At 43.1% G+C, this 72,089-nt stretch overlaps 2 protein-coding genes across 3 annotated transcripts in view; both read right to left on the bottom strand.

The window, feature by feature from the left end:
• The window catches only part of FOXE3 (forkhead box E3), a gene marked incomplete at both ends in the record, with an annotated part of 792 nt that extends 618 nt beyond the window's left edge, over positions 1 to 174 (bottom strand). Inside the window, one exon of the mRNA XM_080692998.1 lies at positions 1 to 174. This exon is cut by the window's left edge and continues 618 nt beyond it. Within this exon, the coding sequence (XP_080549124.1) occupies positions 1 to 174 (174 nt within the window).
• A 32,669-nt stretch (positions 175 to 32,843) lies between these two features.
• CMPK1 (cytidine/uridine monophosphate kinase 1) lies at positions 32,844 to 71,711 on the bottom strand (the record flags this gene model as incomplete). Of its 2 annotated transcripts, XM_080692139.1 has the most annotated exons (6): positions 32,844 to 32,885; positions 36,091 to 36,187; positions 36,403 to 36,479; positions 38,793 to 38,945; positions 44,409 to 44,555; positions 71,550 to 71,711. In XM_080692139.1, 6 exons carry the CDS (start codon positions 71,709 to 71,711, stop codon positions 32,844 to 32,846), a joined length of 678 nt encoding a protein of 225 aa, XP_080548265.1. The 2 variants fall into 2 exon arrangements, with proteins under 2 accessions (XP_080548265.1, XP_080548266.1); XM_080692140.1 differs by lacking the exon at positions 44,409 to 44,555.
• Positions 71,712 to 72,089: the final 378 nt, after the last annotated feature.

The raw sequence follows: 72,089 nt of genomic DNA, 5'->3' as shown, positions 1-72,089 counted from the left end.
CCGCCGCCGCCGCCCCGGGCCCGGCGCGGGCGCGGGCTCCGCCGCCGCCTCGGGCTCCCGCCCCGGCTCCGCGCCCGCCCGCGGCGAGGGCGGCGGCCCCGACGGCGCGACCGAGGGCGGCGCGGGGAAGCCGGAGAACGCGGCGGGCGGGTCCATGTCGCTGCGCCCGCGCATCGGGAGAGCAAGGCCCGCCGGCCCGCCTTATATGGGTGGACAGAGCCCCCTCCCCGCCAGGGCGCAGGGCTCGACCTTCCCGCTGGCCAGCACCTCCCCTGTAATTAGCTTCCCCAGCCCCGTCCCTCGGCTCACAGCCCCTTCTCTTTGGCCCCTCCCTCGGTCATCCCTTTGAGTCCCTTTTCCCCAGACCCTGCCTCACCCCTTCTCTGTCTCTATTGGGTCTGTCCCTGCCCTGGCCCCAGCCCAGGATGGTCTTTGATCAGCCCCTTCCCTGGCTGCACCTCCCTCCTCCTCCCCTTTGAGTCCATCCCAATCGCAAATCCACTCGTTCAGCGCACTCTCCTAGCCTTCTCCCCATTTTGCTCCTCCCTCCCTGGAGCCTAGTCCCCTCCATCCTCCCATCCTCCCATCTGGAACTGGGGTGAGAGAAGTCTTGCTGCCCTCAGTGCCCTATGTGGCGGGTCAGTGAGGCCTCGGGCCACAGCTGGACAGTAGGGAATCAGGGCAGAGGTCATTTGGAGACCCCAGATCAGGGTCACCGTTTACTCTCCGTGCTTCCTTCCTCTACATCCCACATCCCTGCCTTGCTCTCACTGCAAGCCTGTGAGCCTTCTTGGAAGGGAGTGTAAAATAGTCCAACTATTTTATTTTATTGCGGGTCTGGGGATGGAACCCAGGGGCATTTGACCTCCGAGCTACACCCCCTGCCCTATTTTTTTTGATTCTTTATTTTGAAACCAGGTCTCACTGAGTTGCAGAGGGCCTCACTAAGTAGCTGAGGCTATCCACGAACCGAACCGCGATCCTCCAGGTCTCAGCCTCCCGGATTACAAGCGTGCGCCACCACGCCCGGCTGTAGTCCAACTATTTTAAATGAAGAGCCCTCCAAAATCCACAACTTGCACTTGCCCTTCTGGCTGCCTGGTCTCCACACTGCTCCTGTTCAAGAAAACTGTTCCCTCTCTCAAGGCACCCACACAGGGCAGATACACAAACACAACTCTGCCCAGCCTCCAGAGTCCCAAGGAACTGTTACTAGATGGGGCAATGCCATCAAGTGATTCTGCCGACTGCAGGTCTGAGAGAGCAGCTTTCTAGCCCAGATAACAGGCTCAGGCTCATTGGGAATAGGGAATCTAGGCAGTTTTTTTTATCAAAACTTCAATCTGGAAAATACCACCTTCCACTACTATCCAGAGGAAACCAAAAGATAAAGAAAGGAGCCTGGTATTCAAATTCTGTGGCCAGGAGAGTTCAAGGAATTTTGAGGCAGAGCAGGGCTGGGTGTACAGTGAAGTGAGGAGCCCACAGTGCTAAATTTAAGGGGCAGGCACTCTCAAGGTCTTGCAAGTGCAGGGTCAGCCCTTGCAGCCAGGGCCTAATGACATTTAGGGCCTCATCTGCCCCACCCTGGGGCGGCCCTGATACATTGTGCCTTATCCCCCAACCCTGACAGATGACACAAGCTATTTTCAGTTGGCCTGTGGCACAGAAAGTCAAAATCCAAACTCAAGGCTTGGAGCTCAAGGGTTCATCTCTCAGCTTCAGTCCCCTGAGAACCAGCCACCATGATTAAGCATTTTAAAGCAAACATCTTAAGTACACTATTTGAGCATTCCTGTGGGGCATTATTATCTTCATTTGTGAATGAGGAAACTAATACTCTGAAAGGCTGAGCCATTACCTAACCTCACATACTACCTAGTAGCAGCAAGACTGGAATTAAACCCAGAGATCAGAGCACTGACTCCACGCTCCTCCTAGCTCCATCCTGTAAAGCAGAAACTTTAGAAATAAATTTCACTAGAGTTCCCCCAAGCCCCTCTGCTTCCATTGCCATAGTTGATTCCTGGCCTCTCTTGACCTCATGGTCAGCACCTCCAGGTGCCCACTGAACATAATCACATGGGTGTCTCAAGCATTATCCTAAATAAAATGTGTCTCTCCCTTAACATTCTGTTCTCCAGCCCAACCTGCTCCAGCAGCAACATTCCAGATCTCAGCACAGGGGCTCTCCCTGCTCAGTGCCTGTCCAGGCCACTGCCAAGTCCTGTCACTGCCATCCCCCCTGCAGTTCTCCAGGCCTCCGTTCAGCCTGTACCATTCGCCAAGCACTTCTGGGCCAGGCCCTTTGGGAAAGCTTGGAGTTCAGGATTCACAACCTGGTGGAGAGATAGACCATTTCAAGCTATGAGGGAGGGGCTGTGGAAGCAAAGAGCAAGGAGAAGATGACACTTGCAGAACTAGAGACAGTGCACCCACAACAATGAAGAATCCTCTGGGTTTGTGCTGGAACAGATCCTGCCTCAATACCTTGCGCTCCCCTGCCTGAGCACAGGACTCTGCAGTCACATCACACAGCTCACCAGAGAGGAAGGCAAGATGAGCAACTGCAGCAGCAGGGAGTCCAGATCCAAGAGAGGTGACCTGAAGCCAGTTGGTCCTCAGCCTCCTTACCCACAACAGTCTGTCTTCTCAGCATTAAGAGATTGTATACAAAAGTGCCTGGCCCACATTGGCACTTGGTAAGAGGTGCCACACACGCACACACAACTAGCATTTCCAGCGTGACTAGGAAGACAAGGAGAGAGTTAAGTCCTCTTTCAATCAGGTGCAGCATAACCCTGCAGCAAGACATAGGCACAGAAGCACAGTCTCGGCCACCTCCTTCCCCATCTCTCCTTAGGAATGAAGCCCCTCCCAAGAAGCCCCCTACCACAAACTCTGTCCCAACCTCAAGGGAGTAAGGGGGTTGAGGGGAAAAGTGTATCTTATTACTCCCCATGGCTAAGTTTTCTTGTACTTTCAATTTTCTAGTCCATGGGGACAGCCAGAGACATAGTATATGGTCAATAAATGATACTGAAGGTGCAATTGGCTATCCTAATCCTGCAGAGAGTGGGGGTGGGGGCTAGCCAGCAGGGTGAGAACTCAGACTCTTCCACTTCTTTGTGCTTGTCTGGCCCCCTCTATTGGGCCTGCTTCCCAGAGCCAAGCAGGCTGGTGTCAGGGGGCGGCCCAAGGGCTAATCCGCGTTTTCAGCGTGGCTGGGCCCTCTTTTCACAGGCCCTGGGCCGGACGTGATGCGTCTGAGCATCCGGGCATAAGGTGGCTAGTGAAGGCGGCCCCTTTCTCATGGGCCTAGATTCCAGGCGGCCCAGCGTCTGAGTGGAGCCCCTGGGGCGGGAGGAACACGGTGGCTGGGCTGGGCAGTCCTTTGTCTGACCACACTGGGTGGATATTCGGGCTGGCAGGAGGGATTAATGGCCAGGGATTGGCCCTGGGGCCGGCCTTCCCACTGCCCTTTGGAGGCCAAAGGCCCAGGTCAGGGCATACAGAGTTGATGGCTCTGTAGATAGGAATGGAAATTCCCACCCTTGTCCAAAGCTGTTTTCACTCTCCCCCAAGACCCCCTTTCCCCCTGAGCCCTAGCCCCAAGGAGGCACCACTAGCCCAGACAGACTTTAAGGCACGGAGTAGAGAGTGGGGCCAGAACTTAGCAAGTACTCTGCCTAGGAGGAAGGGCTGAGGCTGAAAGTTGTTTTAGGTCACTGCCAGAGATTTGGAGGGCCCCATGACTGTCTCTGTGGAACTCTGGAAAGAAAGCTAGAGTTGTCATCAGACCCTAAGTCTCCCTGAAATATTTCTCAAAGACCTCTAGATTTTAAAGCCCTCCTTCATAGCATCAAGGGATCCCATAGCCAGAGGCAGTACTAGGGGCTTGGGAACTGCAGAAAATCCTAGACACCTCTACCACCACCACCTCTGGCCACCCAGGGGCCCTGAAGGGTCCTGCAGGGCCTTGTCCCTCTTCCTCCCTAAACTAGAGTTGCCCCGGACACTGCTCATTCCTCAGGAGCCTGAGCAGGAAGTTCCAACCTGGCTGGGGGCCATCTGGGATCCCACTGGCAAGCCCCCTTCTCGCCAGGCTGCTCCTGAATTGAGGGTGAAAGTGCAGCTTCACCTACAGGGCCCAGCTCCAGGGGCACCTGAGCCAAGCCGAGAAAGCCAGTGAGGACCTAGGCTGGAGAGAGCATCAGCGAGTAGCTAGGCATAGGATGTCCTCTCTGGGCATCTTTCTCCTCAAGTGGTCTTTCCTAGTGAGGAGGCAGATGGTTTCCTATCTTCACTGCACTCAAGAGGAGGCAGGGGAGCACATGCTCCTCTCCAGTACACAATGGTGGTCAGCAAGGAATGCAGGAGGTATAGGGATACCAGGAACATGGACAAGGGACCTCACCCAGCCTGGCCAAGTCACGAGGGTGTCCTGGAGTGGCCAGATGGCCAGGTGCAAAAGGGCCCAGGCTGGATCAGGCACTCCTTCTTTGGTCCCCATAACATCTCTCACTGCACTTGCCTTGTTGTATTCTCATTGTCCCTTCACGTCTCTGTGTCTCCACTTAAACTTCATAGACACAGAGGGAACATCCTGTACCTCACTCTTCTTTGGATCCCTGGACTTAGTGTAGTGCCTGGTATGATGAGCAATACATATATATCAGATGGTTGAATAGCAGGCTGAGAAAACTGGGTATGAATGTATGAAGGCAAGAACATATGGTCCATTCTGGGAAATGGGAGATCAGCAGTGTTTTTCTGAGAATTACATGAGCTAATCTGTGTGATGTTCTGAGAGCACTTCACTATTGGTTGTCCTCCTCATTGTCACTGCTGTTATTCACTGTGGCTGGTGTAGAGGGTCACAGAACTGAGGCAAGGGAGGCAGATGGGGTCTGCTTATAGCTGACTTTATTTGTTGGCAGTAGGGTCCTATGAAGAGTTTTTAGCAGTGAGCTGATCACATCTCTCTGGCAGATTCCTCGGTTGGCTAGGAGACAGGCTAGAGAGGGAAGAGGCTAAGAGGCCAGATGGGAGGCTGGGGACTGGTATGTAGCTCAGTGGCAAAGTGCCTGCCTTGCAGGTACAGCACTCTGGGTTTGATCCCCAGTTCCAAAAATACCCTATAAAACAAAAAACAAAAAAAAAGCAGATGAGAGGCTGATCCATGAAATGTGCACCAAGGTGATAGTTCTAGGGAAGCAACAACAGACATGTCATTCCCTTTCATCCCAGGAGGACAGGATGACAAGAGGACTACACAGTGGCCTAAACATTGACCTGGTCACACAGCCCAGAAGCTGTCATCCTCTACTCCTTTCTCTTCCTCTCCAGCCACTGCCAGTCACTGAGACCTGTCATTTCTCAGAAGTTTCTCTAAGGTTTATTCCCTTTGGCCTTTTGATGTCCATCCTTGTTCAGTGTGGTACCAGTTGTACTGTCAAATGCATGGCTTCTGGCTTCTCTCCCCGTGCCCCTCCAGTTCCTTCTCCCCACAGCAGTAGAGCCACACTTCACCTATGGCCTCTGTCTAAACTCCAGCTCCTTCTCACCCCTCACAGGGTCAGAGCAACTCAGTGGCCTACTGTCAGACACTGAAGGACTCACTGTGACCCCACTGCCTGCCATGCTTCTCCTCATTCTCCTGCCCTGTGTCCCCACAACACCCACATCTGTACAGTGGAACTACTTTCAGTCCTGGTGCCAGGTCCCCTCATACTCAGAGACATTGCTAATAAAAATCAGAATTACCAAGCCTTAGATAGTCTCATCAATCTTCCCAAACAACCCTACAACCTCCTAAGACCTTTACTGCAACAAGTCTCATATTTTCCTGAAGTCTCCACCTCCATGTTATCAGACAAATAACAGACAAACAAACACACAAAGCCCTGAGGGTTTTCCCAGCTAAAGGCAGAGGGGGAATGGATGCTTCTCCTATTGGCCTCCTCCCTGGAGGGGCCTTTCCTCCCTGACCTGCCTGGCACATTCTGACTTGCTCCTCAGAAAACATTTCTCAATTTTCCCTTTCTTTCTCCTTCCCCAGAAAAAAGCCCATGCCACCTCTGGACTGACCATATCCAGAGACATCAGCATGCACTCTTGCCTGGCTCCCTCAGCAGAAGGGGTGGAGCTCTGGGGGCAGGATGAGCCTGGGTCATTCTTGAACCCTGCGACAGGCTGCAAGCACAAACACTGAGTGCCCTACTGGCCACTGTGCTGAATGAATGAATGAACAAACGAATGAACAAGTGACCACACACATCTAATAAAGCAAAAGGTCCCTGTGCCTGATTCCAGCCAGGAATTGGCTCCCGCTCTGGTTGCCTGACTGTTCTGGGTCGGGACTGAGACCCCCCACGTGGTCCTAGCCTTAGCAGGCTTGAGGCTTAGCTCTGACAATGTTGGCTCAGCCCCCAGGGTGTAATTCCAGCCGCTCCATAACCACACATGCGGTATCTGAAGTATGCTCCTTGTCGTTTTGGGGCCGACAGCATTCTGACATCTGCCTGGGCTCAAGGCTCCCAGGCCTCCCGGGTTCTTCTTTTGGGGAAGCCAAAGGGGAGTGGTGCCACCCGCGCCTGATGAGCCTCAGGAGCCTTGGCTACAGAAGACTTCCACCCTACCATGCATTTACCGTATGCTGGATACAAGTTGCATACCCACCCTGTGGCCCATGTTAGACACAAAATCTCCTGGAGCCTGGAGGACTCTAAGATGATCCACACCAGTGATTCCTAACCACTGGGCCCCTCAGCTAAAGGCATCTGGCAGCCACGTGGCACCCAGTGCTGTCTGTACTAGACGCATAGTCTGATTCACACACAAGAACGAATGTTTCTCAAATGGATGTAGATGCTGCCGTGATGGATAAATACAACCACATTTAAAAGCTTTGCAGTTGTTTTTATTTTTGTCATGATTTTTAATCCATCAATGGATATTAAAAGCACAACCACTATCATCTGGGGTAGCTGGGGGGGGTGTATTTAAAATCCTCATTCTTAAACTACTTCTCAAGTGCAGTGTGCCTTATTTATAATTGTGGACATTGAGGTCCAGAAAAAGATGAGGCTTGCCTTAAGTCCCAAGGCAGTCAGTGCCAAACCCCAAATGAAGCCCAGGACTCTGACCCCTGAGCCTTCTTCTCTGCATGTATTCAATGTTCTTTGTGCAGCATCTCCTCAGGCAGGACACTGTCTGGGCACAGGGAGCCAGAGATGAAGGCCAGGGGTCACGTTACCCTCAGGGACTGACCGTGGGGGAGGATGGGTGATTATAAAGGGAGGGATAGATTGAACAAAGACTTTCCCCTAACTGCTAAAAGAGACCATTGAAGGACTTGAATGGGAAAGTGCTGAGACTCCTGTTGTGCAACGACCCCTGCACTTGCAGTTTGAGAATACACTGGAAGTATTTATCACTTCCCATGTTTTTGATATCAAGTAATAGAAAACTCAACCTCAGACATGGTAGCTCATGCCTGTGGTCCCAGTATTGAGGAGGCTGAAACAGGAGGGTCACATGTTCAAAGCCAGCCTCAATAACTTAGCAAGGCCCTCAGCAACCTAGTGAAATCCTGCTTCAAGGTAAAATAAAATAAAATAGGGCTGGGGATTTACCTCTGAGGTAGAATGCTTCTAAGTTTAGTCCCCAGCACCAAAAAAAAAAAAAAAAAAAAAAAAAAGTAATAGAAAACAAACTGATTTAAATTTGGGGGAAATACATTTTCCCTTAAGAGGAAGATCAGAGGAAGGCTGCCCGAGACTTCTGGCTCACTTTCCCTTGATGTCCTAGGCTCACTGACCCTCCTGAGTTGGCTTCATCTCCATGCTGGCACCCGATCAACAGCACTTGAGTTCCAATCATGCAGAAGGGAGGCTGTCTTAGTAGAGGAGCTCTCCCATCCCCCCACCCCAAATTTTTCTTCAGCTCTCATGATCAGAAGTGGATCACTTCCTCTGTCCTAGACTAGTCACTGATGAAGAAGAGTGATTAGTTTGCCCAGGATTCCTGAAACTGGGGATAGGCCAATTTCCCATGCAGCAAGTTGCTGTGTGGAAGAAAGTAGATAATGGGAGTAGGAGGACTATGGTACCATTAGGAAAGAGGAAGAGAAGCCCTGGATCTCCAGTATCTACTGCAAAGGGAGAAGACAGGCTGGAGGGGGCTGGAGTTGGCTCACCCGGGCAACTTCTATTGAGCACTCATCGTCCCACCTTGCATAAGCCGCCCACTGTGGCTCCTGAAGGCAAGATCTGGGATAACTCCTCTTGTGGATCTAGGACTGGTCACCAAAAATAAGTGGATTCAAAAGACCATGTATTTCCACAGTTAGGAATACTGCTTTCTCTTTAACAAGTGTCCCAAGCAGGAAGCTGGTTATACTATCTAGTGAAAGATCATCTAGCTGGGCAATTGGAGCAATCAACTTGATCACCACAAGCCTCAAGTTTCTCCTTTAGAGAATTTGGGGACAGTGTTCTTATTCTTTGACATTTACCTCCCATAAATTATTAAGTCTCTATTACCATGGAAGAACCCCATGGTGGAGGATGAAGGTGGTAGGGGAGGAGGGTTGTTAAAAGAGGAAAAAGGGAGCTGGCCAGGAATGGTGGGCACGCCTGTAATCCTAGTACTTGAAAGGTCAAGACAGGAGGTTGGCAGGGTTGGAAGCCAGCCTCAGTAACTTAGCAAAGCCATAGCAACTTAGTGAAACCCTGTTTCAAAACTAAAAAATTATGGCCGGGTGTGGTGGCGCACGCTTGTTTGTAATCCCCGCACTTGGGAGGCAGAGACAGGGGGATCGCGCAGGTTCGAAGCCAGCCACGCCCGCTGGCTTAGGAGACCCTGTTTCCAAATAAAAATGTAAAAATAGGTCTAATGTAGCCCGGAGGTAGAAGGGCTTCCAGGAACCCCAGTACCACACACACACAAAAAAAAAACCTAACAAAATAAGATAGGGCTGGAGTCATAGCTCAGAGGTAGAATGCCCCTGGGTTCAATCCTCAGTACTACAAAAGAAAAGGAAAAGGAGGAGAAGGAGGAGGAGGAAAGGATAGGAAGAAGAGGAGGAGGGGAAAAGGGAAACTCAAACCTATAGAACAGAATGACAGAAGTAACAGCTCCAACTAGCTGGTAAGAGGGTGCACATCTCATCCCAGCTCTGTTTTGGTGACTTTGTGTTGACAGTTTGAAATAAGTAATATGGGAGTATTTACACCACAGAAATTGGCAAGCGCTACAAACCAGGATGCCCCCACACACCAACCAAAGATCCAGCTGTTGAACAGGCACCAACCCACCACTTGGCAACATCCCCATAATCAAAATCATCAAGATTGAAGGAGACTGAGACTTTCCCATCTGGCTCAGTAGGAGGCTCCAGGAAGGGACAGAAGAGCTGAGTGGGTGGGCTTCAGAAGGTGGGAAAGTAGGCACTTACCTGCCCTCTTTCTATAGCCCCTTAGTCTCACACTCCTGGCGCACCATGTCTGTGCACTAGGCCAGAGCCTATGCACTGTCTCAAATCCTTTCAGTGGCTCTGTAAGGCAGGCTTGACTCTCTCTCTCTCTTATCCTGCATTCTAAAGGAGGCAGATGACTTGATTCCACAATTCCCTCCTTCTAGGAACTCATCTTGGGGCAGTTGTTTAATGATGCATGTTCAAGTATTATCATCACTGGCTTATTTATCATAGAGGAAAAAGCAAACCCCATATCCTGCAGTTAGGTTGGCTTCATTCCTTAGAACATCAGGCAAACATTAAAATAACTATTTTTAAGGAATTTTTAATGACATGAGGAAATGTTCATGATAAGATGGTAAACATAAAAAGCAGGCTATAAAAGTTCTACAGCATGGTTTCAATGTTTGAAAAAGAATTGGCAGAAAATATGCCAAAATATCAACAGTTTTATCTCTAAGTAATTTTTATTTTTATTTTTAAGCAATTAAAACTGAATAGCAGGGCATGGTGGTGCAAATTTGTAATCCTAACACTTGAGATGCTGACACAGGAGAGTTGCAGGTTTGCAGCTAGCCTTAGCTACCTAGTGCATCCGTCTGCAATTTAGTAAGACCCTGTTTCAAAAGAAAGAATAAAATATAGGCTGTGGGTGTAGCTCAGAGGTAGAATGCCTCTGGGTTTAATTCCCTAGTACTGAAAAAAAAGAAAAGAAATCTATGAGCATTATTCTTCAAATTATGCCCTCATGATACATATGCTTCACTATGAATACATTAATACTTCAACAAAAAGTTATGCTGGGCATCGTGTCACATGCCTGTAATCCCCTCGTTTGGGAGGTGGAGACAGGAGGATCATGCAGGTTTGAGGCCAGCCTCACTGGCTTAAGAGACCCTGTTTCCAAATAAAAATATATATAAAAAATAGGTCTGGGAGTGTAGCCCGGAGGTAGAAGGGTTCTATCCCCAGTACCACCAAAAGTTTAGAGCCAGGTGTAGTAGTGCATGCTTGTAATCCCAGTACTTGGGAGGTTGAGTCAGGAGGATCACGCAAGTTTGAAGCCAGCCTCAGCTACTTAATGAGGCTCTCAGCAACTTAGTGAGACCCTGTTTCCAAATAAAATATAAAATAGGTCTTGGAGTATAGCCCAGAGGTAGAAAGCCCCTGGGTTCCATCCCCAGTACCACAGAAAAAAGTTTAGAAAAATGTATAAATATTTAATATGGCAGATATTAGTAACTGGCTATTTCTAGGGAAGAGAACTGTGTGGTTGTGAAATAGCAATGAGCCTGGTGCAGTGGTGCTGTAATCACAGTATTTAGGAAGCTGAGATAGGAGGATTGCAGGTTTGAAACTAGCTTTGGAAACTTAGCAAGACCCTGTCTCAAAATATAAAAATGTTTATAAATGCCTGGGGATATTGTTCAGTGGTAGAATGTCCTGGGTTAAATCCTCAAAGGAAGAAGGGAGAGAGGGGGGAAGGGAAGGAAGAAGGGAAGGAGGGAGGGAGGGAAGGAGGGAGGGAGGGAAGGAAGAAGGGAAGGAGGGAGAAAGGGAGGGAGGAAGGAATAAAAAAGAGAAAGAAATAGAAATAGGAGAGGAGTGGTCTATACCTGTAATCTAGTTACTCAGAAGGCTGATTTAGGAGGAACACTTAGGCCTGTGAGTTTGAGACCAGTCTGGGGAACATAGCCTCTGCTCAAAAATAAACAGAAAACAAGAAACACAAAAGAAATGAGAGGGAAATTAACTCTATGCCATAGTATATGTATATTTTAAATTAGGGATCATATTGAGCATATAATCTATTCAAAAGTGGCTTGATTAAATCTTCAAAAAGATAAAGAATAAACATGCATGGGTTTGTTAACCAGAAAAATATTTTCAGAAACTATCTTCATTACCCCATTATGATGTATGAATACAATGCACCAATAAAAAAATTTTAAAAAAAGAAACTATCTTCAGTTTACAGATGGGATAATGGCCGTTGGCAGAGTGGGAGGGAGCTGCCCAGGGTCATCCAGCCAAGAAGTAGTCAGCTCCAGAGTCAAACCCAGTTGCACTCCCTGAGCATGTTTGGGGCTTTGAGTTTGCAAATTACTGTTCTTCACAGACTCACCATTTGACAGATGCAGAAACTGAAAACACCCAAGTTTAAAGCCCCCTTCCCTCAGCCCCAGGTCACCTAGAGCCCAGATCCCTGGCTCCCCACCCCAGCACCTCTCCTCTCACCACCCTACCAGACAGACAGACATCGTCCCTACAAGTCCATTAAGGCACAGACCCCTGAGAGAGCAATCACCCATCCCAAGAGTCCCAGCAGATCATACAGCTCCCAAAATACTACAACACCCAAGAGTGCAAAGACACTTGGGCAGCAAGAGGGAGCAGCATCTGGAACGGCTGTGCTGTCGGAGCAAGCGTTCAGCCATTAGCAGGGCTTTGGCAGGTTTGAGGGCAATAACTGCATGTTTTCTCCAGGGTGCGTCAGGACAGCCTTTGCTCACAGTGTAATGAGCATGTTTCCTAGGAGGGAGGAGGATGTTTGCATCCCCCTTGGCCTGCCTGTGCTGCTCCTCTGCTGTCTGGTTGGCATTAGGCTCACCCAGCTTCCTATTTTTAGACGCATCCCACAGCCCTAGGAGCAGCCATAGGGGCAACTTTAAGCCAGGCTTCCCCATGAGACCCAAGACCAGAGGAGCTGCAGGACAGCCAGCTCAGGAAAGGATCTCTCACCAGGGCTTCACAGACACTTCTTTTCATCTGCACTCGAAGACTCCATCCAGGGATTTCCCTGGCTTAAAAAAAAATGAAAGGTTTCGTTTTGTTCTTTTCCCTTCTAGAAGCTTCGTGGGTGAAAAATACAAACAAATCCAGGAAAAATAAAGATAAATTTGCAGCCTCCTCTTATGTCCCTTCTGCTCCTACCCCAGGCTTCTTCCACTTTCTCTCTTTCCCTTCTGGGCCCCTTACAAAGGCCAGTTCTTCCACATGAAATTCCTTTTCTCTTCTCTGCCACCATGCCTGACAAATAGATACTTCTGAATGAATGAATGAATGAATGAATGAATGAAGTATAGGAGGGAGAGAGGGGAAAATGAGAGGACGCTTGATGCCAGACATTTTGAGTCCAATTATAAGGAATTAAGAAGGAGCTGATTTCTGCTGAGCTGAGGATGAAGCTTCTAGCAGTCATTGTGCCTTAGTGGTCATAACTCCTTGTGGAAGCCAGGACTGGATCATCTCAGGAGAGCCTGTGTGCTGTGTCCTTCCATGGAGAGGGTCAGTGTGTCCCCGACCCATCCTGGCCTGTAGCTCAGAGGGTGGGGTCTTCTGCAGGTCCTCCTCCCAACCCCCAGAGACACCAGGCCTTCTTGGTAGACATGGCCCCTGTCCTTCAGCAGGACCAACAGCAGTGTGGGCTGGGGAGCAAGCCTGCAAGGAAACATTTGGGGCTGTGTGTGACTGAGGCCAGGGTGGCAGGCGCTCTGTGGGCAGAGTCCTGGATGCCAGGGAGCCAAGGACAAGGCAGACCAGGAATTCCTTGCTTCAGGGTTTTTGTTTTGTTTTGTTTATGCTGCTAAATCTCTCCTAGAAATAAGACTCTAGGGGGTTTTATGGGGTAATTATGGAGGTGACTATAAATCTCCCATGTGTTGCTTTCAAAGGGGCAATTGAGTGGAGGAACCAGGCACCATTTGCATTTCTCATTAAGTAATTAGGTTTGTTTGGAGAGTCAGAGGCACACGTGGCTAAGCACCTGAACCTCCCATCTGCCCACAGCCTGCAGGACTTAGAAGGAATCCTTTCACTCTGCAGATGAGGAAACAGAGGTGCAGAGTGGAAAGCAGCTCACAATCATCACACTGCGGCGGAGCCAGGGTCAATCTCCAGGGGACTCTGGTCCCCACGCCATGCCTTCTACCTAAAGAAGTATCTCTCAGTATCTACCTGAGAAGTGTCTCTCAGAAGGAGCAGCAAAGGCCCTTTCCTTAGCCTGAGATTACTTCCCATCCTACATCAACAAGTGTGGCAGACACACAACAGTACCCCACTCAACAGCCCTTCCCAGCTTCCTTTTCGTTTGCTGGTCTCCCACCAAGGAGGCTGCACCCAGCGTCTCTCATGGTTAGGAGAAGCTACATGACCCACTTCTGGCGATGAAACATAGGGGATGATGCTGAGGGACTTCTGGGTAGGATTTTCCTCGCATCCCTCATAGAGTCAGCTCTGCACTACTCCCTCACTTCTGCTTTTAGATGTGGTTGTTTGAAGTGATGTGTGAAGCAGACGCAGCCATCGTGTAACTTAAGGCAATAGGCTAGAGGAAGAAAACCAACTGTTCAAACTATTGATTGCTGCTTGCCAAAGCAACCTCCAAATTTGTACCTCAAACAACTTATTATCTCTCACCATTCTGTGAGTTGACTGGGCTTGAGTGAGTAGGTCTCACTGGAGATTGCTCACGTGATGGCAGTCCAAATGAATCTTCAAATGACACCTGCCCCAGCTGCCCTGTCAGACTACAATAATGTGAGAGATGCTCAAGACATTGAGAGTTAGGTTTTCTGTGAAAGTCTGGAGCCAAGAGCAAACATAATCAGAGAAGACTTCCTGGAGAAGGTAAGTTTACCCTGGGCATTCCAAGACGGTTTTCAGTTCTGGTTTTGGCATCAGGAACTCCTTAGTTTGAGTTCTAATTCTGAACTACTACTAGCTATGTGATTGAACAATAGTTAGCCTTGCTGAGGCTTGACATCCTCATGTTTAAATTAGGAATAAGAATACCTGCTTGGCCAGGCATGGTGGCACACACCTGTAATCCCAGATCTTGAGAAGCTGAAACAGGAGGATCACAGAATCATGGCCAACTTCAGCAACTTAGTGAGGCCCTTAACAATTTAGTGAGCCCCTACCTCAAAATGAAAAATAAGCTAATAAACTAAAGGTGGAGCTCAGAGGTAGAATGTCCCTGGGCTCAATCTCTAGCACCACACAATAAAAACAAACAAAAAAAAATCTGCCTGTAATGTTGTTTTAAAGATTAAATGAAAAGATGTAAGCTGAGCATGGTGACACATGCTTGTAATCCCAGCATTTGGGAGGCTGAGACAAGAAGATCTTGATTCACGGACAGCCTCAGCTACTTAGTGAGACCCTTTGCAACTCAGTGAAACCCTGTTTCAAAATAAAATATAAAAAATAGGGCTGGGGATGTTGCTCAGAGGTAAAATGCACCTGAGTAGGAGCTGAGCATGTAGCCTGAAATAATAAATGATATTTTAATATTTTATTGTCTAATTTTTAAATGATGTTATTAATTGCGATGAAGAAGAGACACCTAGCTGGAAGTGGTGGTACATACCTGTAATCCTAGTACTTGGAAGGCTGAGACAGGAGGATTGCAAGTTCAAGACCAGCTTCAACAACTTAGCAAGACCCTGTTTCAAAATAAAAAATAAAATAGGGCTGGGGGATTAGCTTGGAGGTAGAAGGCCCCTGGATTTAACCCCCAGTACCAGAAAAAATAAAGAGGAACCCAACTTGTTCTGAGTAGCCCCTGAAGCCATTGCTGGGACCTCTGAGAAGAGACACCAGGAAAACACTTGGTAAGGAACCCATCTTCCATTTCTAGGGCACAAGCAGAGCTGGTGGCCCCAGAGGGGGGCTGTAGACAACTTATCCCCTGGGAAAAGAAGCTGGGTTGTGCATCACAGCCTGGCAATGAGGAGGAGGTAACAGAAAGCCTGGATTTTGAGGCTAGTGAGAGGGAACTAGTTGGAACCCTGAGAAATAAGCTCAGAGCAGCAAGTACCAAGCCTTCCTCCATAGAAAGCAGCCTGGGGCTGGAGGGAGGTGTCTTCTGCAGGTAGGGTGACCAACTCATCCTGTAGGCCCCAAACTTTCCAGGTTTAGCACTGGAGATCTCACCTCTCTGGTAACCCCTCAGTGTTGGGCAAACCAGGCTGATTGGCCAAATCCTATCTGCAGGGGATCCTGCAGGGGGAGCCCTCCAGGGCTCAGGGAAGCCTGGTATCCCAGCCTGGGGGATGTCACCAGCTCCTGTGCCTATTCCATGGAGGCCTAGGGTACAGGGAGCAGAGCCATCAGCACCATGGTGACCAGGCTTTACAATTTCTCAGTCAGGGGCTGAGCAATCACAGGCCTGGGGACAGGGAAGGCAATTTGGAGTGGCTGCGGTCTCTCTCCAGCCACAGCTGGTCCATCTCAGCCCTCTAGCAGAGTCGGCCCTGCACTATAATCACCAGTGAGTAACGTGGGCTTACTGCAGGGGCTCAACACTGAGGTGCCTCTTCCTCAAACCTAGCCCTAGAAGGGAAATTCCACCATTCATTGCTCAGTTTGAACGTGGGGACCATGTTCCAGAAGTTTCAAGCTGACAGGCAGCCTCAGGCACAGTCCTTTCTGGAGAAGAGAACTTGGAAAGTCCAGGGAGAGGTGCCTGAGGCAGGGGTGGGAATCCTCAGCCACACTTGGAGGACTTGCCAGTTGAGCCAGTGTGACCACGAGGTACATAGAAAAAACAGTGTGAGCTGCCAGGTCACTGGTGAGGATAAACCAGCAGCTGGTCATATCCCCTTTCTCTTGAGGTATGTCCAAAATGACTGGTAAGGAATAAAAGGGATATAAACACACAACCATAAAGATATTGGATGAAGTACACAATGTATTACAACAAATTTCAGGACAATAGGAAGCAGATGGAGGAGTGGGGACTAATGCAGGGTGGCAGGAGAAGGTTTCCTTAGTGAGAAAGACACAGCCAGGGAAGGAGGCCTCCGATTGGGCAGCCTCGGAGAACAGTACGGCCAGAGCTTGGTAAGGGACTCAGTCCTGTAGAGCACCGTCTCTCTCCTCCTCTAAGGCAGGGGAGAGCCAGCAGCTGCTCTCCAGCTGAGAGATCAGGGGACTTCTGGAGAAAATTAATGTCCCCAGAAGATCAAGGTCTAATGACTGCTCAGGCAACCCAAGGTGCACCAGAGCTGCTTCTTCATTCCCAAATGTGAATGGACAATCATTACCACACATTAGAAGATGCCTCCAGAGAGTAAGACAAACACATCAAATGACCTCAGGAAGTAGAAATAGTGCAAGTAGAAAAGAACATTCTTTACACGCTGTAATACCCTCACAGAGACAACAGTGTACTATATCCATCAAACAAAAATTTGGTGGTATAAGAAAAAAGAAATGGAGGATGAGAGAGGGCTCTTGAAAATTCAAAATTTAACAGAAAAGCAAAAGGAGGTAGAAAATATGAGACATAAAGAAACAATCTAAGCCAGGCATTATGTCACACACCCGTAATCCCAGTACTTGAGAGGCTGAGAATGGAGAATCAGTAGATTCAAGACCCGTCTCAGCAAATTAGTAAGGCCCCAGCAAAAAATGAGACCCTGCTTCAAAAATTAAAAATAAAATTGTGCTGGGGATGTAGCTCAGAGACAGAAGACCCCTGGATTCGATCCCCACTATCAAAAAAAAAAAATTTAGGCAGAAGTGGTAGCACATGCCTGTAATCCCGATACTTGAGAAGGTGAGACAGGAGGATTGCAGATTTGAGACCAGCCTCAGCAGTCTGGTAAGGTACTCAGAAATGTAGTTTGTGACTTTGTTGCAAAATAAAATAGGGCTGGAGGTATACCTCAGAGGTAGAATGCCCCTGGATTCAATCCCCAGTAACACACACACACACACACACACACACACACACACACACACACACACGAGAATCAATCCAAAAGTTTACAAAATAGCTCAGTGGTAGAGCACCTGCCTTTAATGGGCAAGACTCTGGATTCCAATACCACAAAAAGAAAAAACCTATAAATTAGTTCATAAAGGCCAAGCATGGTGGCGAATACTTGTAATCCCAGCATTCAGGAGGCTGAGACCAGAGGATCATGGTTCACAAACAGCCTAAGCTACTTTGTGAGGCCCTTTGCAACTCAGTGAGACCCTGTTTTTTTTAAAAAAAAAAAAAAAAACCTAAAAAAATAGGGCTGGGGGTGTAGCTCAGAGGTACAATTCCCCTGGGTTCCATCCCCAGTACCACACACACAAAAAAAAAAAGTTCAGAAAGAACTTTTTTTTATAAAAGAACAAACACATAATTAAAAGAACTACATGTCCAAAAAATGAATGAGTGATCCATACTTAAGTATAACATCCTGACATTTTTGAACAGAGAGATGAGTCTAAAAGCTTTCAGAGAGGGAGATAAAGGAACATAAAGAAAAATGGTCACAAAGGAGTGAGACTCAGAAAGGCTACAGAACTGTCCGCAGCAACATGGGATGATAGAAGATAATGCAGAAATGCTTCAAAATTCTGAGAGATTTTAGCGTCCAGTCTACAATTCTATAAAGGCTGACCTATCAATTGTAAAAGATAACAAAGACTCCTTATGTGGAGACATATAAGGAGTAAGAAGCTTTATCCTATGCACCCTTTCTTAAAGTGGTTCCCTGAAAGGTGCAACCTCCAGAAAAATAAGGAAATAAACAAGGAAAGAGGAAAATGGAGCGCTAGGCTTGGCAGTGCAGACCTGTAATCACAGTACCTGGGAAGCTAAGACAGGAGGACTGCAGGTTCAAGACCAGCCTCTGTAGCTCCGAGGTAGAATTCCCTGTGGTTCAAGCCCCAGCACCCCCCACCATCACCATAACAACAGCAACAACAAAGCAGTGCAGGCCTCATGTAGAAGGCTGTGAAAGAAAGTCAGGGTCAAAAGGACAATGTCCAACAGGATTGTACAGGGTCCTGAAGAGGAGACTCACTCTCAGGAGGAGCAGGTAGGGTGGGAGGGAGGGGGACAGGGCCGTTAGAACCTTGATGAAAAGGAAAAGTGGTACAAGTGAGGACGTGCAACCTAGTAATGGCAGCTCTGCAGTAAATGGCGCTAACACATTACACAGTCACTGCCAACTAGTTCCTAAGTTGTCAAATACATCTATAAACAGCAGAGAAGACTTAGCTGCCATCGAAAAGGAGAATTCCAACATCATCAGCGTTGGCAGTGCATAAATAAAGCTACCAATGACAAAAGGTGGACAAAAGATGAGAAGCGGATTTGAAGAAGGGCACATGTCCTGCTCTCTCACAAAGTAGAGTCAAAAAGAAAGTACTAGGAGTGTGGAACAAGAAATAAACTGCTAACATAGTAGTTAAAACTTAAAAGGTAGCTGGGCGTGATGGCGCACGCTTGTAATCCCAGTACTTGGGAGGCTGAGACAGGAGGATTTGGGTTTACGGCCAGCCTCAGCTATTTAGTGAGGCCCTCCACAACTAATGAGACCCTGTTTCCAAATAAATAATAAAAAAATTGGGCTGGGGGTGTAGTTCTATGGTAGAATGCCCCTGGGTTTCATCCCCAGACCCGCAAAAAAATTAAAAGTAAAAATAAAAATAACAAAGGATAACCAATAGCTGGGTCTGGTGGCACACACCAATAATCCCAGCACTTAAAGGCTGACACAGGAAGATGGTATGTTCTAAGCCAGCCTCAGCAACTTAGCAAGGGCTTTAGCAACTTAGCAAGATCCTCTTTCAAAATAAAAAATAATAGCCAGGCGTGGTGGCGCACGCTTGTAATCGCCGCACTTGGGAGGCAGAGACCGGAGGATCTTGCAGGTTCGAAGCCAGCCACGCGCACTGGCTTAGGAGACCCTGTTTCAAAAATATAAAATAGGTCTGGGAGTGTAGCCCGGAGGTAGAAGGGCTTCCAGGAACCCCAGTACCACCAAAAATAAATAAATAAATAAATATACAAATAAATAAATAAATATAGGCTATGGAGTTTATTTGAGAGGTAGAATGTTCCTGGGTTCAATCCCTAGTGCCACACACACAAAAAGTAACCAGTACAGCAATTGTGACTGTTAGGAACAGGGAAAGAATCAGTCATGTAATGTATTGAGGAGTCAATAGTGTCTAACATTAACAAGAAATATAAATAGGTGCAGTTACTCCAGAGAATACAGACCAAGAACCTGAAGAATCACAGCAGCAAAAGACTAAAAACAAGCTAGGTACAATAATGACGAGATTTATTAAAGAAGAGAAGATACTATATAGCCAGTAAAGAGAAAGAGGTAGAGCTATGATGTAGGTTACAGATTATCACAATATAATGAAACAAGGTCTTGATAGCAAGACCCTATATCAAAACAAAAATGAGCTGGGCATGATGGTACACATCTTGGGAGGCTGAGACAGGAAGATTCTAAGTTCGAGAACAGCCTCAATAATTAGTGAGACTCTCAGCAACCTAGAAAGACCCTGTTTCAAAATAAAAATGAGAGCCGGGCGTGGTGGCGCACGCTTGTAATCCCCGCGCTTGGGAGGCTGAGACAGGAGGATCGCAAAGGTTCAAAGCCAGCCTCAGCTACTTAGTGAGGCTCCCAGCAATTTAGTGAGACCCTCCCTGTTTCCAAATGAAATATAAAATAGGTCTGGGAATATAGCCCAGAGGTAGAAAGCCTCTGGGTTCCACCTCCAGTACCATCAAAAAATAAATAAATAAAATAAATAAATAAATAAATAAAAATAAGCCGGGTGTGGTGACGCATGCTTGTTATCCCAGCATTTGGGAGGCTGAGACAGGAGGATTGTGATTCGTGGACAGCCTCAGCTACTACTTAGTTAGGCCCTGTGCAACTCAGTGAAACCCTGTTTCAAAATAAAGAATAAAAAATAGGGCTGAGGATGTAAAAAATAGGGCTGAGGGTGTAGGTTGGAGGTGGAATGCCCCTGGGTTCCATCCCCCTGGGTTCCATCCCTGGTACTGCAAAAATAAATAAATAAATATTTAAAAATAAAATAAAAAGGACCAGGAGTGTAGCTTGGAGGAAGAATGCCCCTAGGTTCAATTCCTAGTACTACATACAATAATTACATTAAATAAATAAATAAATAAATAAATAAATATGGCTGGGGCTATAGCTCAGTAATAGAGAATCCTGGGTTCAGTCCTCAGTACATGGTGGGAGGGTGCAGTGGGATGGGTTTGAGGAGTAGACCACACCTGTAACCAAACTACTTGGAGGCTGAGGCAGGAGGATCACAAATTCAAGGCCAGTCTGGGCAACTTAACTAGATCCTTCTAAATAAATAAATAAGTAAATTAGAGCTAGGGGTGTAGCTCAGTGGTAGAGCAACTTGTCTAGTATGCATGAGGACCTGGGTTCTATCCCCAGTGACACACACACACACACAAAAAAAAAAAAAAAAAAAAAAAAACTGAAGAAACTACATGATGTATCATTGTGCAAAAAGCAAGAAAAAAAGGGAGCTATGTGTATGTACTTGTGTGTGTGTGTGTGTGTGTGTGTGTGTACATAATATGCTTACTTATGCACTGAATATTTTGAGGAAATATGCTGGTACCTAATGTGCTTTTGGTGGTGGGAGGAGCCAGTGGAGAGAGAGCCTAGGGATTGGATAGAGGCATAATTTTCACTGTTTTAAATCTGTACTATGTTATTTTCCCTAAATTAAAAAAAATAAAAGAGAAGCCTATTATATAAGTATATGAAGGGCAGTCCTAGAAGAAACAGCTGAGTCAGAAGTCTTTCAGGCTAAGCATGGGCTCTATCACTGAGCTCAGTCACCAGCCTCATAGGAAATTGTTCTGGGGGAAATGGGTATTGAATACAGGGGCATTCAACTTTGAGCTATACCCCTATCCCTGTTTTACTTTTTATTTTGAAACATGGCCTCACTAAATTGCTGAGGCTGGCCTTGAACTTGCAATCTTCCCATTTCAGCTTCCAAAATGGGATTATAAGCATTACAACACTGCGACAAGCTGTGGGTATTGTTTTAAGTCACCCAGTTTGTGGTGATCTTTTATGCAGTGGCGGAAAGCTATTACACGGGTCTGCCTTATACCTGTCTGTTCCAAATTCTTATTTGTTTATGCCATGAGAATTTGTTCTGGGGCTGCAGACAGGCAGACCTGGTTGGAATTTTCCCTGAAGGAGGATTAGCAATTGTGAGTGCAGTAGACATCACTAAACAGCAACAGTAATGCTCATCCGTATTCATGCTGCGGGTCTCTGGACGGCACTCACTCCCCCACCAGCAGTCCCATTCTTCTGGAAGCTGGTCCCAGGCTCCTCTGTACCCTCGCTTGCTCTACTGATGCATGCCTCACTCTGTACTGGCTACGGGTTCTCTGTCCCCAGCAGACTATTAACTCCCTGGAGCTTGCCTCAGCCTGTCAGGATGGAGAAGGAGCAGAGAGGAAGAACTCTGAGCCAGCCAGTGGAGAGGGCAGTACAGGAAGGGGTAAGTTCTTTTGCACCAGCCTAGCTATCAGGGGTCCTGAAAAGGATGAACTTCATGGTATCTTGGAGTCTTCTGCCCCAAACTTGTGTTTTGAAGTTAGTATTTGTATCATCAAAGCACACACACACACACACACACACACAAAAAAAAAAAAAAAAAACAGGAGGCAAGTGCCAAAGGTGATGAGGAAGGCAGTCAGTATTTGGCCTGGGCACTAACTCATTCACTGAATTATTGCTGAATCTGTCAGTCCTGCATGGGGAGATGCCGAAATAGGCTGAAAAACTGTTTCACAGCCTCACGAGGGGTTGGGGAGAAACTCTGATAGCAATCACTTGATAATCAACTGACAGATCCAATTATTCAAGGACCGGCCCAGAGCATGGTCCAGAAGCGTGCGTTCTGCTAGATAGTAAGCACTTGTGTTTGTTTCCATGGTGTGGGACAGGGAGAAGATGAAACTAGTACAGTGGACCCTGGAAGGTTGGGTGGGCACACCTAGCTCTTCGATTTTCCAGCAAAGACACAACTGACCAGCAGTGGTGAAAGGTGTATGCAGGATGGATCCTGGGCGCCCCTTAGTGGCCACACTGATAACTACACCTGATACCACCCAGACAGCCAGTGCCTGCAGATCCAGTGTTTTATTTCTGGACTGTGGGGACCCACTCACTCACCTAAGAGAATGGGCTCATTGTAAAAATGAGGTGTGTCTGTGTGCTTGTGTTGCTTAAATGTGCAGGTGTGCTCATGTGTATGTGTGCATGAGCGTGCCATTCCATGTGCCTGGAGAATTTATGTATTGATGCTAGGAACCAGACGTGTGTGAGCTGTGTGTACATGTAGGTTCTGGGTGCAACCTTGCAAGCATGAATCTGTGTGCACCAGTGCCAAAATGTGTCTGTATGTTTGGACATATGTGTATCTGTTGGAATGATCGCTTGTGTCTGAGTGCATGTGTTAATGTAACTTCTTGGAGCTTGGCTTTCTTTTTTCTGTTACATATTGAAATAGTTAAGCTCCATAATCTTATTGTTTGTTTAAAGTTTGCTCTTGGATTCAAGCCTGTTCTAGAATAACTAGCAGATGCAAAAAGCATCCATTATGTATTTTTGCAATTAGCCAAAAGCCCAGAAACTTTTTTTTAAATAACAGGCACAATTCTGTGGGTTGCTTATTGCTGGGACCCACCTCTTACTTCTTCTCCCTGGCTTGTCCTGGGCCCAGCCCCAACCCAGAGAGGGTTTGCAAACGGTCCCTAGTGAGATGGAAAAACCATTAAGGGTTTCAGAATAGAACTCATGGGAGTGTACAAGGAGGAGGAAGACAGGAGAGCAGCCTCCAAAACTGAAATGCCTTTGTGGGGCTGACTCGTCCACCCTGGCAGTTCCCCAGATTTCTAGTTTGGACTAATATCCACAGGTCCAAATCCACATTCCTCTACCTATTATTAAAGGTCTTCCCAGTGTAGCCTCCAATCTCATCTCTGCATGCTTCTATTTCCCATCATTTGGTACAAGGATGACCCTCGTCTCATCCAACTGGGTGAGGCCCCATCCCTCACTGCCATCTCCTTGCTAGTGCTGTTTCTCCTCCAATAGGAACCAGGCACCTCCTGGCCACCAGCAGCACTGCCGCCGGCAACCTCTGCTGACAGCTCCCCAGGCACTGGGGAGGGCACCTGAGGGGCAGAAAGAGGTATAGGAACTTCTCTGTATTTGGGTTCTTATGAGAAGGCCCCCCACCATGTCTATGGACCAGGAGCTCCTTCCTCCAGGCCCTGGCTTTCAGGAGAGCCTGCAGAATCTGGTTTGGGCTCCAGGTGAACTTCACATAACTACAAACTTCTGGGGTGAGACTTGATGGCACTTTGGCCCTTCTGGGAAAGTCATCATTTCTCCATGCCAGGCCACTCACTGGTGGGCGGCTTTAACACTAGGTTTTCCTGCCATTGGTCCCATAGCCCTGGTTCTGGCCTCAAGCCACACTGAACACATCTACTCCACCTTTCAGAGGTTGGAGACAGTGGTGGTAGTCCTCTGAGCTCTTGGCACCTTTTGAGACAGTGGCCACTGACAAGTTAGTATTTGACAACCCCCTTAGTGTGAGAACATTTGGGATCCTTTCACAGTACTTTACTCCCTCTACCCGTGAACTCCAGGAATGGCTGATGAGGCAAGTGTTTGTGAGCTTTTGTTGTCAATTCATCAAACCCTAGATCCCTACTCCATGCTAGGCACTGGATACAAAGACCAAGAAAGCTTGGCCCTTTCCCCACAAAGCCACAAGGCAGGAGATTTCTACTATCTGCTGTGGTCAGTATAGGAGCTCTCAATGCATCACTGATCATCATTACCTGAAACTTTATAAGAACTGCAAATCCTTGCCCACACCCCAGATTTACTGGATCAGCTCTGGGAGTAGGCCCAGCAGTCTGGGTCTAACAAGCCGTCTCAGTGACTGGGACATACTCTAATGTCTGAGACCCACTGGTTTAGATTTCTCCATCCTGGGAGCCTTGAAATTCAAAGTAGAATTTTTCTTCCTTCCTTCCTTCCTTCTTTTTCTTTTTCTGTGGCAGTACTGGGGATGGAACCCACGGGCATTCTATTCTACCTCTGAGTTACACCCCAACCCTATTTTTTTATATTCTTTATTTTTGAAAGAGTCTCACTGAGTTGTGAAGGGCCTTGATAAGTAGCTGAGGCTGTCCTCGAACTGCGAACCTCTGGTCTCTGCCTCCCAAAAGCTGGGATTATAAGTGTGTGACACCACACCCGGCTCAAAGTAGAATTTCTAAGATGGGGTCTGAAGCATTGGTTTTAATTGTAAATGTTTTAAAATACATAATTTCAGCCAGGCGTGGTGGTGCACGCTTGTAATCCCCATGCTTGGGAGGCTGAGACAGGAGGATCACACAGGTTCGAAGCCAGCCTCAGCAAAAGCCTCTGGGTTCGACCCCCAGTACCACAAAAAATAAATAAAACATAAGTTCAACAAATGTACGGCATACCAAATGAAGTCCTGTTAATACAGTAACATAGTGATTCTGAGCATCACAAGACACTGCTCTGTCTTTCTGAGTCATTGATGAGAACGGCACAGTGAAAGCACGCTGCTGCTGGAGTAAGAACAGAAAGGGCAGCAGGCTCTAGGCCCATTCCACCCAGCTGTCTGCAGAGCTTCGAGGAGGACACTTTTCTACTGTACAGTTTATTAGGGATTTACTGTGTGCTAGGTCATTAGAATAGAGCTGGGCATGTTGGTACACATCTGCAATTCCAGCTACTCAGGAGGCTGAAGCAGGAAGATCATATATTTGAACAATTTAGTGAAACACTTCTGCAAATAAATAAATGAGAACAGAGGGTGAGTTAAGCAAGTCCAAGGCTAGCTTGGAGAGATTCTGTCTCAAAATACAAAATTTAAAAAAAAAAGGCTGGGTTTGCTTATTTTGGTAGGTGCCCAAGTTCAAACCCCAGTACTGGGACGGGAATCTATCAACACAGATTGAACAGAGTGGTGGGGGGTGGTGGTGTGGTTTTTACCAAAACATTGCTTTCTGATTAATGCCTTTCCTACCCACTCTGAGATCATCACAGTTGAAGTCTATGAGCTGTATGTTAAAAGTAGAGGGAGGCTAATAGTGTTTGAAACCCAACTCTTAAACTTTTGAATTTGTGATTATCAGCCCCCGGTCTTCAGGAGGAAATGACAATAGAATTCTAAGGGGATCTCAAGCAGACCCTACTAGGACCCAAAGTCCAGGGATGTAATTTGTAGTCATAGCTACTATCAGAAATGGTTTCTGCTGAGCATGGTGGCACACATCTGTAATCCCAGTACTAGGGAGGCTGAGACAGGATGGTAGTGGGTTCACGGCCAGCCTCAGCTACTTAGTAAGGCTCTCCATAACTGATGAGACCGTTTCAAAATAAAGAATAAAAAATAGGGCTGGGGGTGTATCTCAGAGGTAGAATGCTATTGTGTTCCATTCCCAGTACTGAATAACTTCATATGGTAACATATGTGTAAAATGAGTGACAGGCTAAAGCCCAAGGAAATAGCAAGGTATTAAAGAACACACAGCTGGGTTACAGGTAAGAAGCAAGGGCTTCTAGGAAGAGGCAGATCAGCTGAGGTCCAAGGGTCTAGGTCTAGTTCTACACCCACAACTCTATCTACAGATTGTGGGCAAATAACTTGGACTTGGACGCTGTAGGTCTAAGTTTAATCATCCATGAAAAAGGATGACCCCAACCTGCCTCAGAAGTGTTGGGAAAGCAACAATGAAAGCACAGAAGCAAAAATATTTGATAGCACTATATCGACCCAGGCATGGTGGCATACCCTTGTAACCCAGTACTTGGGAGGCTGAGACAGGAGGGTCACATGTTCAAGGTCAGTCTCAGCAACTTAGCAAGGTCCTCTGCAACTTAGTTAAGACCCTGTTTCAAAGTAAAAAATTAAATAGGGTCGGGGGTGTAGCTCAGTGGTAGAATACCCCTGGGTTCCATCTCTAGTAACACACACACACACACACACACACACACACACACACACACACACAAATAAATAAAAATAAAATTTAAAAGGCACTACATTGAAGCACAAATTAAGAAACCACTGTAATTTATTAGTGAGCTTGTGGAAGGCAAGGTCATGTACTAACTTTTGTGCCCCTAACATCACAAACGTATTTTGAACCAAGGGACAGTCAGTTTTTGTAGCATTAACATTTTGGTGCTACTTGGAGGGCTAAGGCAGGACAACTGCAAGTGCAAGGCCAACCTGGGCAATCCAGCAAGACTGTGTCAAAATGAAATTAAGAGGGCTGGAGACTCAGCACGTGTGTGGCCCTGGATTCAATCTAGGAAGGGAGATGGTGTATGGCAGGAGTGATATGCAGTTGCCATGGTGTATGAGGCAGAACTGGACAGAATAGAATTCTGCCTATATAGATGGTTTTATTTTCTGCCCCATCCCATCCCCTGGATCTTGTTTCCATTAGCACATAGCAGCAGCAGCAGCAGCAGCAGCAGCCTCAAGTCCAGCAGTTACCTTCTTTCTCCAAATAGCACTTAGCCAGACCTAAGTAAAGGCCCTAAGCAGAGGAAGAGTTATAAATACAGCCTCTGCTCAGTCATGTTTAACACTACATGGCACGGACATTCTAACAATTTTGAGACTGGGGAGATTTTGATATAGTTGGGCTTTTTCACTTTAGTTTTTGCTATGCAAAAAGGATCTTGCTGTATTACCTCAGCTGGCCCCCCAACTCACAATCCTTCTCCCTCAGCTTCCAGAACAGCTGGGTCTACAAGCACATGCCATCCTGCCTAGCTATATAGCTATTTTAATTTAGTCATTTTGATGTGGGAATATTTTCACCCAATCTAAAAGTTAACCAACTAAACTTTAGCATTTTCCCAAAGTAATATAATGTGCCCATCTTGTGCAGAGGATGGGATAATAGTGATGCCTACTGTGTACCACATAGTAAATAAAGATTGCCATCACAATGAGGCTTTTTTTTTTTTTGGGTGGTACTGGGTTTCCTGGAAACCCTTCTACAACTCTGGGCTACACTCCCAGACACCTATTTTTTGAATATTTTTATTTGAAAACAGGGTCTCTTAAACCAGCACGGCTGGCTTCGAACCTACGCGATCCTCCTGTTTCTGCCTCCCAAGCGCGGGGATTACGAGCCTGCTCCACCACGCCTGGCTCGATGCGGCCCTTTTGATTGGTCTCACATCCATGGATCTTGCAGACTCAGTGGGCTGAGTTCTGGCAGCTCTTTGAAGTGGGTTGCAAATGCTTTTTTTTTTTTTGCGGGTCTGGGGATGGAACGCAGGGGCATCTGACCTCCGAGCTACACCCCCTGCCCTACTTTTTATTCATTATTTTGAAACCGGGTCTCACTGAGTTGCAGAGGGCCTAAGTAGCTGAGGCTGTCCGCGAACCGCGATCCTCCAGGTCTCAGCCTCCCAAATGCTGGGATTACAAGTGTGCACCACCACGCCCAGCTGCAAAATGCTTCTTATAAAACTGATAAATAGCTCAGTGTGAGCCATACACACAACTTGGTGCTTTTTAGTAGTGACTGCGGAACTGGTTCACTCTTTCCCTTGGAACTAGGCTGTGTGGCTGGTCCAACCTAAGAGACTCACAAGGAAACTTACTCAATGCAGGGGTTTCTTGGAAGCTCATCTTGGACTAATCTTGAGTCCACAAATCATATTTCTACTTTCATAAGAGTTACTCATTGGTTCCCTTCCAGGAAGCCTTTAATAGTATAAGAATATTCCCGAAGCGTGTATACCTTGTTTTTAATTTTTTTGTTTTTTTGCCAGGCTTGGTGGCATATACCTATAATCCTAGTATGTGAGAGGCTGAGAAAGGAGAATTGCAGGATTGAGGTCAGCCTCAGCAACTTAATGAGACCCTGTTTTTTTTTGTTGGTTGGTTGGTTGATTTTTGGTGGTACTGGGGGTGGAACCCAGGGGCTTTTCTACCTCCGGGCTATATTCCCAGACCTATTTTATACTTTATTTGGAAACAAGGTCTCACTAAGTTGCTGAGATCCTCACTAAGTAGCTGAAGCTGGCTTCGAACCTGCGCGATCCTCCTGTCTCAGCCTCCCAAGCTCAGGGATTACAAGCAAGTCAGGTGTGCCACCACACACGACTAATGAGACCCTATTTCAAAATAAAATTGAAAGAGTGCTAGGGGTGTAGCTAGGAGGCAGGATGCAGTTCAATCCCCAGTACCAAAGTAAAGTGGTTATTTAACTAAATGAGGATGCATATGCTATTTATAGGTATACTGCTTAAATGCTTGATACTATTGTGTAGAAGTCAACCCATAGTATGTCTGTGACCACACTAAGTGCAGTGTTCTAGGATGGAGGCTCAACTCTGGGAGTCCGCAAAATCAGGTCTGGCCACTTGTCCCAAAAACCAGAAGGAAAAAGTGCAAAGCAAGAAAGGCACTTTAATCAGTACGGCCACGTGGGAAGAGGAGTGAAAGCAAGGCTCAGCCCTGCCTGGGGTTACGGACTTGAATTCCCAGACGCAGGGCCAGAGGTAAGCAGTCCTGCTCAAAGGGTGGTCTGGTTGATCTCCATCTCAGGACTGATCAGGTGGCCTTGTCAGCTGCAATGAGAAAGTTGCTGTTGCCTGGGGGTAGTTTCCATTCACCACAAGATGGTTATAAATCAGACCTGTTCCTGGAATCCAAGGTGACTGACTAAAAGCAAAGAAGACCGTGCAAAGAAGAGGCAGAGATGCCAAGTTTTTATCCTGCTTCTAGCTACCCATCGGACATCTGAAGGCCCAAGTAAATAGCTTTGTTACCTTAAAGTTGCCTCTTAAGGGTAACTTTAGAGAAAGGATGTGGTATTGTACCTGATAACCTACCTCTGCTAATGTTTTCCTTTGATCAGTTAGCTGCCAAAGGCCAGCTTTCAGAAGTTATATAGTTACTTCAAAATGTATCATAAATAAAAAGCAATCCTTTGTGGCTGGAGTAAGGACACATAGAAATATGCTCTGACTACTTTGTCTCCCTAAATAGGACAAAACAAGTCTCTTCTCTCAGGCTTGGGTCTTAGGGGACAAGATGTGAAAGAAAGGCCCTCTGAAGATGAATTCAAGATGCTCTGATGGGCAGGACCCACAAAGGTTTGAGTCTGAGTGATATTTTGGACTAACTTGAATTCAATTTTGTCCTTCAGGAAAGATGGTAACCTTAAGTGCTGAAGTCCTAGTTTAACATCCACACCCAACTCAAGTACACCAGGATCTAAATGTATACTTACACTGGCCTCAGGAAGAGGAAATAAAGAGCTATGTAATTAGGATCAAGGTTCCCCTTTCTGTCTGGTACCAAAATATTAAACTTCCTTTCTTTCACTAAAATAGGTGTGTGTGTGAATACCAGTAATCCGAGCAGTTAAGGAGGCTGAGGCTAAAAGAAAGTTTGAGGCCAGCTAGGGCAACTTAGTGAGACTCTATCTCAAAATAAAAAATAAAAAGGGCTGGAGATGTTGCTCGCTGTTCAGTGGTAGGGTGCCGCTGGTTTAATTTCCAGTACTACACAGAAAAGCAAGGAAAGAAGGAAAGAAGAAAGAGTATTTAATTTAGCTGAAGATGCAAGTGGGTTTGGGGAGAAGTGAAATAAGAGTAAGAATGGTTGACATAAGAAGAAAGTCTATCCATATCAGTGTTTTAGACAGGAAACTACTGGAAGGCAGAGGATGGCTTGTGCGATTAGTACCTGTTTGAAGATGAAGGCTCAAAATTCTAGGAAAGAAATGTAGATTTAGTTTGGCCTATTCCTTAAACCACTATAATCTCCAAGGACCACTGCAATGTCTGAAGATCACTAAAACTGTAATAGAGCCAAAAAGCCTGCATTCTTAGACACACTGCCTGCTACCAATTTCTCCCTCCAAGATAAGCAACTGATGATTCCCACCAGCAATGAAATAAGCTGTATGTGTCTCGATACAAATTACTTCTTAAAGGAATAGGATAAAGTCATGCTTTTTGCCTAAGATGTCCAAACATAATATATACAGCAGAAATTCTCCTAGATCCTGAATTCTGCTTTTGCCCACATGTTAATATGATATTTCTTCATCTTCACTATACTTAATAAAACTTAAATCTAAATCAGCAAATAGCAAAGACCACAGCACAAAATTTATTGGGATTATTTTACTAAATAATTCATAAACATTCAACATCATTAAATGGAAATAATTTTACAAACATAGAAACACTCAAATTTGGGTCTTTGAAGAAACTAAAAAAATTTCTTAGTGACTGTATCTTTAACAAATGGAATGACCAAACAAGTAGAGTCATATGTACCTCAATCAACTCCAGAATTCAGTATTACCAACATGTTTTTTAGTTAAGAGTAAACAGCAAAGTTTCTTGGTTTTTGTTCTCTGATGCCACAGAAAGACATCTGATGAAAGGAAGCAAAACACCTAGTCTCAGCAGTCCTCCTCAAAACTGTAGGGTTATTCTCACAATTATCAGCATAAATATTTAGATTCCCCCTTAAAAGATTTCTTTACCTATGTGGATAAAAATGCTCTTAAAACCTTAGTCTTTACTCTTGCTTTATACTTGCTTTTTTACTATGTGATTAAATTATCAATAAAGACCCTCTGTACTGGCTAAACTGCTAGGAAAAACTCAACACAATTTCTTTTAAGAAATCAAGATAATCTCAACACAAAATGTTACAGTACTAAGGGACACTTTGTTTTCTAATGGGAAGTATGTTGAAATTTTTCTCATTAATAAGCTAATTTCATAACCTGCATAGAAACAGATGATTCTTATTACAGAAACATCCATTATCTTGCCCTCACTATTCCCAATGACTTAAAGTATAAAATTAAATTATGCAAAGAAGTCCTTATTCAACCCTGTGTACCAAAGAGTTTAAGTGCTAAAAATGAGAAACATTTAAGCAATCTCTAGCATGGTAGCACATGCCTATAATCCCAGTACCTGAGAGGCTGAGACAGGAGGATCAAAGATTCAAGGCCAATCTCAGCAATAACAAGACAATGCTCAAAATAAAAAACAAAAAGGGTGAGGATGTAACTCAGAGGTAGAATGCCCCTGCGTTCAATCCCCTATCTAAAAAAGAGAGAAAGACAGGGAGACAAGGGAAAGGAAGGATTCAGAACCTTGGAGCTGGGTGCAGTGGCACCTGTAATGCCAGAGACTCAAGAGACTGAAACAGGAGGACCACAAATTCAAGGCCAGCCTCAGTAAACTTGCCCTGGATTCAATCGCCAGCACCACAGGGGGAAAAAGAGAAAGAGAGAGAAGGGGGGGGGGGAGGGAAAGAGAGAGAAGGGGGGTGGGGAGAAAGAGAGAGAAGGGAGATTTTTAAAGAATAGATATAAATTCCTTTGGATGCCGTGGCCTTTTACAACTTTTGTGCCTTTCAAAGCCTTCAACATGATGCAAAAAGAGAGAGAATGAATTTTTCGAACAAAAGTAGCCAGGAAGGAAATCAAACATTTACAAGATATATTTATTATTTTCTGACCAAAGTGCAATGATTTTTTAATCTTTTTAAACAAATAACTATGAAAAAAATATTTCAGGAAATAAAATACAAAGGAAATTTTAACCATTAGATTGCTTTTTCTAATTTATCCTACCCCTGTATTTAGTCTAGAAAACAAACACTTTTGTAAGTGTTACTAAAATGAGAACTGAATCGTTTTAGCATCTAGCACATGCATTTCAAGGTTCCACTGCTAGGAATATTGTTAAGATCAGTTTGATAATGAATAGCACTCTCTAAGAGAGCCAAGGAACAGAAGCCATTAGACGTGGTCCTTGTCCCGCACCCTCAGGTTCTGTCAGAATCAGCTGACAGTTCTGCAGGCTATGAACCCCTTCTGCCCCCATTCAAACCTTGGAAGTCCTGACATACAACTTTGTGCAAGTTGTAGTAAATCAAAGCCTAAGTTTTCCTATCTTTCTATAGGAAATGATCAGTTATTAGATAAATACTAAAACATTGTTAGGAATCCATTTTATGAGTTTGTTTACCAAACACCTTGTGCAAGAACTGACTACACAAAAAGTTCCTTTGAAATTTGGTCCACAAATTCACTTAAGAGGATGGAAATTTAAAACCTGCAAGAAAAAGACAAATTGGAAATCCCTAACCCTAACATGTTGTTATTACATATACTAAAAATGTTGCTCACATAGGCACAAACTATCAAAGGGATAGTCTTTTTAATAAAAACAAAGAACTAGCTGATACCCTTTATTTTGTGAGCACCATAACAACTAAGATGAAATGAAACCTGAATTCACTGTCTACTCCTGTGATCAAAAAATTCCATAAAAAATTAATTTGTATTACTAGATATGTTCTAGCCATTAATTGAGATGTAATTTTAGGAGATTAAAATTGACTTAAAAAGGGGTTGTGATAGCAGCTATCAAAGCAATCTTCAAGCATGATTTCAAGGATGCTTTCAGGTTTAGAGTTAGCCTTCTTTGTCAAAAATCTTCACAACTTCATCAAAAACCTGGAAAGGAAAAAGATAACTTTAGAAGCAGCAATTGTTGAAAAAACATACAACATACACAATGCCATGGATTCAATTCTTAACACCAAGAAAAAACAACAAAACCCAGGAAGAAGGTGGGGCCCTATCATATAGCTAAATTCTTTTTATAAATAGTTCATTTTGCTGGGTGGTACACATGCCTGTAATCCCAGTACTTGAGATGGACTGCAGTTTCAAAGCCAGCCTCAGTAACTTAATGAGAGACTGTTTCAAACTGAAAAATAAAATAGGGCTGGGTATGCTCAGAGGTAGAATCCCTCTGGGTTCAATTTCTAGTAACATAAAAACAGAACAGAAAATGTCAATTTTATATTTTTAAAACAGATAATTTTAAAAATCACATTATAACTTTTGTTGTTGTTATGTTACTGGGGATTGAACTCAGGGGTGTCCTACCTCTGAGCTACACCCCTAGCCATATATATATATATTTTTTTTTAATTCCAGTATTGGGGATGGAAACCAGGGGCATTCTACCTCCAAGCTACAACCCCAGCCCTTTTTTTTTTAATTCTTTATTTTGAAATGGGGTCTGAGTTGCAAAGGGCCTCACTAAGTAGCTGAGGCTGTCCAAGAACCTCAATTCTCGGTCTCAGCCTCCCAAACACTGGGATTACAAGCGTGTGCCACCATGCCCAGCTTTATTTTTTATTTTGAAACAGGGTCTTGCTAAGTTACCAAGCACTGGCCTCAAAACTGCAATCTTCCTATCTCAGCACATTGTAACATCTTAGCTCCATGTATTCCACTTTAGATATCACATAAATAACACATATAAAATTATGAATACACTGCATTCAATTTTATTAGTGCTTTTAGTACAAAATATACTTTTTTTTTTTTTTTTTTAGCTGTACTGGGAATTGAACCCTGGGGAATTCTACCACTGAGCTACACCACCAGCCTTTTTTATTTTGAGAAAAATCTTGCAAAGTTGCCAAGGCTGGCCTCCAAATTGCAATCCTCTGGACTACCTCAGTCTTCCAAGACTCTCGGGTTCTGGGCATATGCTATCACTTCTGAGTCAAAATACACTTCTTGACAAGATCCCAATAATTAGATAAACTATAAACTTGAAGTAGCTATGCTTTTTATATCTGATTCTAAAAAATAAAGTTTTCTCATGTATTACTTCTATAGGAAGTAGCAAAAACTGATTAAAAGATTTATTAAATCTTCCTTTTTGTCTTTTTTTGGTTTTGTTGTTTGTTTGTTTTTACAGCAGTGGAGATAGAACAGCATTCTACCTCAGAGGTATACCCCCAGCCCTATTTTTTATTCTTTATTTTGAAACAGGATCTCACTAAGTTGCAGAGGGCCTCAGTAAGTAGCTGAGGCTGGCTGTGAACCTCAATACTCCTGTTTCAGCCTCCCAAGTACTGGGGTTATAAGTGTGCAAGTGTGCACCACCACAACCAGCTTTTATTTTTAAGACCGCCTCCATAGTAGGATTACAGGTATACTGCGGCACCAGGAAGGACATTTTTATTTTATTTTATTTTATTTTATTTGGGGGAGGGGTATTGGGGATGGAACCCAGGGACTTTCTACCTCCAGGCTACACTCCCAGACCTATTTTTAATATTTTTTTGGAAACAGGTTCTCACTAAGCTGCTGAGAGTCTCACTAAGTACCTAAGGATGACTTCACACCCACAGGATCCTCCTGTCGCAGCCTCCCAGATACTAGGATTACAAGTGTGCGCCACCATGCCCAGCTTTCTTTTTTATTTTATGAATACAAAAAGGAAAAAGATGCTGGGCGTGGTGGCGCACACTTGTAATCCCAGCAGCTGGGAGGCTGAGACAGGAGGATCGTGAAGGTTCAAAGCCAGCCTCAGTTACTTAGTGAGGCTCTCAGCAGCTTAGTGAGACCCTGTTTCCAAATAAAATGGGTCTGGGAGTATAGCCCGGAGGTAGAAAAGCCCCTGGGTTCCACCCCCAGTACCTCAAAATATAAAAAATAAAAAAGGAAAATGATTCAGAGAATCAGAGAAAGAGAAATTAGGTGAAATAAGAAACACAAGAAATATTGTGGTCTATACCACAGTTTAGAGATCACTAATTTATGAAGGAAGAAAAAAGAATAAGTCAGGAAAACCCTGAACCTTTAAAGCTATGTATTGTTTGTTTGTCTGTTTGTGGTATTGGGACTTGAACCCAGGGCCTTCTACCTTTGAGCTATATCCACACCCCTATTTTATTTTTTATTTGAAATCAGGGTCTTGCCAAGTTGCTGAAGCTGGCCCTGAACCCACAATCCTCCTGTCTCAACCTCCCAAGTACTAGGATTATAGGCATGTGCCAACATCTCTGGCTAGAGCTGTGTTCTTTGAGGGAAGAGAAGAAAGTAGCCTGGGGCTCTTGAGCTGGATGATCTGCTAGTCACACTATAGATTAAAAAGAAATTTTTTTAAAAATGAATGTGATCCAAATGACCATAATCAAAATACCAATTTTGCAGTGTCTGTGAAAGAAAAAGTTTGGGATTTAAAAAGCACCTACTTCTAATGAAGAGTAAGACTAAAGTTTAAAACTCATTTTAGCCAGGTGTGGTGGTGCACGCTTTAATCCCAACATTTGGGAGGCTGAGATTGGAGGATCGCGGTTCGCGGACAGCCTCAGCTACTTATTAGTGAGGCCCTTCGCAACTCAATGAGACCCTGTTTCAAAATAAAAAATAAGCCGGGCATGGTGGCGCACGCTTGTAATCCCCATGCTTGGGAGGCTGAGACAGAAGGACTGCACATGTTCGAAGCCAGCCTCAGCTACTTAGGCTCTCAGCAACTTAGTGAGACCCTGTTTCCAAATAAAATATAAAAAGTATGTCTGCGAGTATAGCCTGGAGGTAGAAAGCCTCTGTGTTCCAACCCTAGCACCACCAAAATCAATCAATCAATCAATCAATCAATAAATATTAAAATAAAAAATAAATAAAAAATAGGACTGGGGTGTTGTTTGGCGGTAGAATGCACCCTGGGTTCCATCCCCAATAACACACACACAAAAAAAAAAAGTAAAAAAAAAACTCATTTTAGGCCTATTCAAAAGAGAAAAACCTCATTTTTCATTGCATCTCAAGTATCTTGAAAAACTAATCTGTCATGGTATTTCTATGTCTCTCACCTACTCCAAAAGAAATAATCACATTTTACTTGACCTACTTCATCAACAGATTTAGAAGCATCTATTTTCTTGACTTTTCCCATTTCTTCATATAAGTCAATAATTGGCTTTGTTGATTGAAGATAAGTCTGAATTCTGCAAAAGAAGTAAATATTTTAAGATTCTTGGTATCCACTCTTCCTCCTCCTCATTAAAGAATAGCTTAGAGGACACTGGGCATCCTCTCCTTACATAAGCCACCACACCTATGTACATAGGACATGTGCTTTTTCTGGACCAAAATGAGGCAGGAATTTAATCTGTCACCCAAGCTCCACACTGGGATTGTGGTGGTTAAGTATTAAGCATACCTCTTTTCCAAGCTCTCTCTGTTGTCATCACTCCTACCACTACTCTTTCCCCTCTCAAGACATCGTTCGATACAGATCTAAAAAGAGATTCAAGTAAAAAGATATTGAAAAAACAGAAAGATATCAATTTGCCTATCTTTTAATCTGAAAAAATAAAGTTTGAAGAAACTACAAAAAAGTCCTGCATCAAACCCAATATGTCTAATTTATTAATCAACATGCCAAGACTCTTAAGAATTAAACATGTGGTTCAATTTATATAAACTAGGTTAAATAAGTACAGAGCATAATAAGAATTCATTCATGACTCAATTTTTCCTGTGTATATTTTTTCAAACCGCAATAAAAAGAAGACCTATATATGTAAAGTTTCATCTCAGATATATCATTAACTTATTAGGCATGAATTACATGCCTCAAACTTTGTTCCATTTTTACTTACTTTATGATAATTCCATAAATATCCAAATATTCAAGAGTCAACATATTTGAATAAAGCATCTCTTGTTAATCATGAATAAACATTCCTTAGTTATAAAACTGTGGTAACATTCTCAAGTTAACTTTGAAGAATAAGTGAAAACATGTTTTGGGGGCTGGAGGAAGGGAGTTACATTTTAAAACAACTCAAAGGCTGCAGCAAGACTCAACCAGAGGCGCATTTGTAATTCAACCTAAGAACAGCTAACTTCCTTCAAGGCACTACTTTAGATTCTTATTCTTTCAGGCTGTTGGCATTAATTTAATGAAATTTATATCACAGCAGCTGTCAAACACAGTCAGGCCTTTTAATTAAATGGTTCCGAGAAATTCATTTAATTATTCACAGGTATGTCTGGGGATTTTATTAGAAGCGCCAGGGGGAATAAAATAACTCTCTTCTCTGCTTTTTTCAAGATTGCTTCATTTTTAGCAGACAAATCAGGCCATCCTATGTGTTTTTTAAAAATAGAAAGCCTTCCCAACTTTCTAGAAAAGCATGTTCCTTTTCCAGTAAACAACATGTTATCTGGAGATAGTACACATTTAAGAAAGTAGTAGCCAGGTGTGGTGGCGCACGCTTGTAATTCCCGTGCCGCTTGTAATTCCCGTGCTTGGGAGGCAGAGACAGGAGGATTGCGCAGGTTTGAAGCCAGCTGTGCTGGCTTAAGAGACCCTGTTTCCAAACAAAAAAAGTATAAAAAATAGGTCTGGGAGTGTAGCCCGGAGGTAGAAGGGTTTCCAGGAACCCCAGTACCACCAAAAAAAAAAAAAGTAGTAATTCAGCTTCATTACCTAAATTATTGTGCATGTCATTTTTTTGTTTGTTTGTTTATGGTACTGAGAACTGAACCCAAGGGCCCTCTACTACTAAGCTATACCCTAGCTCTTTTCTAAAAAATTTATTATGAGACAAAGTCTAGGTAAGTTGCCTAGGCTGGCCTTGAGCTTGTGATCCTACTGCTTCAGCCTTCTGAATAATTTGGATTACAGGCATGTATCATTGTGCCCAGCCATGCATGTCAATTTTTTGGGGGGTAGTAGTACTAAGAATGGAACTTAGCAATACTCTACCACTGAGCTATAGTTCCAGCCTTTTTTATTTTGAAATAGGATCTCACTGTTTCTCAGGCTGGCCTTGAACTAAATTTAGATCATCCTGTCTCAGTCCCCAAATCAATGGGACTTTAAGAACGTACCACTCTGCCCAGCTCAATTCTTATTTCATCATCATCATTATTGTTATTGTTTTGTATGTGCGTGGAATTAGGGACTGAACCCAGGGTATTCTACTTGAGCTACACCTGCGGCCCATTTTTATTTTAAAACAAGTTTATTTTGCCAGGCGTGGTGGCACTCGCTTGTAATCCCAGTGGTTGGGAGGCTGAGACAGGAGGATCGCACAGGTTCAAAGCCAGCCTCAGCTACCTAGTGAGGCTGTCGGCAACTTAGTGAGACCCTGTTTACAAATAAAATATAAAAAATAGGTCTGGAGGTAGAAAGCTTCTGGGTTCCACCCCCAATACCACCAAAAAAAAAAAGTTTAATTATTAGGGTCTCGCTAAATTCCTGTGTTGGTCTCAAATCTGCTATCTTCCTATCTCAGATTCCTTCTACTAGTAATACTGGGCATGTGCCACCACGCCCCGCTTCAATTCTTATTTTTAAAAAATTGATTTGTTATTTTGAAAATAAAGCAAATCTTATGTAAATTCACAAGGCTGCTGATGCAAAGTAGCTTTTCATATTCCAATAGCAAGGCAGTGCCATTCTATCTGCCCAATCTATCAATAAAAAAAATACTACTGCCAATAAAAAAATGAAGCTATAAATAAAACCATTTGTTTTTCTCTTTGATAGTTGACCATCAGTTGCTTAAAGCCCATACAGCCCATAAAGATTTTCATTACCTCATTATTACAGTCAAAAAACAGAACAAAAGATACATCTGCCTTCCCATCCATGGTCTTATTCCAACCTTGAAGGTTATCTTGATTTCTTGGAAATCCATCAATCAAAAACTTATTCTTCTGTGTATTGGCAGCCATTGTTTGATCCATTTCCTAAAGAAAAAGAAAGATTTAGGTTCAAAACTACATTAATGAAGTTCAATTTCTTCAGTAAGCTAGTGGATACATAGATATTTCTTTACTTATTACTTTCTAAACCTTAAGTAAAAAGTAGAGGGTACATAGAAAAAGTAGACTAAACCAGGCGTGGTGGTGCACGATTGTAATCCCCGCATTTGGGAAGCTGAGACAGGAAGATCGCACAGGTTCGAAGCCAGCCTCAGCTGGCTTAAGAGACCCTGTTTCCAAATAAAATATAAAATAAGTCTGGGAGTGTAGCCCAAAGGTAGAAAGCCCCTGGATTTCATCCCCAGTACCACCAAAAAAAAAAAAAAAAGAGTAAGCAAAGGTTCAGCAAAGAGACCAGATAGCCCTAAACACCCGTATTTGTCAGTGCCATGCTGCTTTCATGCAATCAGAGTAAAAAAAAAAGAATAAGGCAGCTGGACATGGTGGCGCATGCTTGAAATCCCAGGACTTGGGAGGCTGAGACAGTAGGATCAGAGGTTCTCAACCAACCTCAGCAATTTAGTGAGGCCCTCTGCAATTTAGCAAGACACTGTTTCAAAATAAAGAATAAAAAATAGAGCTGAGGGTATATGTAGTTCAGAGGTAGAATGCTCCTGGGTTCAATCCCCAGTAACACACACAGACACACACACACACACACACACACACACACACACACACACACAGAATAAGGCATGGTGGTACGTGCCTGTGATCCCAGTACTTGAGAGGCTGAGACAAGACAATCTCAGGTTCAAAGACAGATTCAGCAATGTAGTGAGACTCTTAGTAATTTAATGAATCCTGTCTCAAAATAAAAAAAGAGCCGGGCGTGGTGGCACACGCTTGTAATCCCCGCGCTTGGGAGGCAGAGACAGGAGGATCGCGCAGGTTTGAAGCCAGCCGCGCGCGCTGCCTTAGGAGACCCTGTTTCCAAAAAAATGTAAAAATAGGTCTGGGAGTGTAGCCCGGAGGTAGAAGGGCTTCCAGGAACCCCAGTACCACAAAAAGAAAGAAAGAAAGAAAGAAAGAAAGAAAGAAAGAAAGAAAGAAAGAAAGAAAGAAAGAAAGAAAGAAAGAAAGAAAGAAAGAAAAGAAAAACTAGACTAGATGAAAATAAGCTAATGTATTAACATGGTCAAGCCCCCTTGTTTTACACACAGGCATACATATACATGAACATTTTCCTGTAGTTTCCACATTTTACAGAGTAAGCATATGGTATCAGTCAGATGTTGAATATCCCCCAAAGGTCCTGTATTAAAAACTTGGTCCCCAGGGTGGCACTATACTGGGAGGTACTGTGGTCTTTAGGAAAGGGGCCTTGTGGAAGGTCCATAGGTCATTAGAAGCATACTCCTAAAGGAGACTGTGGGGCCCCAGCCCCTTCTTCTCTTGCTTCCTGACCATGAGGTGAGCAGTTTACTCCACCATACGCTCCACACCATTGCCATCCAAGATCCCCAAGAGAGGCACAAAACAGGTGCTTCCAATCTTAGACTGGAACTCCAAAACTGTGAGCCAAATAAACCTTTTTGTTTATAAATAAATGATCTCAGGTATTATGTTATAGTGATACAAAGTTAATACAGCAAATATTATTTTCACATATAAATTCACAAAGTTATAAATAAATAATAAGACTAGCAATCAAAGGAATAAAACCATTTATCAAGAGCTTTGCTCCAGCAAATAGAGACCTGTCTTGCCCTCTCTTTGCTCTTTCCAAATCGTTCTACTGTGGTAGAAGTATGCTACTTCTCATAGTGCATCATGCATCATTAGAGGGAGAGAAAGAGAGAAAGAAGAGAGAGGGAGGAAGGAAGAGAAGGAGGGAAAGAGTGTAAATATGAATAAAAGAAAAGAAAGTATGCTACCTCTATATGTGCTTAACTTTGCTATAACTCAAGTCCAACAACAAAAATTTTGCACAAGCTAGGAGTAGTGGCACATGCTTATAATCCCAGTACTTGAGAGGCTGACACAGGAGGATCAGGGGTTCACAGCCAGCCTCAACTACTTAGTGAAGCCCTCCACAACTTAGTGAAACCCTTTTTCAAAATAAGTAATAATAAAAATAGGGCTGGAGGTGTAGCTCTGAGGTAGAATGCCCCTGGGTTCAACCCCCAGTTGAACAACAACCAAAAAACGCTTTGGACAAGAATATAAAGAAAGCATTAGCACTAATTGTTAGTATACGATTGAATACACACACACACACACACACACACACACACACACACACTTTTTTTTTTTTTTTTTTGTGGTACTGGGGCTTTCTACCTCCGAGCTACACTCCCAGACCTATCCTTTTTTATATTTTATTTGGAAACAGGGTTTCACTAAGTTGCTGAGAGCCTCACTAAGTAGCGGAGGCTGGCTTCGAACCTGCGCGATCCTCCTGTCTCAGCCTACCAAGTGCGGGGATTACAAGCGTGCTCCACCACACACGGCCTGGATTGAATATATTTTAAAAAAGAACTGAGTCGCTGGGCGTGGTGGTGCACGCTTGTAATCCCCGTGCTTGGGAGGCGGAGACAGGAGGATCACGCAGGTTCGAAGCCAGCCGTGCTGGCATAAGAGACCCTGTTTCAAAATATAAAATAGGTCTGGGAGTGGAGCCTGGAGGTATAAGGGCTTCCAGGAACCCCAGTACCACAAAAAAAAAAAAAAAAAAAAAAGAGTCAAATCCAAATGCTACTGGTTTCCCCAAAACACAGGTAGCAAAAGAAGCAATAGATTCAGAAAGGTGGCAAGAACACATTTACCATTCTCTTCCAAAGCCTGAATTTAGGTAGAATCAGAATATGGGAATGAGTGAATGGGAGAGTAGATCTCTAGTATTCAAATCCTTCCACCTCCCATTATCATAAGATAAGCAGAGACGTATAACTGACAAATCTTAGAGAAGCCTCTAGTCCACAGCAAACTGACATTCATTACCCTCCATGCTCAAACTTACCCCATTTCTCAAGAACAATGTCTGTCATAACTAGGATTTCTTTATCTAAGAGTTAGTTTTATCCCAGCACCTAGCTTCTTGTCTAATACTTATAAAATCTCTACATTACAATTTGGGGCATTTCTATCCCAATTATGGTAGTAGAAGGTATCCAAAGAAGAGACATCAATTATAGTCATTCAACATACATTTGTTTGAGACCTACTACCAGGGAACATGAAAAGCAAGGTCACTGCTCTTGCCCTTGGAGGGCTCACAGTCTGGTAGGTGACATAAATAAATAAATATATATTACGTGCTAGATTCTATGAATAAATATGGCAAAGGATGTTTATGATAAAAAAGTAAGTACAAACTGCCTGAAAAACTCCCAGAGAAAGCTTTACCAAAGAGTTGCCTGTGAGATGCCTCCTGGGTAATGACAAGGTACCCACACAGGGTTCCAATCCTCGGGGCAGCGGAGAGTAGAGGCTCAGAGGTGAGAGAACTGTGATAAATCTAAAGAAAGTTGGCGTGAGTGAGTGGTAGGTGACTAGGAAGAAAGCAGGCTAAAGATTAAAGCAATAGTGGATAGAGAAAGACATGAATAGAAGAGGATTAAAAGATATTCCCAAAGGTCTGCTCACTGAATGGATTTGGAAAACTGAAGGAAGCAGAGAACATAGGATGGCTCCCAGATTTCTGCCTTGAGCAGCTGGGTACATGGTGGAACCAATAGCCAACGCAGGAAATAAAAAAAGATCACATTTTAGATGATACATTTAGCTTCTGACATGTTGATTTTGAGACAGAAATAGATTCCTGGTAGTTCAGAATAAAGTTTTGTGCTAGAGCTATAGATTTCTGGATTATTAGCATAGTGAACATGTTGGGAACAGTAAAAACCACACAGCAAGGCATATACAGAATAAGAGCTGAAAAGAACCAAGGATAAAGCTGAGAAGCATCATGGCTTAAGGAACCTGCAAAAGAGAAGAGCTATTAAAAGAAACAGAGAAGCTGGGCATGATGGCACTCACAATCCCAGTAGTTGGGAGGCTGAGACATAAGGATCGCAGACTGAGGCTATCCTCAGCAATTTAGGCCCTCTGTAACTTAGTGAGAACCTGTTTCAAAATAAAACACAAAAGCTGGGGGTATATCTCAGAGGTAGAATGCCCATGGTTTCAATTCCCAGTACCCCCCCTAAAGACAGACAGACACACACACACACACACACACACACACACACACACACACAGTAAGAAAAGAGACTGAGAAGTGGTAGTTGATAAAGTAGGAAGAGAATTAACAGAAATGATCACAAGGTACAAAAGAGGAATGAATTTCAAATAGATAGCGATTAAATGCCTTAAAAAATGACTAAAAGTATTTCCTTCATTTGATTGTAAAGACAATCAGTAACATGCAAGAACAGTTTCAGTGGAGACAGAAACAGAATGTGTCTGTAAAAGGTTGAAAAATAGAAAATGAGAAAGTAAAAAGAGTAGACTGCTCTTTCATAACGCTAGCTATAAAGCAGAGGAAGGACATTCGGTCCAAAGAGTAAGTAGACAGGATTCCTTTACTCTGGAATGGAAGGAAGTCACTCCATTCTCTGAGAAAAGCGGTACAAGTGTGTATAAACCATTCTTTATCCTTCAGTTCCCTCTCTGGTTCTATCCAGATGCTTATATATCTCTTTTCCATAAGGCTTTAGGCTCTTTCTTGTTGCATATCTCCTTCACTGTTTCTTATGTGTCAAAATATCTGTTAATGACTAGTTTTAGAGGTCTACTTTGAAGAGCTGCCAAGTAAATACAAGATGTCTATTTTTCAGTTTGATAGCTGTTAAGTCTTAACATTTGATGTTGAAGATGGTGATGCATATACCAGAAAAGCAGATACAAAGGCTGAGGAAATATCAACAAGGAGAAAACATGAGAGGAAAGCAAGCAAGAAAAGTTTCTAAGAAAACAGAAGGAAGAGCTGGGCGTGGTGGCATACACTTGCAATCCCAGCATCTGGGAGGCTGAGACATACGGAGTAGCTACTACTTAGTGAGGCCCTTAGCAACTCAGTGAGACCCTGTTTCAAAAAAAGAATAAAAAATAGGACTGGGGATGTGGCTGAGAGGTAGAATATCCCTGGGTTCCATTCCCAGTACCTAAAAAAATAAAGATAAAAAAATAAAAAAAACAGAGGGAGAGGGAGAGAAAGGAAGGGAAAAAAATGAATGGAAAAAAGAACAACGGTCTGGATTTGGGGGAGGAAAGGTTTAAGTGTGATATGGATGTTTACTTGAGCTATAGCTGATCCTAGGCGAAGGCAGAGAATCCTTTCTACTGTTCAATTTCTTCCCAAGGTCAAAGCAGAGTTTCCAGTTCTGCCACTCTCAAATCCCATGGCCACCTCCATTCACAAGAAATATAATACTCTTAATTTTTTCATCACTCAAACAAAGGTGGATTTAATTTGTTTTCTTGCTGGTTTGAACTGGTCCTTACCCTTTTTAATAAACTGATAGTTATCTCAACTGGAACAATCTTTCCTTCTTTAATGTACTTTTCAATAAGTTCACCATACTGTGAATCTGGATTCTTCCTTTCATCACGAAGAAGTTCTCCTGCAGAAAGGTGTGTGTATCCATATTTCTGAAAGAAACAACACAAGGGGAAAATAATCAGAATTCATTCAACCCAGTGACAGGAGTATAATAATTTTTTTTAACAATACTGAGGCTTGAACTCAGGGGCATTCTACCTCCAAACTACAGCCCCACCCCTATTTTTAATTCTTTATTTTGAAACAGGGTCTAAGTTGTGGAGAACTTCACTAAGGAGCTGAGGCTGACCTTGAACCTGTAATCCTCCAGTCTCAGCCTCCCAAGTACTCGGATTATAAGTGTGCACTGCTATGCCAAGCTAGGACTACACATTTTTTGTGTTAATTTCTATATTCTAATTTTCTATATTAAATAAGTTTTGCTTTTATATTAAATAATTTTGAAAAACTTAAGATTTTATATACTACCATTTACTTATAAATATCCTTACCCTTCAGAGCCATGTTTGTAAACCATAAAAACATCCCAAAATTTATCTAACTGTTCAAAGCATTAATATCTCATACTCTTTCACAAACATGACTAAAGTTTAAGTGTTATTTGGGAGACTGAGACAGGAGGATCTCGATTTGAAGATAGCCTCAGCTACTTAGTGAGGCCCTTTGCAACTCAGTGAGACCTTGTTTCAAAATAAAGAATAAAAAAATAGGGCTAGGGGTGTAGCTCAGAGGTGGAATGCCCCTGGGTTCCATCCCAAGTACCGCAAAAAAAAAAAAAAAAAAAAAAGCAAACATATCTTGCCACTGTTGGCTGTCCCTACCTTCTAATAAAATTTCTGCTTTTTAAAACTTAACTTGTTTAAATTGAAGGGGTGGAAATAGAGCCCTATAGTAGAACACTTATCCAGCATGTATAAGGCTCAATTTCTACCACCACAATAAAAGTCAAATATTTCTTAGAGTTATCACTGTCTCTGCCAGGACTACCATTTTCCTTACCATGCCCCAAAATGCATTTTCTACCTTTCTTCTTGGTACAAGAAGTCACATTTGTAAAGTAGAAATACAGATAACTATTTTGTAAGTCTGTGGTTATGATTAAATATAAACTGCCTACCAAAGAGCCTAACACATACTAGTGGATAAAAGTCATCAATTACCTTGTTATCATGCAGATACCTCAAATAATAATCTCAAGTCCTTTTTTTTTTTTTTTTTTTTTTGGTGGTACTGGGGTTCCTGGAAGCCCTTCTACCTCCGGGCTACACTCCCAGACCTATTTTTCCCGGCCTCAAGTCCATTCTCTCTCATTCATTCATTCATTCATTCATTGTTTACGGTACTGGGGATGGAAGCCAGGGGCATTCTACCTCCGAGCTACACCCCCAGCCCTATGTTTTATTCTTTATTTTGAAACAGGGTCTCACTGAGTTGCAAAAGGCCTAAGTGGCTGAAGCTGTCCATGAACCGTGATCCTCTTGTCTCAGCCTTCCAAATGCTGTGATTACAAGCGTGCACCACCACGCCTGGCTTCAAGTCCTTTTATATTATACACAATCATGCAATGATGTTTTTATCTGTGATGGACTACTATATATGATTACACATATGATTTTTTTTGGTGGTACTGGGGTTCCTGGAAACCCTTCTATCTCCAAGCTACTCCCCCAGACCTATTTTTTATTTATTGATTGATTTATTTATTTTGGAAACAGGGTCTCTTAAGCCAGCGAGGCTGCTTCAAACCTGCGCGATCCTCCTGTCTTTGCCTCCCAAGCGCGGGGATTACAAGCATGTGCCACCACGCCCGGCGCCACATATGATTTTAATGGAGCTAGAAATTCTAATTGCCTAGTGACATCACAGCTATCACAATGTAACCTAATCTATTACTCACACTTGTGATGATGCTGGTGTAAATAACACTACTGTGCTGTCAGTGATATAGAAGAATAGCATACACAATTTTATATACTACATAATTTTTGATAATGATAATAAACAACAATATTACCAGTTAATGTATTTACTACACTTTTGATCCTTAGAGTGTATGCTTTCTAATGGGGACGGCTTACTGTAAAACAATACGCTGTTACCTTGGCATCAGCCTTACACATCTCATGTATACCGTGTCTCTGGATTGCATCAAGAGACCATGTTCAATGGCTGACCTACACCATCTGGGCTTATGAAAGTACTCTAGGATGTTTGAACAGAATTGCCTACTGATGCATTTCTCACGCTGTATTCCCACCACTAAGCAATGTATGGCTTAAGTACAAATATACTGCTAAGAAAAGTGTCATTAAATGATTTTGTTGTTGCATGAACATCACAGTGTATTTACATAAACTAAGAAGGCTACAATGTCACAGGTAATATAATCTTTGGGAGAGAGTTATATATGTGGCCAGTGGTTAACTGAAGTTTTATTATATAGTGTATGACACTTTATTTATTCGTTCATTCATTTATTTATTTTGGGGTGTGTGTGAGAGAGAAGAGGAGAGAAGATGAGAGGAGAGGAGAGGAGAGGAGAGGAGAGGAGATACTGGGGGACTGAGCCCAGAGGCATTCTACCTCTCAGCTACACTCCCAGCCCTATTTTATTTTTTTAATTTTGAAACAGGGTCTCACCAAATTGCAGAGAACTTCACGAGGCTGCTGAGGCTGACCTCAAATCTGCAATTCTCCCATCTCAGCCTCCTGAATTATGGACATGTCCCACTTTGCCTGGCACTTTAATAGTTTTGACAGAAAAACCAAACATAGGTATTTAAGTGAGACAACAGATATGGATAGTTTATGAAAAGTCAGGAGCACAGTATAGAGACGACATTATTAAGGACCTACAAATAATATATCAGGTCAGGGTCTGGGGTAATAGTTACATTAAGTCATATAAGATGCTATGGTATAATACTGCCACTTTCCCTTGGGTAGAATAAGAAAACCATACAGTCTAAGAGATAATTCTCAATAATGAAAAGTTTCTTCTTCCACGTGTACTTAATATATTTACATTTATTAAACTGAAAGAACAGCCAGGCATGGTGGTGCACGTTTGTAATCCCCGCGCTCGGGAGGCTGAGACTGGAGGATCGTGCAGGTTGGAAGCCAGCCTCAGCTAGCTTAATAGGAGACCCTGTTTCCAAATAAAATATAAAATAGGTCTGGGAGTGTAGCCCAGAGGTAGAAGGCCCTAGGTTCCATCCTCAGTACCATCAAAAAAAAAAAAACCAAAAAACAAAAAACTATACAATCTATTTTAAAAATGTTTTTTTCTCGCCGGGCATGGTGGCGCACGCTTGTAATCCCCGCGCTTGGGAGGCAGACAGGAGGATCACACTGGTTCGAAGCCAGCTTTGTTGGCTTAAGAGACCCTGTTTCCAAATAAAAATATAAAAATAGGTCTGGGAGTGTAGCCCAGATATAGAAGGGCTTCCAGGAACCCTAGTGCCACCAAAAAAAAAAAAAAAATGTTTTTTTTCTCTCAAATATTAGGACACTCCAAACTATATGGGATGCTCAGTTACAGCCATCTCACCACAAATTCTTAAGCCTCCCTCAATAGGTTTGAATCTTATCTAATTATATAATGATTACTTGATAACTTGAATGTTATCTTTAATTTCAGTGATAAGACTTAAGGCAACCCACGTGCCACCTTTCTTATAAAATGTTTCAGCTGAGTGTGGTGGTGCACACCTCCATTCTCAGGACTTGAAAGTCTAAAACAGGACTGCCAGGACTGAGGTTAGTCTTGGCAACTTAGTGAGACCTTCTTTCAAAATAAAAATAATAAAAATAAAAAGGGCTGGGAATGTAGCTTGGAGATAGAATGACATGACCCTGGGTTCCATCCTCAGTGCCCCAAATAAGTAAATGCATGATTAAATAAACAAATAAAAGTGTTTCAATCTTTCATTTTGCAAATAAAAACAAAAACTACCCTTTCAATTACTCAGGCTATGGTGAATTTATTTATTTATTTATTTTTTCTTTTGGTGGTACTGGGGATGGAACCTTTCTAACTCCGGGCTACACTCCCAGACCCATTTTATATTTTTATTTGGAAACAGGGTCTCTCAAGCCAGCGAGGCCAGCTTCGAACCTGCGCGATCCTCCTGTCTCCACCTCCAAAGCAAGGGGATTACAAGCATGTGCTACTATGCCTGGCTTTTTAAAAAATATTTTTAAAGGATTTTTGTTTTCAATGCAGGAGATCAGGGCCTCATGTACACTAAGTAATCACTGAGGTAAATCCCCAGCCCACTTTTTTTTTTTTTTTTTTTTTTTTTTTTTGGTGGCAGAGACCATGTTGTTTACCTCTTTCCTATTTCCTAAAACTGTTAGTTAAGGTTGTTCTTCACTAAATAGTAAGCTAGCAGTAAGACAGTCAGTAAAGGAAAACGAACTCTAGGTTATTTGTTGACTGAAGTTGGGTATAAAGCTGGATGAGAATTAAAAAAAAAAATACAAGCCAGGCATGGTGGCACATGCCTATTAACTCCAGGATTGAGGAAGGAAGCTGAGATAGGAGGATTGCAGGTTCAAGAACAGCCTCCACAAGTACTGAGACTCTCATTAACCTAGAGAGACCTTGTTTCAAAATAAAAATAAAAAAGCTGGGCATGGTGGTGCATGCTTGTAAGTCCAGCATTTGGGAGGCGGAGACAGGAGGATCGTGGTTCACAAACAGCCTCAGCTACTTAGTGAGGCCCTTTGCAACTCAGTAAGACACTGTTTCAAAAATAAAGAATAAAAAAATAGGGCTGGGGTTATGGCTTGGAGGTAGAATGCCCCTGGGTTCCATTCCCAGTCCTAAAAAAAAAAAAAAAAAAAAAAAAAAAGCTGGGCATGGTGACACATGCTTGTAATCCCAGTACTTGGGAGGCTGAGACAGGAGAGTCACAGGTTTACAGCCAGCCTCAGCTACTTAGTCAGGCCCTCTATAACTTAGTGAGACCCTTTTCCAAAAATAAAGAATAAAAAATAGGGTTGGTGGTACAGCTTGGAGGTAGAACACCCCTGCATTCAATCCCTAGTATAGCAAAATAAAATAAAAAAGTAAGTATAAAAAAAGGCTGGGGGTATAGCTTGGCGGTAGAAAGAATGGCCCAGGGTTTAATCTCTAGTACTACACACACACAGACACACACAGAGAGAAATATACAGGCATAGTATCATCCATGTCTATCTCTTAAGCCATAGGACTCTCCACTAGAAGAAATGATCAGAAGTGTATTTAATTATTGTAATCTGTTTTAAGAAAATCCTGCTGGGCACAGTGGTGTGCACCTACAATGTTAGTGACGACAGAGGCTGAGGCAGAACGATCACAAATTAGAGGTCTGTGTGGGCACTTACTGAGACCTTGACTTAAAATATAAAAACAAAAAAGGCTGAGCCGGGCGTGGTGGCGCACGCTTGTAATCCCAGCATTCGGGAGGCTGAGACTGGAGGATCACGGTTCGTGGACAGCCTCAGCTACGTAGTGAGGCCCTCCGCAACTCAGTGAGACACGGTTTCAAAATAAAGAATAAAAAATAGGGCAGGGGGTGTAACTTGGCGGTTGAATGCCCCTGGGTTTCATCCCCAGACCCCCCAAAAAACAACAAAACAAAACAAAAAGGCTGGGGATATAGTTGAGTGCTATTATCACCCCTGAGTTCAACCTCCATTGCTGCAATTATACAATTTTGTGTTTGTTTCTATTTTATGTAAATGATAGAAGTTAAAATAGAAACAAACACAAAATTGTATAATTACTTAAACTCTTATTTTAAGATTATGTCCACCCATCTATAAAAGCTACTTTAATCAGTGAGCAAGCAGAGGCAAATGTCTGAAGGTTGTGGACATGGGGCTTCTTAAAAACAGGCATGATTTTAAGTACAATGTTCAAAAAGCATTTGGCAACTACTGTCCACAAAACTTTATGGCAGCTTCACTTCCCACTGTTTATTTTGGCTGCCATTTGGAAGTCTCTGCTTGCCGGATGCTCTTCTCTGGTCTAATGATTACAGCATATGGTAATACTGAATAAATACAGAGACAAACAGTACTCAACAATGGCAAGCAGGAGTGAAAACACCAAGAATACAGCCCACTCTATGACACTCTGCTATATGAATAACATATACATTTAGAAGCCCAGCTACTAATTCAGAAATTAGTACATTCACTTTTTGTTTCCTGACATGGGAAAGCTCAAACTTGCAAACTTTATATTAAATTAAAGTGGGGTTTGGTGTTATGTGGCTTTTTAAAAAGAGAAGCTAGTAAACTGCAGATACATAGAAATGATATTAAAAAATATAATTTTGTAGTTTAGCAGAGGAAACAACCTCACCTGCAAAGTCCAAGAAAACAAAGAATTTAAACATGTCAAATTTATACATGTATCTTTCAATTTCTCATCCATATCCTGTTTTTTTAATCCTCTATTTACCAGTTACATTTTCATGCTAAATTTTTCTAAAGAATTTTTCTGAAATTTATCTTACCACAAAATTTCAACGGCAGCAAAAAAGCAACTGTCACCACTTATATACTACTTATTATGGCATTTTAATAATCGCTACACTTTTAAGGACATATTTTCAAAGCATCCTACTGTCACTAAATATCACAGAAGCCAATTTTGAGGAAAGCAAGAATAGGTATTTCCCAGCCTTACCCAAAACTTTTTCACATTCTGAGATTTTCTAGCAATTAAAGCCTAATAAGCCGGGCGTGGTGGCACACGCTTGTAATCCCCGCGCTTGGGAGGCAGAGACAGGAGGATCGCGCAGGTTCGAAGCCAGCCGCGCGCGCTGGCTTAGGAGACCCTGTTTCCAAATAAAAATGTAAAAAGAGGTCTGGGAGTGTAGCCCGGAGGTAGAAGGGCTTCCAGGAACCCCAGTACCACCAAAAAAAAAAAAAAAAAAAAGCCTAATAGTCACTAACTACAGTCTTAAAAGTAACATTCACAACCAAAGCAGCCTATAACTTTTATAACCTACAGTAACTATAATTATAAACTATTATTCAACTAAAAATTTTTTAGTGACAAATGTATAAACTCAATTCATGTAGAGTAACTGTCTATATTGTTTACTTTCTCCCTTAAGATGTTGAAAACTCAGTAATCTTTATGAATTATACACCAAGATTTGGAGAGAGCTAGGTGCAGGAGGTACACACCCATAATCCCTGTACTTGGGAGGCTGAGACCGAAGGATTGCAGGTTTGAGGCCAGCCTCAACAAATTGGTGAGGCCATCAGCAAATCAGTGAGTCCTGTTTATAAATAAATAAATAAATAAATAAATAAATAAATAGGGTTAGGAGTGTAGCTCAGAGGTAGACCCTGTACTAATTTTTTTTTTTTTTTACCTCCGGGCTATACTCCCAGACCTATTTTATATTTTATTTGGAAACAGGGTCTCACTAAGTAGCTGAGGCTGGCTTCAAACCTGTGTGATCCTCCTGTCTCAGCCTCCCAAGCGCAGGGATTACAAGCGTGCGCCACCACGCCCGGCATGTACTAAAAAAAAAAAAAAAAAAAGTTTTGGAGGGAGGAAAGGGCACTATGTTTTCAAAAAATACAGCAGGGTACTCTTTATTACAACTAAGCAAATGTGGACAATTTCATGGCATCAAATATCAAACCATCTTGGTCAGTTTTTATCACTTCTCGGGAACAGCCTTTCCCTCCTATGCGTAGATAAGGTGGAGGTTAGGGATGTGTCTCAGTGGAGGTGTAGCATTTGCCTCGCATGCATAAGGACCTGGTATAGTACCTGCACCACATCCAAAAAAGTTGGATGGCGTGGCTCTACACGATCAACAAGAACAGCAAGACAAAGTGTTCAACATATAAGTGATGTGTAAAGGACAAGTCTCAGAAAGCAGGAAGAGAACCGGATGCCAGGCTCCTCCTCCTGCTATGTGGCAATTAGAAAGTGCCACAGGACTGCTGCTGAGTCTCTTGTACACAGAAGGCAGAGAGCAGAAACACTAGATACAAATATATTTTTAAAGCAACTGAGTGAATTAAAACTATTAGGTGTCCTTTACCTTTTAAAGTGTTTTGACAGCCAGAGTGAAAACCCTTATTATTAACTAGTTTCAATAAGAAAACAAGTAATATAGAAATATGAAGAGCATTGCCCCTGGCCGCAGGCAGGGTAGGGAAGGCCTAAGAGGCAGGCCGAGGGTATTCACTTTGTGCTCCTGCAGAAGCTGGATGGAGGAAAAGGACCAGGTTCCCTCCATCCAGCTGGAAGCCCTAGGCCACTTCACTCAGGAAGTCTAGGACAGCAGCTGAAATGCAGGAGGTTTAGCAGCCAAAGGCCAGGCTAGGAGTGAGGTAGACAGAGTGGATCTAAGATGTGACCCCCCTAACCTGACATCACAGAGCTGCAAAGGTCTCACGGGCTGAGGATTCTGCAGATAAGACATCATCACAGCATAGACATGTGCCATGAAGCTGCTCATCATTGGTTTAGTGTCCTCTGAGCCTTGGGAACTGGAAATAATGATGAAGGAGCAGTAGACAGTGACCCAAGGGCATAACTTCAGCTTACACATGAAGCCATACATGCTGAATATCACACCCAACAGGTTCAGGTAGTCCACTGTCAAGAACATTCTAAGCCAGTTAGAATTGTTCCAAAGGTAAGAACTTTGTGAACCTCTTATCAAATCAAAGCTACTAAGGTTCTTTAAAACCTAAAATCTAAATGCTGGTTATATACTATTAATAATTCACCTTCCCAAGAAATCAGAAATGCTGGAGGTAGTATGTAGAATCATCAAGAGTCCATGGGTGCCCAAACTTATTGGCTTACCTCCCCCTTTTCAGAATAAAAAAGTCAGCACCCCTATAGGCACTTCCACTGCCCCCTTATTTTTATTTAATGCCACCCAATTGCACTGAGGCTACAACTGCCCCTGGACGCCAGATGGTTCAGCACTCCCAACCCCATGGTATCACAGGCTTTGGGAGTCTACACTCACCAATCTGATACCTGCTACAAACAAGTTTTAAAGCCTACAACAGGCCACAATGTGAAACACTTTATGTAAGTAAAGTTTCAAAGGCATTTTCAATAGAATTTTTCCAACTGATCTAAACAATGCCTGGTATTTTCAAGAAAAAACACCTGCCGGTCCTGGGGAAGTTACTTTTCTTTGACTGTGCGATCACAGTGTCCAGATACTTACTGATCAGTTTTTTAGAGTTTCTTCCAGAGTTACCCACACAGCACTGAAAAAAGGGGGTTTCCCTATTTAATGATGATACTATTATATCATCATTAAAGAAAGGTTATCAGAAAGAAAAAGATTATATCCAATAGGGAAAAAGATGAGTGCAATATCTAACCTAAATCACTAGCGGATTTCCAATCTCATATTTAGTCTGTGCTAATTATATTTCTAAATATGAGTGCTGTATTTAACCATGCCTACTTAATTACAAACACACACACATATACACACACAGTAACTAGAAAGAAAAATACTTAAAAATGAAGCCAAATCCTTTAAGAAAGAAGCTGTAGTAGACAGACTCCAAACTAACATGAAGCATACTTCTTTCTCTAATTAAAGAGTGGTATTTTAGAAGCTTACATCTGCAAAGGAGAAAAGAAGAGAGATACAATCCATTCAATTACAGACAATTATGGCACCATTTCATTTTCTTTAGTGTCTTGCTCTTCATGTAAGAAGACTTTGGCCAGGCATGGGGGTGCATACCTGCAATCCCAGTACTTAGGAGGCTGAGAAAGAAGATCACAGATTTGAGACCAGCTCAGGAAAGTAGTGAGACCACCAGTTACTTAGTGAAACACTGTTCCAAAACAAAAAAAAATTGAAAAAGGGCTGGTGGTACAGAATGCCCCTGCGTTCAATTCCCAGTACCAAAACAAAAAAACAACCCAAAACAGTGAGCCAGGTACAGTGACATAAGCCTGTAGTCCAGCTACTCAGAAGGCTGAGTCAGAAGGATCTTTGCATGTGTGTGTATGGTACTGAACCCAGGTGTGTTCTGCCTCTGAGCTATACTCTCAGACCTATTATTTATTTTGAAACAGTCTCACTAAGTTTCAGAGGGCCTCACTAAATGGCTGGGGCTTGCAAGTGTGCGCCACCACCATCACACCTGGTTGAGCAGGCTCATTTGAGCCTAGGTGTTTGAAACCATCTAGAACAACAGTGAAACCCTATGTCAAAAAGCAAACAGCTGCCGGGAGTGGTGGCACACACTTGTAATCCCTGCACTTGGGAGGCAGAGACTGGAGGACCGCGCTGGTTCAGAGCCAGCCTCGCTGGCTTAAGAGACCCTGTTTCCAAATTAAAAAATATAAAATAGGTCTGGGAGTGTAGCCCGGAGATAGAAGGGCTTCCAGGAACCCCAGTACTGCCAAAAAAAAAAAAAGCAAACAGCTGGGCATGGTGGCGCACACTTGTAATCCCAGCATTTCAGAGGGTGAGAAAAGAGGATGGTGGTTTATCGACAGCCTCAGCTACTTAATGAGGCCCTTTGCAACTCAGTGAGACCCTGTTTCAAATAAAGAATAAAGAATAGGGCTGGAGCCGGGCGTGGTGGCGCACCCTTATAATCCCCGAGCTTGGGAGGTGGGGACAGGAGGATCGCGCAGGTTCGAAGCCAGCCTCAGCTACTTGGTGAGGCTTTCAGCAACTTAGTGAGACCCTGTGTCAAAATAAAATATAAAATAGGGCTGGGAGTATAGCCCAGAGGTAGAAAGCCTCTGGGTTCCACCCCCAGTACCAAAAAAAAAAAAAAAAAAAAAGAATAGGGCTGGAGGTGTAGCTGGAAGGTAGTTCCATCCCCAGTCCGCAAAAAAAAAAAAAAAAAAAAAAAAAGGTAACAAACAAACAATGAGGAGGGAAATGCAAAATGCAGGCATGGGCTCAACCTCACTAGTAACCATGAAAATGCAAATTAAAATAATATGATTCCATTTTCTACTTACCAGACTGGTTAGTGAAAAAGAATATTTCATAGGACAATGGCAAAGATACAGGAAAACAGTATCCTCATATTTTTTGCAAGTGTTCAGTCTTTTTAGAGGACATTATATCAAGGTCTATCAAAACTTAAGTTTGCACACCCTTTGACCATGTAATTCCACTTCTGTTATACTTAGTGAAATACTAAGTGCAGACTTCTGTCTCAGCCTCTCAAGTGCTGGGATTACAGGTGTGCACCATAAAACGCTGCCTACTTTATGTACTTTCAAACAGAATTTTTATAACATACATAGACTTTTTTTTGCAGTACTTGGGTAGGAACCCAAAGGGATTGCACCTCTGAGCTATACCCTCAGTCCTATTTTTTAGTCTTTTTATTTTCTGTGGTACTGAGGGTGGAACCCAGGGGCTTTTTCTACTCAGAGCCTCACTAAGTAGCCGAGGCTGGCTTCGAACCTGTTAGATCCTCCTGTCTCAGCTACCCAAGCACTGGGATTAAAATCGTGCACCACCACTCCCGGCTAGTCTTTTTATTTTTTGAAACAGGGTCTCACTGAGTTGCAAAGTGTCTCACTAAGTAGCTGAGGCTGTCCACAAACCCCAATCCCCTGGTCTCCACATCCTGAATGCTGGGATTACAAGTGTGCCACCACGCCTGGCTAAATATTGACTTTTTTTTTTTTTTTTTTTTTGGTGGTACTGGGTTTCCTGGAAACCCTTCTACCTCCGGGCTACACGCCCAAACCTATTTTATACATTTTATTTGGAAACAGGATCTCTTAAGCCAGCATGGCTGGCTTCAAACCTGCGTGATCCTCCTGTCTCTGCCTCCCAAGCCTGGGGATTACAAGTGTGCACCACCATGCCCAGCTAAATATTGACTTTTTAGTTAAAAAAAAATTTTGTGTGTGGTGCCAGAGATTGAATCCTTGAGCATTCTTATCACTGAGCTATATCCCCAGTCCTTTTTATTTTGAGACAAGGTTTCACTAAACTGCTAAGGCTAGTCTCAAGCTTGGGATTCTCCTGACCAAAGGTGTGCACCAGCACACCTGGTTTTAAGTTTAATTTTTAAAAATCATACACAAACTGGGCATGGTGGTGCACACATGTAATCCCAGCATTTGGGAGGCTGAGACAGGAGGATTGCGGTTTGCAGACAGCCTCAACTACTTAGTGAGGCCCTGTGTTACTCAGTGAAACCCTGTTTCAAAATGAAGAATTAAAAAAAAAAAAAAGGGCTGGGGTGTAGCTCGGAGGTAGAATGCCCTTGGGTTCCATCCCCAGTACCAAAAAAAAAAAATCTTTAAAAAGCAAATACCAAGCCGGGCGTGGTGGAGCACGCTTCTAATCCCTGCTCTTGGGAGGCGGAGACAGGAATTTCTCGCAGGTTCAAAGCCAGCCACACTGGCTTAAGAGACCCTGTTTCCAAATAAAATGTATAAAATAGGTTTGGGTGTGTAGCCCGGAGGTAGAAGGGTTTCCAGAAACCCCAGTACCACCAAAAAAAAAGCAAAAAGCAAATACCACAGAGCAAGATTTGTTTTATTAATACCGAATACTAATAGCACATCAAAATTAAATTCCAATTAGCCTCACACTAAATCAAAGAAATCTCAATATAATGGGGCTGAGAGTATAGCTCGGCAGTCATGCTCAGGCTTAGCATCCCCCCTCCCTGCAGAGAATCTCAATATAAGAAATCTCATCTGATTTCAAAAAAAAAAAAAGGAAAGTAATACCTATACAATGAAAATTTTATTTAAAATTTATAAATCATCATAGAATATCGCAGTTTTTCAGCGAATGCCTGTAATCCCACCTACCTGGATGGCTGAGGCAGGAGGACTGCAAATTAGAAGCCAGCCTTGGTAATTCAGTGAGGCCCTGTCTTGAAATTGAGGCCCTGTCTCAAAATAAAAAATTATAAAGAGCTGGAGATATATCTCAGTGTGCCCCTAGGTTCAATCCCCAGTACTACTAAAGAAACAAGGGGTGGGAGAAGGAAAGAAAATAGCAGTGTTTGACATTCACTGGTGAAAATGATGTAAAAACAAATATCACCAGGCATGGTGACGCACGCTTCTAATCCCTGCGCTTGGGAGGCTGAGACAGGAGGACCGCACAGCTTCGAAGCCAGACTCAGCTACTCAGTGAGGCTCTCAGCAACTTAGTGAGACCCTGTTTCCAAATAAAATATAAAAATAGGTCTGGGAGTATATGCCAGAAGTAGAAAAGTCCCTGGGTTCCACCCTCAGTACCACACACACAAAAAAATCAATTCAAATATTTGGATAAAAATTTCCCTGAAAAGTGATCTACTCCTAAACAAAGGAAAAACAAAAGCAACAGAGAAACACACTGCATGGGCATGAAGTCAAGTCAAGAGTTATAGAAGGAGGGCTGGGATGCAGCTCAGTGGCAAAGCGCTTGCCTGTCAAGTACACCACCCTGGGTTCGATCCCCAGTCCAAAAAAAAGTTATAGAAGGAGACAGAAAACAATCCAGTCTCATAGCCTAGTACAGCCAAGGATTTAATGTTGATGGATTGTAGTAGATAACTATAGCCATTTTTATACTACAGAGAAGAGTACAAGGGGCATGTAAATTATATCTCAATACAATTATATAAAAAGGAAACAATGAATACAACTTTTTAAACTGGGGATCAAAATTCCAAAAACAGGGAATAAAATGATGTATCTGATTTGTGAAATTATATAGTAAAAGCACATTTATTATGTATGTACATACCTATATACTAGGGCACACTACTTCTAATCTACACCCCCAGCCCTACTTTATTATTTTCTATTTTTTATTTTCAAACAGGGTCTCACTGATCTCACTGAGCTGCTGAGGCTGCCTGAAACCTGTGATCTTTCTGTCTCAGCCTCCCCCAAGTACTGGGATTACAGGCATGCACCACCATGCCCAGCAAAAAGTACATTTATTAACACAGTAATATGTTTGTGATATAAGTGAAAAGCAAGTTTGAACAAAGTATGAGCCTACTAAAAAAAAATATAGAAAACTATGACCCAAAATACTGCTTGTGGTAGTTTTCTCTGTATAGTAAGATTACTGGTCATTTTTATTTATTTATGCAGTACTAGGAATTGAATCTAGGAGCATTCTATCTCTGAGTTATACTTCCAGCCCTATTTTATTTTTTATTTTGAAACCGATCTCACTAAGTTGCCAAAGGCCTTGCTAAATTGCTAAGGCTGGCCTTGAACTTGTGATCCTCCTATTTCAGCCTCTCAAGCACTGGGATCACGGGTGTGTGCCACTATACTCAGCTACAGGTAAATTTTATACTATTCTTTTTATTTATCTGTTTTTTCTAACTTTTCTATAATGTATGTATACTGCTGGAAATGAATCACTAAAAACAAAGTATGCTTGTCTTTTAACAGGATAGTTAAGATATACAGTATTGCTGTGTGTGGTGGCGCACACTTGTAATCCCTGCGCTTGGGAGGCTGAGACTGGAGGATCGCACAGGTTCGAAGCCAGCCTCAGCTACTTAGTGAGGCTCTCAGCAACTTAGTGAGACCATGTTTCCAAATAAAAATTATAAAATAGGGCTGGAATGTAGCCCAGAGGTAGAAAGCCCCTGGGTTCCACCCCCCTCCCCTGTACCACACACAAAAAAAAAATAAGTAAAATAAAAAAATAAGTAAAACTCCAACTTAAAGAAGTAAGATATACAGTATTAACTTTTCATGCTTGCCTAACTACCAGGTCATTCAGCTCCATTTGTTACCTATTATATAAATAGTTACCTATTTTGAATGTAAATAACCTTTTTTGGTACTGGGAATTGAACCCAAGAACATTGTATCTTTGAACTATATTCCCAGACCTTTAGTTTTTTTAAATTTTGAAACTGGGTCTTCCTTAGTTACTTAGGGTCTCCCTAAATTGCCAAGGATGGCCTCAAACCTGTAATCCTCCTGTCTCAGCCTCTCAATTATTGGGATTGCAGGTGAGTTCTACCACACCCAGCTATAAGATTTATACACAAAACTGTACCTTAAATCCATTTACCCTTTCTAGGATTTTAAAATCTAATTCCAAGATGGGCATGGTGGCGTAATCCCCACGCTCGGGAGGTGGAGACAGGAGGATCGCACAGGTTCGAAGCCAGCTGTGCTGGCTTAAGAGACCCTGTTTCCAAATAAAAAATATAAAAATGGGTCTGAGAGTGTAGCCCAGAGGTAGAAGGGTTTCCAGGAACCCCAGTACCACAAAAAAAAAAAAAAAATTTTTTTAATTTTAAAAAATCTAATTCCAAGCTGGGTGTGGTAGCACACACTTGTAATCCCAGAATTTGGAAGGCTGATGGAAGGTTCAAGAACAGCCTCAGCAAGTAGTAAAACTCTCATTAACCCAGAAAATAAAATAGGGCTGAGAATGTAGCTTGGAGGTAGAATGCCCCTGGGTTCAATTCCCAGTGCCACAAATACACACACAAAAAACCTAATCCCAAATACCTTCTCTACATGGAAAGCTCAACAGACTCTAAAATAAACACAGATAAATCAGGTGTGGTGGCGCGTGCTTGTAAACCCAGCATTTGGGAGGCTGAGACAGGAGGATGGAGGTTCACAAACAGCCTCAGCTACTTAGTGAGGCCCTTTGCAACTCAGTGAGACCCTGTTTCAAGAAAACAACAGCCAGATTTTTAAAATATTATTAACTGATTAGTATGGGAATCATTGTTTTATGCTGTAGTAAACAGTGGAAATATGCTCTTTATAACTACTTTGAGCTGAATCATTTTTCATATATAAGTTACCATTTACACACAATGCCTCTGGGGGTTTAATTCTCAGCAACAAAAACAAACACACACACACATACACACAGAGTTAACTAGGTATGGTGGCAAACATCTACAGTTCTAGCACTTGGGAGGCTGAGACAGGAGGATCACAAGTTTGAGGCCAACCTCAGCAACTTAACCAGATTGTTTTGTTTTTGGTACTGGAGATTGAACACAGAGGCATTCTACCTGCGAGCTACACCTTAAGCCCTATTTTATTTTTATTTTGAAACAGGGTCTTGCTAGGTTGATAAAAGTCTCACTACTTGCTGAGGCTGTCTTTGAACTTGTGATCCTCCAGCCTCAGCCTACCAAGTATTAGAATTATAGATGTGTGCCAACACTTGGCTCAAAACCCTGTTTTGAAACAATGTGTGTATATGGCACTGAGGATTGAACCCAGGAGCATTACACCTCCAAGCTATACCCCCGGCCCTGTTTTTTATTCTTTATTTTTGAAAGAGGGTCTCACTAAATGGCAGAGAGTCCCACTAAGTAGCTCACACCTGGCGTGAAACAAAAAAATGTTTAAAAGGCTGGGAGTATAGCTAGGAGGTAGAATGCCCCTGGGTTCTACCCAATATTAATAATAATAGTAATTAATAATAATAATAATAATAATGAACTCCCCATATTAATAATAATAATAATAATAATAATAATAATAAATACTGGTGCTTTTTCCATTATCAAAGTGATTCTTTTTTGTGTGTGGTACTAGGGGTAGAACCCTGGGCCTTTTCTACCTCTGGGCTATACTCCCAGACCTATTTTATACTTTATTTGGAAACAGGGTCTCACTAAGTTGCTGAGAGCCTCACTAAGTAGCTGAGGCTGGCTTTGAACCTGTGCGATCCTCCTGTCTCAGCCACTCAACCCCTGGGATTACAAGCATGCACCACCACGCCCAGCTTACTAACTAAAGGGATTCTTTAATTTTATTTACCAGGCAGAAGAAAACTGTCAGCAAACAGAATGTCAGTCACACCTGTTCTCTATTAAGTTTTAAATGCTCTTATCACATGTTTAGTCTATAAAAATGTTCTTGGTTTCTCAGGTTAAAGTAACTGAAATGTTAGAGCAAACAGACTTTCATATGACAACCAGGCTAAAAATATTAGCTTTATAATGAGATTCAATGTAACTAGGCCAACAAGACCCAAAGAAAAGAAAGATGTCCTCTGTCCTCACCCTTTTATCTGGTCAAAAAGTTTCAGTTCTAAAGCAATTTCTCTTAAATGCTTTGGATTTCCATTCAGAGACCAATCCTTAAAATACCATACTTCTTGGAGAATCTTCAGTGACTACAGTCCTCTTCTAGTATCTTAAAGGGAACTTGTTTAATATTGTCAATGAAACTTTAACCCAAAAGATGTAAATCATGTAAATTCCAAATTTTCCTGATTAGGACCAGGGAAAGAAGTACTATTGATATCTAATTCTGACTGGGGTAAAAAAAAAAAAATTACATTTTCCCCCACAGAAACCCCTTCTGCCCAACACAGCACACATATAGTTACACACACACACACACACACACACACACACACTTTAATGCATGACTGAGCTGGCAGCAAAGAAAAGGAACAACTCAGTTTTGTTTGTTTGTTTGTTTGTTTGTTTGTTTGTTTTGGTGGTACTGGGGTTCCTGGAAGCCCTTCTACCTCCGGGCTACACTCCCAGACCTATTTTATACCTTTTTATTTTTGGAAAGAGGGTCTCTTAAGCCAGCAGCTGGCTCTGAACCTGTGCGATCCTCCTGTCTCTGCCTCCCAAGTGCAGGGATTACAAGCGTGCGCCACCACTCCGGGCTTCAGATTTTTTTTAACAGTACTGGGGCTAGAACCCAGGGGCATTCTACCTCCCAGCTACACCCAGCCTTGTTTTTTATTCTTTATTTTGAAACAGGTTCTCCCAGACTTGCAAAAGGCCTCACTAAGTAGCTAAGGCTGTCAGCGAATCATGATCCTCCTGTCTTAGCCTCCCAAATGCGGGGATTACAAGCATGCCCGCCACACCTGGCTAACAACTCAGATTTAGATAAGCCAAGAAAGCAGAAATCCAGTGAGTCAGTACCAGAGCTGCTGCTGCCCTAGGGGACTCCTCATCCCTAAAACACTTATGGCTAGAGCCTCAGGTTTAATGGGAAAGAGGAGCGTGCACCACCACAACAAAGACTTAAGGCCTACGAAGTGTAGAGGCTGGAGGTCAGATCAAGAAGTTTCACATAAAGAAGAGGTAATACCCACGGTGGTTAAACCAGTTAAAAAGAACCAACCACCCTGAGAAAATAGCAAAAATTCCTAACCACAAGTTTATACTGAAGAAAGTAACTCCAAAGGATATACTTTAAGAAAACCCATCTCAGAATTGGGCATGGTGGTGCACCCTTGTAATCCTAGCAATATGGGAGGCTGAAACAGGAAGATCACGGTTCACGGACAGCTTCAGCTACTTAGGCCCTTTGCAACTCAGTGAGACCCTGTTTTTCAAAACAAAGAATAAAAGAATAGGGCTGGGAGTATAGCTCGGAGGTAGAATGCCCCTAGGTTCCATCCCTAGTACCAAAAAAGAAAAGAAAAGAGAAAAGAAAAGAAAATCCATCTCTGAAGGGAGAGCTGAAGCACACATAAAGAAGTGGTGAGTTAAAGAAAATGGAAGGTATGTATGGGAGATAGTCTAAACAAACATTACATCTTTCCTATAAAACATTAACATGTCTTTGTGTGGATTAAAGAAATAGTCAATATAGAACTAACATCTAGGAAAACAGAACAAGATTAAGTATCCTAAGAGATTTTTATTGCTTGGAAGAATAAAGATACTGTTAGACTTTAAATATGTGCTTAAAATTTCTGGGGTAACTCACTAAAATAAAAGAAACAGACTATTCAGCTTCCAAAGCAAAAAAGCATATATTTGAGAGAAAAAGAAAGTGAGGTAGAGAGCCGGGCGTGGCGGCGCACGCTTGTAACACCAACGTTCGGGAGGCTGAGACCGGAGGATTGCAGTTCGTGGACAGCCTCAGCTACATAGTGAGGCCCTCTGCAACTCAGTGAGACCCGGTTTCAAAATAAAGAATAAAAAAATAGGGCAGAGGGTGTAGTTTGGAGGTCAAATGCCCCTGGGTTCCATCCCCAGACCCCCACACACACACAAAGTGGGATGGAAATATCCAATTTCAATCCAAGCTTTTAGAAACTTAAGTGCAAAAAGGCATGTACAGCTCTTAGTAATTGTGGCTACTTAAGAATAAGGAGCTTGGCATCACAAAAAATAGGGAGTGGTGGTACATGCCTGTAATCCCAGTACTTGGGAGGCTGAGATAGGAGGACTGCAGGTTCTAGGACAGCCACTATCTCAGCAACCTAAGACAGACCCCGTTTCAAAATTAAAACAAAAAACAATAGGGCTGAGGGTACAGCTCAGGGGTAAAACACCCTGGGTTCAATTCCTAGTATCAAACACACACACACACACACACACACACACACACACACACACACACACACGGCTACTTTTTCCTCTTAATTTATAGGTATAATTTCTTTAAACAGCTACTAAGTTGTTAGAAAATAAATACTTAAGTATTGTTTGGACTTAAGTTACTTAGTAAATGCAACTGTTGGGTATTTTTTTTGGATTAGAGTGCTGCAAAAAAAAAATCAGAGACACTAAGGGCATCAGACACTGTGGCATCTGGGACTCTTTAGGCAGAGATCTGAAGAACAAATAGATATTGCAAACGTGCAGTAGAATGAAAGCAAAATACAAGCTCTCACACTTAGAGACGTGGCACTCAAGCCAGGGAGGCAGATTAAAAGAAAAGCCATTTTAAAACAATTTCTTGTTAAGTCGTAATATATGCAAAATTCTTTTCTATTTTTGTCATGAAATTATTATTTTTGTGTGTGTGGTACTGGGGTTGGAACCCAGGGGCTTTTCTACCTCAAGGCTATACTCCTAGACCTATTTTATACTTTATTTGGAAATAGGGTCTCATTAAGTTGCTGAGAGCCTTACTAAGTAGCTGATGCTGGCTTTGAACTTGTGCGATCCTCCTGTCTCAGCCTCCCAACCCCTGGGATTACAAGCGTGGGCGCCCGGGTATGAAATTCTATTAAATGTGTCTATTTCAACTCCAAATTGAGAGCCTCTAGAAGTATCCCCACCCACAAAGCACATGGTTTGTACTCAGGATGTAGGTTTTCTGTTTGTTCTTCTGGATTTATTTAAAGGAAATGTTTTTGTTTCAGTTCGCTTGCATGGGATTACTCACATAGGGTTTTCTCAGAATTGAAATCTCCTCTTACCCTATGGGAGATAATTCAGCTCTAGTGTTTTCCACTCCCCACAACTCCCAGCTGCTTCTTACCTACTATTCTTCACTGGTGAGCTCAGATACATCCACTCCTCTCGGAAGCCTTCCCTGACCAACTGGACTGAAATTCAGGTGTCCTCATCTGAGTGATACATGCGGTATATTTCTACATACAACTAAGCAGTCTATCCTGTAGTTGTCAGTGACTAACATCTCTGTCAACCCACTACACTAAACTTTTGGCTGCAGGGTGTGTGGTCTTACTCATCACAACAACTAACACAGTGCCTGGTTCTTTAAGAACGTTTTTTCTCAATAAATGACAAGTAGAGCCAGGTGTGGTGGCACACACTTGTAATCCCAGCATTTTGGAGGCTGAGACAGGAGGATTCGGGTTCGCCAACAGCCTCACCTACTTAGTGAGGTCCTTTCCAACTTAGTGAGACACTGTTTCAAAATAAAAAATAAAAACAGGGCTGGGGGTATCCCTCAGGTCAGAGGTAGAATGTCCCTAGGTTCCATCCTCAGTAGTGTTAAAAAAAAAAAAAAAAAAAGAGGTGCCGAGCGTGGTGGCGCACGCTTGTAATCCCCGCGCTTGGGAAGCTGAGACAGGAGGATCGCACAGGTTCGAAGCCAGCCTCAGCTACTTGGTGAGACCCCGTTTCCAAATAAAGTATAAAATAGGTCTGGGAGTGTAGCCCGGAGGTAGAAAGCCCCTGGGCTCCACCCCTAGTACCACCAAAAAAAAAAAAAAGAGGTAAATTTTTGATTCATGGACTGAGTAAAGATCAGTCTTTACCACAGCAGGCAGGCATCATCCAGTTCTTTAAGGATTATTGGAACAAAACAGGAGAGCAGGGCAGATTTGTTCTGCTAGAGCTGCAGCATACACCTTCTGCCTGCAGGCATGAGAACTTCAGGTTCTCCAGCCTTCAGACTCAATTCTCACCAACTTCCTTGGTTTCGGCTTGTACACATATTTTATGACTTCTTGGCCTCTATAATGTGAACCAATCCCCCAAATAAATCACCTCATATCTGTATCTATCTACTAATAGTTCTGTCTCTCTGAAGAACCCTAATACAAAGTTTTTCTAAAGTAACTGGATGATTATTAATTAAAATTAAAATGCATATAATCTCTGAAACAAATCTAATTTTAGGAATCTTACACAATAAAAGCATCCATATGCAAAGTGATGGTCATAAAGTAATTTACTGAAGCATTATTTACAATAAAACACCCCAGAAACTGTCCTGAATTTCCATCAAAAGGCAATGCTACAATGAAGCTATGATAATATCCAAAATATTCTTAAACTACAAATAAAAACAGATTAAATTAATAAAGACCTGAAAAGAATATCCATAAAATATTTAGTACAAACTAGGATAAATCCTTTGAAGGCAAAGAATAAATATTTGCATTTTGTTTATAAGAATACTGAGAAAGAGATGGGGAAGCAGTTAACACTGGTGATTTCAGGATTAGAGGAGATTTAACTTTTCCCAAGAGACATGTATTATTTTTGTAACTTAAAATAAAAAGACACAAAAAAAATGTTTTCAAAAGGAAGTACAGAAGCCAGGCATGGTGGTAAATGCTTGTAATCCCAGCATTTGGGAGGCTGATACCAGAGAATCGCAGTTCATGAACAGCCTCAGCAACTTAGTGAGGTCCATCACAACTTAGTTAGACCCTGTTTCAAAATAAAAGAATAAAAAATAGGGAAGCCGGGCGCAGTGGCGCACGCTTGTAATCCCCACACTTGGGAGGCTGAGACAGGAGGATCGCACATGTTGGAAGCCAGCCTCAGCTGCTTAGTGAGGCTCTCCGCAACTTAGTGAGACCCTGTTTCCAAATAAAAATTATAAAATAGGGCTGGAATATAGCCCAGAGGTAGAAAGCCTCTGGGTTCCATCCCCAGTACCACCAAAACAAAACAAAACAAAACAAAACAAAAAAAAAAAAAAAAAAAAAAAACAGGGCAGGGGGTGTAGCTCAGAGGTCAAATGCCCATGGATTCCATCCCTAGACCCACAAAAAAGAAGTACAGTAAATAATCTGAATATTTTCTCCCCTCCTCCAAATTCTCAACATAAAAATCCCATACAATAGTCACTTTTAAGAAATAATGATAAACTGGGCATGGTAGCCTATGCTTGTAATCCCAGCATTTGGGAGGCTAAGACAGGAGAATCCCAGTTTGCAGACAGCCTCAGCTACTTAATGAAGCCCTTTGCAACTCAGTGAGACCCTGTTTCAAAATTAAGAATAAAAAAAATAGGGCTGGGGGGTGTCACTCAGAGGTAGAATGCCCCTGGGTTCCATCCCCAGTACAGCAAAAAACAAAACAAGAAACAGTGTTGCTGCAGAAGAGTCAAAGATTCTGTGGACTATCTCTTGTATGGCAATTTAAACTTTAAAAAAGAAAATTACTTTACCCTACCCCACCAAGAGGAAAGAGTCCTATTCTTAAACATTGAACCTTAACATCCAGTGGATTTTTCCTACATAGCTTTTTTTGATTACTGATCTGTTTGGAGGATTTATAATTAGGAACTTGGAAATCTGCTCAGCACACCATTAATTCACTAAGAGTAAACACGAATTTTAGAAATCTGAGGAAAGCAGATACTGAGATAGCTAACTACTACTTGAGCGCCCCCTGGGGCCCAAAGTTTTAAACATCTTCAGGATAAATGAACAACTATCAATATTCATTCATGAATACTTATTAAGTACTCACTAAATGCTAAGATCAAAGTTCAGCAATGGAGACATGGAGATAAAGTTTCTGATTTCTATATGCTTAAAGTCAATACCATCCAAAACTTTTTCTAAGCACACTTAAATAAGATGGCCATGCAAAATATGAATTAAGCATACAGGCCCTGAGAAAGTGATGACACAAATGATAAATATGCTTTCTACATGCTACAGAAAGCAATTTGGCAGAGATGGGTTTGGTCATAATTTGTTTATGTAAGCAAAATGTTCACAGTCTGTAAAGGAGAGAAGATTTAAATATTTCTTCCAACTAACACATACAAAATTGTAGTTATTTTCTTTTCGTATTTGTATCTGTGTGCTGGGTATTGAAGCTGAGGGCATTCTACCTCCAAGCTACACCCTCAGTCCTATTTTATATTTTTACTTTGAAACAGAATCTCACTAGGATGTGGAGGGCCTCACTAAGCTGATGAGGCTGGCTGCAAACAATGATCCTCCTAACTCAGCCTCCTAAGTGGTGGGATTACAAGCATGCACCACCCTATCTGGCTGTGATTATTTTCAAAGTTAAGTTTAGGTTAGAGTGTCACAATTTCTCTTGGGTCAAAAAAATGAAAACAAAACCGGGTGTGGTGGTGCACGCTTGTAATCCCCACGCTTGGGAGGCTGAGACAGGAGGATCACACAGGTTCGAAGCCAGCCTCAGCTACTTAGTGAGGCTCTCAGCAACTTAGTGAGACCCTGTTTCCAAATAAAATAGAAAATGGGTCTGGGAGTATAGCCCGGAGGTAGAAAGCCTCTGGGTTCCACTTCCAGTACCACCAAAAAAAGAAAAATTATAAAAATTCAAAAAATAGCTGAGTGTGGCATACTCCTATAATGCCAATACTTGGGAGGCTGAGGCAGGAGGATCGCAGGTTCATGGCCAGCCTCAGCTACTTAGTAAGAGCCTCTGCAACTTAGACCCTGTTTTAAAATAAAGAATAAAAAACAGGGCTGAGGGTGTAGCTCAGAAGTAGAATGCCCCTGGGTTCCATCCCTGGTACCACAAAATAAATAAATAAAAAGAGAGAGAAAAAAAAGACAAGACAAATAATATCTTCATACTTGGGAATACTTTTAGAAGATACTGTATCAGATTTGCACTTCCCTCCTTATGGGGTAATTAGCAGAGTAGAATAAGCCTCCAGAGCCAGTCAAGATAGCATATGCCTATAATCCCAGTATTTGGGAGGCTAAGATAGGAGGATCTCGAGTTCGAGACCAGCCTCAGCAATTTAGCATGACCTTGTTTCAAAAACTAAAATAAAATAAAATCTGGCTGGGATGTAGCTCAGAAACAAATGACCCAGGGTTCAATCCCTTGTACTAAAAAAAAAAAAAAATGGTGAACAAAAAGGAATATACCTCCTGAAAGAAGTACCAGCTTTACCCCTTTCCTAACTGCAATGCTCCAGGGTCTGTAGCCAGGACTCAGGTGTACCTATGGCAACCTGAGCCATAGGTACATCTGTTCTTCCAAACACTTATATTTTAGCCACATTTCAGTAGTCTATGAACTAAATGAGCGAGAACATAATGGTTGAGGAATTTAACACTAATATATCTTTTATCCTACAGAAAAAAATAGATTAAAAATTATAATCTCTTGAAATTCAATATATGAATCCTGTGTAATAAAGTATAGAGCAAAAATGCAAGAGACTCACAATGGAAAGTCCTAGAGAATAATATGCCAGGTACTGCAGTAAACACCTGTAATCCCATACCTGGGAATACTTGGGAGCCCAAAACAGGAAGGAGGATCCCAGGTTTGAGTCTGGCCTCACCAACTAGAAAGGGCTGGGGGTATAGCTCAGTGGTAGAACACCCCTGGGTTTAATCCCCAGTGTGTGTGTGTGTGTGTGTGTGTGTGTGCGCGCGCGCTCGTGTGTATGTGTGTGTGCATGTGTGTGTAGTGGGGGGGGGGGGCTGGGAGTAGAACCCAGGGGCTTTTCTACCTCTGGGATATACTACCAGACTTATTTTACACTTCATTTGGAAACAGATCTCACTAAGCTGCTGAGAGCCTCACTAAGTAGCCGAGGCTGGCTTCGAAACTGTGCAATCCTCCTGTCTCAGCCTCCCAAGCTCTGGGATTACAAGTGTGTACCACCACGCCCAGCTCCAGTACAGTATATTTTAAAAAAAGAACATAATACAGAACATATCTCATTACTGGATTAAAAATAATCTACACATTCCATAACCAAGATTTATTCTTTACCCTGTTCAGTAACAGCTAATAATATTTTAAACCTATTAATTACCAACTATTAGATTACAGTAATATGGGTATTATCCACTTTGGGTGTGGACATTTAAAAGTACTTCATAATTAATAAGAAAAATGCTTAAATGCATTCAAATACAATGGCCACACATGGTGGTGCATGCTTGTAATCCCATCATTTAGGAGCTGAGACAGGAGAATCACAGATTCAAGGCTAATTTCAACAATTTAGTGAGGCCCTCAGTACCTTGAGACTCTATTTCAAAATAAAAATTAAAAGAGGGTTGAGAGTGTAGTTCAGAAGTAGAACATCCCTGGGTCCCATCCCCAGTAAACAAACACACACACACACAAAAAGTAATGCTAAAGCCGGGGGTGGTGGTGTATGCTTGTAATCCCAGCATTCGGGAGGCTGAGACCAGAGGATCGTGGTTCACGGACAGCCTCAGCTACTTAGTGAGGCCCTCTGCAACTTAGTGAGACCCTGTTTCAAAATAAAGACTAAAAAATAGGGCAGGGGGTGTAGCTCCGAGGTCAAATGCCCCTGGGTTTCACCCCCAGACCCGCAAAAAAAAAAAAAAAAAAGTAATGCTACTTCAAGGTAAAAAATAATCAATAAAATAAGATCAGGAAGTTTAAAACGAAGAAAAAAATTATTTGCATATGTGTCTGTGTGCGGATATTTTGCCTCATTACCATGCAGGATAGGTATTTCTATTTTCTCTCTTCTTAAAAAGGAACTCAAGCTAACAGTAATTTCTCTGGGGCTAAAGAAAGTAAAGACAGAGTCCTGGTTTGATCAGGAATCTGTCTGACTCTAAAGTCATTGTTCTTCCCCTATCGTGCCGCTTATATGTAAGTCATTTCATATATAAAATAAAAACTTGAAACCATCCACCTGTCACTTGTCTTTTAAAAAGTAAAAATAAAAAAAGTATTTTAACTAGTTCCTAAAAATAATCAATAATTACAAATACAACTGTAGAGTACATAATGACTTTTAGAAAGCATCCCACTTTTTCTGGATGTTCTTTAGGGAATAAAATATAGGACAGGAGTTGATTGTATGAACATAGGAGAGAAGTAAAGTCCAAAATGAATATAGGCCATATCCCAGGAAAGGAGGAAACTATTTTTGTAAGCTCTAGGTCAAAAATTTTTATTGGTCTGAGTTTCACAGTGACTGTTTTAAGCCAGCACCAGTCGCCTCTTCAGTATGTAGATATTTTGTTTTCTTATTTTCCAAACATTCTCCAGACTGCCCATTAAGATTTTCTCACATTATCACTGCAGCTAACCACGTATCTGTCACTCTAGACAGGAAATGGTTAACAAAATCCAACTGGTAAACGTATTACAACTTAAAGCAAAAAATGAAAAAAAAAAAAAAAGACTCAAAAGCCCCAGTAATATATTTTTAGAGTTGGGAGAGCTGACATCCTCATTCAATCTGGTGCAGAGCCTCTATTTATGTGTCGGACCACTGAGGCTCGGAGAAGGGAAGTGACTCGTCCAAGGACGAGGCGTGAGCTGGCAGCAGGGCCAAAGGTGAAGCTCGAGCCCCGCGCGGCGCCTTTCCAAGCCTCGGGCGCGCCGAGCTGCAGCCGCGGGCCCGGGCCGCGAGAGCCCCGCGCAGCCGGCGGGCCCCGCGGGCTCCTCCCCGGGTGCGGCTGGGGCTCGGCGGGCCCAAACCCGCGCTCCTCGGCCCTCCCCTCCCACAGCCCTCCGCGCACTGACCTCCGCGCAGGACCCTCTCCCCTTCCCCGGGAGAGATGCTTCTGGTCCCCAAAACCTAAGGAGCGGGGGCAGGCGACCGCGCTCCCGCCCCTCGGGCTCCGCCACGCGGGCGGCGCGGTGGCCGCCGGGACGCGTAGTCCACAGCCCGGGGCGCGGGCGGCCAGCGCGGCCAGCCCGGACCCGGCGCCGCCGGGCCTCACCTCGACGATGCGGGCGCACTGGGTGCCCTTGCCGGCGCCGGGGCCGCCGAGGACGAAGACGACCAGCGGCTTCATGGGGCGGAGCAGGAGCGGCCGGCGGGTGAGCAGCGGGGAGCTGGAGCCCAGGACGCGCAGGAGCCGGCGGCAGCAGCAGCTCAGCATACACCGCGCCTCTGACAGCGGCGGGCGGGGCGGCGGAGCGGAAGAAAGGGGCGGGCCCACGGGCGCTGCCGCCCCGCCGCCTGGCTGCCCCGGCGCCCGCCGCGGCCGGAAGGGGCGGGGCCTCCGCGGGCCACGCCCACCCCTCCGCTCCGGCTGGGGGAGTCCATGTGTCCTGGCCCGGGCTTCTCGTCCTGCGCTCGCGGGTCTGGAGCTGAGCTGAGGGCTGGCGCGCGACGCCGGGTAGCGCAAATCCCACGGTCTCCGCTCGCTAGGAGTGTGTGTATGTCCGCGTGTGGGTCGGGGGCAGTTGACCTGAAGAAGTAAAGGCACGAATAAGTGCGAACAACGGTGACGTTTGGAAGGAAACAAAGAGAAAAC

Source organism: Muscardinus avellanarius (genome assembly GCF_963383645.1).
Source record: "Muscardinus avellanarius genome assembly, chromosome: 3".
Taxonomy (NCBI): Eukaryota; Metazoa; Chordata; class Mammalia; order Rodentia; family Gliridae; genus Muscardinus; species Muscardinus avellanarius.
The sequence above is the reverse complement of the archived record's forward strand: the minus strand, read 5'-3'. Positions and strand labels throughout refer to the sequence as shown.